The following is a 60948-nucleotide window of genomic DNA, read 5'->3' as shown; positions in this document are numbered from 1 at the left end:
TGAAAATATGTCTCATTTGGAGCAATCTGGTCTATCCCAAAGGGAAAATTATTGCTCTCCAGAAGTAGTGTGATGAGCCCCACAGTTAAGCTCTCTCTGGCAGGGATGGTTTAGCAGCATGCACGGAGGAGCAGGATGAGCAAGCAGAGGCAGGGTGATCAGCCCAAGGCTCCCTGTAGCTGGGTGGCAGCATTTTAACACCTCTCCACTCCAGATCATGAGTGGGTCACAGCCTCCCGCCCTGCGGCACTGACTCCCTGCCTTCCCCTTAGCCCCAGCCCTAGTCACTGTGCCACACACAACATCAGCAGAGTCCCAGCTCCTCTCTGCTGACCTGACTGGGCCCTTTTACACACGGTGCTGGTTTCCGGAGGGGCCTCTTTCCCCGCAGCACGGTGTGCTGCTTGTCCTGGAGCTGGAGCAGCAACTTGCTGCAGGGAGCAGAACCAAGTCAGTGACTCGCTGGGCTGGAGCTAATGCACCCTCTGTTAACCCAGGGGTAAGGAATCTCAGCTCCCCCCCCTCCTGTGGGGTGGCTCCTCTCCTTACTTCCCCCAATCTCTCTCCTCTGCCCCATGATTATTAATTAACCCTGGGATTGTATCAGGGGGTAGCCGGGTTAGTCTGTATCTACAAAAACAACAAGGAGTCTGGTGGCACCTTAAAGACTAACAGATTTATTTGGGCATAAGCTTCGGATGCATCCAAAGAAGTGAGGTTTTTACCCACGAAAGCTTATGCCCAAATAAATCTGTTAGTCTTTAAGGTGCCACCAGACTCCTTGTTGTTTTTTTCCTGGGATTGTAGGTTCTCATCTGTCCCACCCTATCCCTGATATTAACTCCCTCCAGGCTGGCATCTCTTTTCCTCCCCCAGCGTGAACCCTGGGAATTTGGGTTCTCCTCTCTGTCTCGCTCCCCCTTGCTCCAAGGTAAAATTAGTACCTGTTTGGTTCTCATCTCCTCCTCCCCAACCCCCCTCGTATCATATTGTCCCCCCAAATTGTAAGTCCTTGATGTTGCTATTTAACTCCCACCCAGATAATACTGGTCAGTTTGCTTTCTCTTTCCTCTCTTTGGCCATATTCATATATATATTTCCCGGTGGAGTTTTAGAAGGTACTTTAGTTTGTTTTTCCTGCCTTTGATAATTAAAAAGGCAATTGTAAACGGTGATACAAAATGTGGGGGTGGGTTGATTGGTTGGTTTGGTGGTGGGTTTTTGTTTGTTTTGCCAAGCTGTTTGGAAGACTGTTGTAAAAGTGTATAGAAATCTGACACGTGATTTGATAGTGAAATGGGAATGTGCAATATTCACAGAAAATTAGGCACTTACAGGCACCATTTTAAAAAAATCAAACCCATTATTTTGCTTCGAATAAATCTGTGATTATTCTAAGACTTGCCACAAATCTCTTTGTTTGTTTCTCTTCTCCCATCTTTACAAAGTGCAGGTTAAAATGGAGCTAGGGTAGTAAATATCTCTTCATTACTTAAGAGAGAAAAATCCTTAAGAGCAGCTCTAGTTTTCACAGAAAGTGAATATTACCTGAATAAATTCAAAACTAAGGTTCCACTTCTAATCAAACACTAGAAATATATGCAAATGCAGAGTCAGGGTCACCTGGACAATCTTAAACCTTCCTAGTGTTAGGATGGGGTTTTAATCTTAGTTGCTGGAGTGGATCAAATGCTGTGAATTTTGAAATGCTAGTGACCTTTCCTTGGTTCTCCCTGCCCCAGGAGATTCTCTGGTATGAAGCTGTCTATAGCCTCATGAGGCTGCTTGTTTTCTGTCTGCATGTTACTTAATAGTGTTCAGACCCTGTTCCTTTTTAATGCTAAGCTCTGTTGATTATTAACACCATGTTTAGGAGCTCTTGCCGTTGTGGCAAGAGCTGAATTGCTACTTCACATACACATTAAATGCAAAATAGCAATCTTTTGAAGAAGGAGGGTTTGATAAGGATTTTAAGGTGTTTGCAGACTGTAGACATTTCAAATCCACTTAGAAGGTGAGGAGCTCTGGGGTACAATGAAGTGAGTTTTAGCCCATGAAAGCTTATGCTCAAATTTGTCTCTAAGGTGTCACAAGTACTCCTGGTTCTTTTTGCTGATACAGACTAACACGGCTACCACTCTGAAACCTGGTATAATACAAGTGTATCTAGGATACCTAAGTGTAATCTCACCTCACTGTGCATCTGGCATGTGAGCTATTAAATTTTTGTTAGAGACTTGTAGTTCTAGATATAGCAGCTACATGTCTATACTAAGTGTCATAACACTTGAAGAAGAGCTCGGTGTAGCTCAAAAGATTGTCTTTTTCATCAACAGAAGTTGGTCCAATGAAATATATGACCTCACCCACCTTGTCTCTCTAATATTCTGGGAACAACACTGCAAATAACAACGCTTTTACATTTGATACTATGTGGGGGAATTGTCCTGAATTATTGTCTGGAATCCAGTAACTTTCGGTGAAGAGTTGTAAAACCTGTCACTTTTTCAGAAATGTGTGTTGTGTTAACAAAGGCAGGAACAGTTTGGTGTGTCTTAAATAGGCAGGTGCATTTAGGATTAAAGGGACACTGTTGTCTGGAAAATTACACTTCTGTCTGAAAAGCTGTACCTACTATTGTTACAGAACCTCTGAGATTAGTTGGGGATTGGTCCTGCTTTGAGCAGGGGGTTGGACTAGATGACCTCCTGAGGTCCCTTCCAACCCTGATATTCTATGATTCCTAGAACAGAGCATGGAGGAAATACTTATTTTTCTCTGGTTTTTAAATTTGTATACTTTCTGCAATTTGGCAGCGTCATTTTTGCAGATGATCAGTTGCATCACTGTCCTGCACGGCCTGACAGCGGCTCAAGTGTATACTCTGCAGGAGGGTAGCAAAATAGAAATTGAAGAGGCAGTAGACAGGTGTGTGAACAGACAGACATGTGGGAAGGAAGGATGGTCCAGTGGTTAGGGCACTAGCCTAGTACTTGGATTCAGTTCTCTGCTGTGCCACAAACTTCCGGTGTGATCTTGAGAACTGCAGCACAGAGAGACTGTGACTTGCCCATCTGTAAAATAGAGATAATAGTACTTCCTTACCTCACAAGGAAGGATAAATCCCTTGTGAAGATAAAATGTGAGGCACTCAGGTAACTTGGTGATATAAGTATCTAAGATAGAAAGGGAAGGTGGGATACACGTGACTGAATTTGGTGTTACTTTTGAGCCCACCCCAAAGACTCCTGTAAACATGCCTAAAGATTAAACAGAATGCTCTAACTTTTTTTTTTTAATTAAATGGTGTTCTGTCACAAGACTGAATCTTTTAAAAAAAATTAGTCAATTAAAAAAAATCATGTTGACTAAATCCTTTAAATATAAAATAGTACCCAAGCAGTCCGTCAACAAGACATAAGCTCACTTCTTAATTTTCAGAGTCACTGGTGTGGTTCTGAACATTGTGAAAGCAACCCATCAAATTTTTCCCCAAGATCAGCTAATACTATGTGCTGGGATGGTGAAATATTTTGGATTTTAAGCTTTTGATAATATTGTATCTATTTTAAACAGTCAGAAAGAAAGTCTTTCTCTCTTTCTCTGTGTCAATATGCCTTGTTTTAACTGTTTCCTTTAGGCCCTGATCCTATATGCTGGTCTATGCAGATGTACTCCTGCATCCATGAGGGGTCCAGTTTGCAAGATCAGCCTTATCTGCTAAAATCAGGGACTTTCTCTATATTTCACTTTGTATAGCATCTTGCTGGACCTTAAGGAATAATAATAATAAACATATGATTCTCTTGCATTCTGTATTTCCATAGCTTCTACTGTTATATTTTACTCTGAATTTTGAAATACCAGGCTAACATTTGTGGATTTGGTGAAACTACAAGGTTCTCTTGAGATTTTAAGTTTAATATTTATAACTTTAGCTCCATCAATGATGAAGCCTTTTGTCTAGAAAATTCCTTACATTTTTGAATAATGTCTATGACATTTGATATTGATTTTTGGTTTCTAAAAGATATATTTATTGGTCTGGACATCTCGGCATTATTAACATGATGCTCATAGAATAAGTTCGTCAATTATCAGTGAAGAGTCATGGACTAAAATGGAGGTATGTTCTATTGAAGCTTTGTTGTCTATGGGTGCAGACAACCTAAGGTGCAATGTGATGGTAGATCTGACCCAGCTTTACCAGAGTCCATATGAATATTATAATGCCTGCATGGGCTCATGCAAGTATCTTAAGATGTTCCATCTCTTTAGTAAGTAGGGGACTGATCCAGTTCCTATTGAAGTCAATGGGATTTGGATCAGGTCCCAATAACTATTGTCCCTTCCCTCTTCCGCAGCCTCATGCTACTGAAAGAGACTCCTCCTTGATTAAGCTACCTCAGCATAACAAATAGAAACAAAACAAATATTTTTTTACTAAAAATATTAAAAGTGACTAGTGATTTTGGTTGACTTGATACTTGGGTATCTGTCTTTGAGACATCTGAAGAAACCTGGTTTTCAGAAAGTACTCAGTACCCAGCTTCTAAGAATCAGGCCCCTTTAATGTATCTCATACTCAGGCAACCAAAAATTGAGGCATCTTAAATCACAGGTCACTTCTGAAAATCTTGGATCTTGGTACACCTCTACCCCGATATAATGCTGTCCTCGGGAGCCAAAAAATCTTACCGCGTTATAAGTGAACTTGCTTTGATCCATCGGAGTGCGCAGCCCCTCTCCCCCCAACCCCCAGAGCGCTGCTTTACCGCGTTATATCCGAATTCGTGTTATATCGGGTCGCATTATATCGGGGTAGAGGTGTATTTCTAAGATCTAACTGTTTCAGAAGAGGGAATGGGAAGTGAGGACCATTAGGAAATTCTTCTAACTTTTGGCAAAGCTTTTTGGGGAATCCTGCTTTCTTGAGAATGTTTTGCCTGATTTTCTCCAAACTCTTCATTCTCATAAGTAAGCTGGAGAAATGCGGGGTTGGTAGAACTACCACTAAGTGGATACATAATTGATTAAACAACTGCAAACAAAGAGTAACTATTAATGGAGTGGTGTCAAATTGGAGGGAGGTCTCAAGTGGGGTTCCACAGGGATCTGTTCTGGATCTGGTGGATGTGGAAATGGAGAGCATGCTGATCAAATTTGCAGATGAGACAGAGCTGAGGGAGGGGGTTGCAAACACTTTGGAGGATAGAACTAAAATTCAAAGGGATCTTGATAAATTGGAGAACTGGGCTAGAGATGACAAAATGTAATTCAACAAAGAAGAAAAAGCAAATGCACAAATACAGAATGGGGGATAACTGGCTTGGCAGCAACACTGCTGAGAAGGATCTGGGAGTTGTGGTGGATCACAACCTCAACATGAGTCAACAATGTGACGCTGTTGGGGGAAAAAAAGCAAGTGCAATTTTGGGTTGCATTAACAGAGGCATAGCAAGTCACGGGGAGGTGATAGTACCGCTCTACTCGGTGCTGGTTAGGCCTCAGATGGAGTATTATGTCCAGTTTTGTATAGAAAATATGTAGAGAAACTGGAAAGGATCCAGAGGTGAGCGACAAAGATGATCAAAGGGACGGAATGCAAGCCATATGAGCAAAGGCTGAAGGAACTGGCTATTTTTAGTTTGGAAATGAGAAGACTAAGGAGACGACATGATAGCAGTCTTCAAATATTTGAAAGGCTACCATAAAAAATATGGAGAAAAATTGTTCTCTCTTGCTACAGAGACCAGAACAAGAAGCAGTGGGTTCAAACTACAGCATAGCATAGCAGATTTACATTAAATCTCAGGAAAAACTTCCTAACTGTAAGAACAGTAGGACAATCGAACAAACTGCCTCAGGCAGTTGTGGAATTTCCTTCACTGGAGGCTTTCAAAAGGAGATTGGACAGCCATGTCTTGGATGGTTTAGACACAACAAATCCTGAATCTTGGCAGGGGATTAGACTAGATGACCCTTGTGGTCCCTGCAGGTAAGGGACCTTGAACACCTGTCTTCATGAAGGCTGGGTAGATTATTGTGAAGTTGCAAGAGTAGGGAGCAAAATGAGAAGTGCTTTAATGAAAAAAACGCTTACTAGACTGAAAACATATTGAAGACACATCCGCAAAAAATAAGACACCAGTCACTGGTGCAGATAAATTGCGAATCCTCTGCAACTAAACTGATTAGCCTGCTGCTCTTACTAGTATAAGATTTATAGGTTTGAAGGCCAGAAAGGACCATTATGATCATCTAACCTGACCTCCTCTATAACACAGGCCTAGAACTTCCCCAAAATCATTCCTAGAGCAGATCTTTTAGAAAAATATCTAATCTTGATTTTAAAATGGTCAGTGATGGAGAATCCACCACAACCTTTGGTAAATTGTTTCAATGGTTAATTACTGTAACCATTAAAAATGTACAGCTTATTTCCAGTCTGAATTTAAATAGCTTCAACTGCCAGCTGTTGGCTTGTGTTACACCTTTCTCTGCTAGATTGAAGAGCCCCCTATTAAATATTTGTTCCCCATGTGGATACTTACAAACTGTAATCAAGTCATCCCTTAACCTTCTCTTTGTTAAGCTAAATAGATTGAGCTCCTTAAGTCCATCACTATAAGGCATGTTTTCTAATCTTTTAATCAATCTCATGGCTCTTCTCTGAACTCGCCAATTTATCAACATCCTTCTTGAATTGTGGGCACCAGAGCTGGATGCAGTATTTCAGCAGAGGTTGCACCAATGCCAAATACAAAGGTAAAATAACTTCTTTACTACTACCCAAGATTTCGCGTTTATGTATCCCAGGATTGCATTAGCTCTTTTGGCTTCAGCGTCACACTGAGAGCTCATGATTATCCACCACAATCCTCAAATGTTTTTGACTTATTGCTTCCCAGGATAGAGTCCCCCCATCATGTAAGTATGGCCTACTTTGTTCCTAGATGTATACATTTACGTTTACCCATATTAAAACTCACATTATTTGCTTGTGCCCAGTTTACCAAATGATCCAGATAGCTCTGAATCAGTGACTGGTCCTTTTCATTATTTACCACTCCCCCAATTTTATCAGGGATAATTTTATGTTTTCTTCCAGGGCTTTGATAAAAATGTTAAATAGTGTAGAGCTACCCACTGGAAACAAACCCGCTCAATGAATATTCCCCTCTTACAGTTACATTTTGAGACCTACGGTATGATGATAAGAATGTTGCATTTATTCCTCCCTCAGAGCCAGTTTACTTGCAGAGTTGGGGAATTACATTCTCAGATTTGAAAAAGAAACACCTTGGGTGGAGAAAATTACAGGTTCAATTATAGCGGCTACATCTGGCCCATGATATTTATGAATCATACTGTACCAGCTCAGGAACATTAAACCAGGCTTGGGTTGTCTGTCTCTCTCTTCCTGAAGACTGGGAATTACAACCATCTCCATAGATAAGCTATATTTGTGGGTGACATTTTAGAGGAATGCTTTTGAAAACTTGGCTTGCTGACTGTAAAGTTACTAAAACTTTGTGGGGCAAATACATCCTTGATGTAATTCTATTATTTCAATGAATCTAGCTACCTTTAATAATCTAGGATTTTGTAGAAGGTGGGGAGTTGTAATTTCTAGTACTGTATAGCTATAGTTGGATGGAGTTCATCTATCTTTTTTTTTTTTTTTTTTTATATATATTAATGGAGATATCTTATCTCCTAGACCTGAAAGGGACCTTGAGTCCAGCCCCCTGCCTTCACTAGCAGGACCAAGTACTGATTTTTCCTCAGATTCCTAAGTGGCTCCCTCAAGGATTGAACTCTCAACCCTGGGTTTAGTAGGCCAATGCTCAAACCACTGAGCTATCCCTCCCCCCATTATATATAGATGTCTAAAAAGCACCCATCAAACACTACTTGCTGGCCATGTCATTTTTTTTTCACAAGACTTTTCACTTAATAAAGCAAATACATACTTATTACTACCTCCTTAGGCAAATGCTTGAATCTGATGAAGAAATAGCATATCTTCTCCCATCTTGATTTAATGACTTCAGTGTAATGGGCTATCCTGATTATCACTACAAAAGTTTTTTTTTTTCTCCTGCTGATAATAGCCCACCTTAATTGATTACTCTCGTTATAGTTGTTATGGCAACACCCATTTTTTCATGTCCACAGTGTGTATATATATCTTCCTACTGTATTTTCCACTGCATGCATACGATGAACTGGGTTTTAGCTCACGAAAGCTTATGCTCAATAAATTTGTTAGTCTCTAAGGTGCCGCAAGTACTTCTCGTTCTTTTTGCTGATACAGACTAACACGGCTACCACTCTGAAAAGTGTAAAGATAATCCACTAGGTCTCTAGTTAAATTGTTCCAGTGTTTAATTACCTTCATGGTTCTTTTCAGAAATTTGTCCAAGTAAGACATTGTCCCACCAATGACAAAAAAATAGGGGATACAGTTGGAAAGTAGGGACAGATTTTAAAAGCAAGGGTCATGCTCCAGTTTGGCCCTGTCCTGTAACATCTGCTACTTCCTGATGCCTGAACTGGCATTTCTAAAGGCAAAACTTCTGGTCTTGAGTAACAAGGAGCACAGTCTCTGGTCCAGGATACTGCCCCCCCCCCTTTTTTTTCTTTCTTCCCTCCATCTCCTGGTTGCCACTCTCCTTTCCTGCCCCTTACCAATGCTGCTCAAAGCTCTCCCTTCTGAGAGTTCCATGTTACTCTCCTTCCAAGTACCACCAGTGCTGGTAGGTTGAACTTCTAACATTTAAAGCTATTTACTAGCATCAGATATCATAAACATAGGTGCAAGTCCACATAAAAAAGGAGGGGTCTGTAAAGAGCCCCATGCCCAGGCCCACCGATGGGGGGGGGCAAAGGGGACAATTGCCCAGGGGCCCAGGTGATTTTAAAGGGCCCGGTGGCCCGCAGCTGCTGCCGCGGTAGTGACGGCGGGGGCCGGGAGCCCCGTGCTCTTTTAAATCACCCAGGCGGGCCGCCGGGCTCCTAAGCGCACGCCGGATGGTGACCGCTCCAGGCCCCATGCTTTGGGGGGACCTGCGGGCTGGCGTGATTGGCCAGCGCGGTTGGTCCCGGAACTGACGGATTCGTCACTTCCGCCCCAGGTTCTGCACCCCCCTAGGGATGGCCCTGGGGCCCAGAATTGCTGTTGCCAGGCCTGCCCATGCCACTCACAGCTTAGCATTCCCCTCCAACAATAGTGTGGCCCTCCACCCACCCACCTTCACATACCAGCTGAGGGTATTCAGTCATAGGCTCCAGGAGTCAGCAGTTTTTTTTTATCAGTCCTCCTGAGGAACAGGAAAGGCTGAAGGGCATCTGTGTTTTTTTTTTTTTTGTTCCCCCCCCCCGCCCCCCCACCGGTGCCTGTGAAGGTATCAGGAATTATTTTCTCCCTTCCCCACATGCCGGGAACGGAGACCTGAGATGAGGATATGCCCAGGAGGAGGCCAGTGGAGATTTTTCTCCCCTCTCCACATGCAACAAGAGGGAAGCTGGACCAGTGGTCACTGGCAGGCCCATCACCCTTTTGGCAGCATCTAGTAATATTGCTAACAGTTCCCAAATAGTACAGTGTGCCAGGCTGTTTCAGCTGTGAGAAAGGAATTGGAATAACAGAATGGGATTGCATGCCCAGGACAAATATGGCAGTCATGAATCATAGCTCACAGCCTCCCACCTGGTCTTGGAGCATGGAATTGCCTGGTTTAGAGAAGGAATGCACAGCCCTCCTCTGGCATTGAACTTAAGTGTCAATACTGGGTATGAGGTCAGATGAATCCGTGATTTGAAAGTCCAAGGGCAAACAAAACCCTAAATCCCTGACTTCCAGAGACCTCCATGACATTCTCTGCTTCAGCCCAGGGGCTGCAGGACTCTGGAGCTGACAGCCAGTGGGGCCCTGGCAGGGTTCAAGCGACAGGGGGCCCCCTGAAAGGTTTCAGCCACAGATGACAGACTCCTGAGGGGGCCCTCCTCAGGGTTCCAGCGATGGGCGACAGCCTCGCGTGGGGGAGGGGGACGCCTTGAGCGAGCAGCTGGGGTGTCCCATTTTCTCTTTGGGAAATATGGTCACCCTGCAGCTCCCAGCTGCTGTGGGCTGAGTGGGGAACCCCAAGCTTCCAGCCACCACGGTGGTGGGGGAAACCATGGAGTCACAGCAGCAAAAGTCTCAGACAGGTCACGGCTTCAGTGAATTTTTGTTTATTGCCTGTGACCTGTCTGTGACTTTTACTAAAAATAACCATGACAAAATCTTAGCCTTATTTATAACCATCACCAGCCATTGGTGTAGATATATATTAGTGATCACTTGCAATATGCCAGAGCTCTGGCAAGTTTAAAAACATGCTAAAAATACTAACAGGCCACAATGCTAATTACTCCCGTGTTGACCACCTGTGACTTCTACAGGAAAGTTTGTCATTGAAAAAGTTATTTTATAAACTGATTACACTGCTCTACAGCCAAAATGCTTCTGAAATAAATGTAGTCAAACTTTACTAATTCTGGGTCACTGAGAACGAAAATGATGCTTAAAATTGTTGATTGGCTTTAGTTTTCAAGATATGCTATTGGGTCAGTATATACGACCCTTGACGTGGGAATGGCGGAGGATAAGTGAGTTATAAAGGGAAGGGATCTCAATTTAAACCAGAAATGACTAAAATACATCTTTGACTGGATCTATGAATAAATCTATGACTGGGTTTGGACAGTACTTGCTTTTTAGGCAAAACAGTGAATGATGCAATCTGAAGCTGGTATTGCATCATATATGATATGAATTGCATCATGTTATTCCTAGAAGTCATGGATGATGTAATCATAACGAAGCTTACATCACTCTGCTGAACAAATTGCCCTATATCAGCTCTAGAAATCATACAGTGTCGTGCTCTCTTATTTGTCAGTGTTTGATTTTGCAAAGGGACACATTTCTGTTTAGCCAAAGTGAGCAGAGATGCCTCGTACTTGTGTGAACAGTGCAGATAACTTCTGCTATGTTTGTGGTGAAGTGACTTTTGCATCACAAAAGCGCAGTATAACCACTAGGGTTAAGAAAGCCTATCACCTTTCTTTTGGCTGCAAAATTGGAGATCAGGACAAGAGGTGGGCCCCACACATATGCTGCAACACTTGTGCAACAAATCTTCGCCAGTGGTTGAACAGGAAAAGGAAATCTATGCCTTTTGCAGTGCCAATGATTTGGAGAGAGCCAACAGATCATACCAGCAATTGTTACTTCTGCATAGTGCCTCCAGTTGGGAAAGGTGTGTCAAAGAAGAAAAAGCGGACTGTGCATTATCCAAACATTCCATCAGCTATATGGCCCAGTACCCCATGGAGAAGGACTGCCGGTTCCTGATGCACCAGAATCATTCTGACTTGAGTCAGACGAGGAAGAGGATGAAACTTCTGGTCCTGAACCATCAATGTCACAGGACCCACATTTTCTCCCATCCTCCTCCTCTGAACCACACCTCATAACACAAGGTGAACTGAATGACCTTGTCAGGGATTTGGAACTACCCAAGAGTAAGGCAGAGCTGTTGGGCTCCAGACTAAAGCAGTGGAATCTCCTGGCAGGTGATGTTAGGGTTTCCATGTTCTGTGACCGTCAAAAGGATCTTGTCCCATTCTTCTTCATGGAAGGTGATCTTGTAGCCTGCAACAACATCGATGGTGTGATGGCAGCCCTCAACATCGTTCACGATCCAGATGAGTGGAGACTGTTCATTGATTCATCGAAGACGAGTCTTAAAGCTGTTTTACTGCATAATGGCAATGTTTTGCCATCAATTCCAGTTGGTCATGCAGTCCATATGAAGGAAACCTATGACAACATGAAACAACTTTTGAGGTGCATAAACTATGACCAACATCAGTGGCAGCTTTGTGGCGATTTGAAGGTTGTTGCTCTCTTGCTTGGTCTGCAGACTGGATACACAAAGTACTGCTGTTTTCTCTGTGAATGGGATAGTCGTGCAAGAGATTCCCACTACATCAAGAAAGATTGGCCACTCCGACAGTCATTGGAGCCTGGGAGGAAAAGTGTTCAGCATCCACCACTTGTTGAATCAAGGACGATTTTGTTACCACCCTTACACATCAAGCTGGGTCTGATGAAGAACTTTGTCAAGGCCATTGACAAAACACAAGCAGCTTTCAAGTACCTCCATGGAAAATTTCCAAGGTTAAGTGAAGCTAAGATAAAGGAAGGTGTCTTTGTTGGTCCTCAGATTCGTGAACTTCTTCGAGATGATGCATTTGACCATGCACTGCGTGGCAAGGAAAAGACGGCATGGAAAGCCTTCCAGTTAGTGGCAATAAATTTTCTCGGAAACAACAAGGCAGACAACTACAGGTTGTTGGTGGAAAACCTCCTCAAGGCATACAAAAGCCTTGGTTGCAACATGTCACAAAAGATACATTTTTTGCACTCTCATCTAGATTTTTTTCCACCGAACTGCGGAGCAGTGAGCGACGAGCACGGCGAGCAATTTCACCAGGACATTGCAACAATGGAGAAACGCTATCAGGGCAAATGGAGCCCATCAATGCTTGCAGACTATTGCTGGACAGTGACAAGAGATGCTCCATTTAATGAATACAAGAGACAAGCCAAGAAGCGCCGAGTAGACACTGAATAGGACTAAACTATGTACATAATAGTTTTTTGCCTTTTGTTTCATAATAAATTTTATTTATATAACCCTTTTGCTGATTTTTAAAGTGTTACATAAACAGGACAGGTGAAATATTATCATGTAAAGCAACCATAAACACATGAAAAGACCTAGGTTTACAATTTATGATTAAAACTGTATCTACACAATATACATAGACATAAAATGTAAAAACTTAAATATCTTAGAAACAGTAGCCAATCAGTTGTTTTAATTGTCATATTTGAATTCAGCACATCAAAATACATAATAAATAGCACATTTTATCTCTGAAGCAGACGACTTCTCAAAAATTGTAGACCAGTGTTATGGTACAGATAATAGTGGAGTGTAGCATACCCTGTAGCATACCCTATACTTCCACTAACAGTCCTAGTAAATCTCACGTACTTATGTGGCCCCCACCATTCTGAGCACCTCACAATCTTTAATGTAGTTGTCCCCATTTTACATATGGGGCGGCTGAGGCACAGCAAGTCTTTGACTTTGTTTACAGTCAGTGGTGGAGCAGGAATTGAACCTGGGTCTCTCAAGTCCTATTGGGCCATTTTATCTTCTTGACCAGTTTGTTCTGTATAGTCATGTTATAATCCGAGAATTTAGCAATTTTACTTGATTGGTTTAACAGAGAATATTTATAATTAAAGAATCCAAACAGCATTTGTTATATTTACTCCACTCTGTTGTACTCTTACCATAAACAACCTGCAAAAATCAATTCCAGCCATTCCATGGGCTGCAAGTGCTCCACGCTGACTGAAATTTTGCTTTTTGTTTGTTAGAGATCAACAAAAATGCCTTTGGTATGAAAGAACTAAATGCTTAAATTCTGAGCTTGTCCTACGTGGTCTCTCAAGTCCTATTGTCCGAAGTGGTTATCTTTCTCAGATTGAGCTGTTAAAAAATCTTTTTTCATTGAATTAAAATAATGTTGTACAGTGACCAGTATTATGGAGGATGGTGAAAAATAATTCCATGATAATACCTTGTCTTGTATGAGTCATTAATCATGACTCATGATCAGCAAGCAATGATGTCCAATTTGTTTTCTAATCCTTCACTTGCTGATGCTCTTTATTGCCATAGCAATAATAGTAAAAAAGCCTGTTAATGCATACAGCCACACAGAATTTAAATTGTCAGATTTTTTTCTGGAATAAAATTTCCATAGCTTGAGTCTATTTTGCTCTTAACTTATTTTTAACGGGCAAAATTTAAGAAATATCAAACGTGATCATACAGGTATAATTTGGCAGTGAGTTAAACTAATAAAAAGAGGTTTGTGTCTTTTGTGTATGCTTTGGAGGCAGTCACTGACTGCACTGACAGTTAAATGTAGTGTATTGTTTTTTGTGGTGACTGCGGAAATTTTGAGTCTGTGAAAGTGGGGGACTAATAGCACTGCAGTAAGTCAAGCATAATAAAGGAAAGCACAGCGCAAGTTATCCCACACAGCTCTGCTAACACACCTGGATCATCCCTGCTTCTCTAGTCTGTCCTCTCTTGAGCCGAGACTAGTAGCTGTGCAGTAGCTTTTATTATGTGGTAGCATGTCCAGTATAGACTATAAAGGGTCAGAAGATTGAGATTACCAACCTGTTTTCATCTGTGAACTCAGGTTGCCATAATGAAAAACTAGTGAATTAGTCCACTTTGTCATTTGTTATGTATTTTTCTTCTTCTTCTTCTTTGTCTTATGGTAGTCCTGAAAGGCCTATTATGCTAGGTGCTGTGCAAACAGAAAACAGAAGATCTATCAAAAAGACCAGACAGAGAAGCAACTTTAATTAAAAAAGAAAAACAAAACAAAAAACCAGCTTTGGAAATCTGTTAAGTCTATACTTGGAGCAGAAAAACAATTTAAACAATTCTAAAAGGTGATTGTTGAAATGTCATGGGCAGAAGGAGGTGTGTGATTAAATAGAGTTTGGAGTTATAAACAGTATAAAAGATTGATCTCAGAAGAACAAGTACAAATTAATTCATCACCAACTTGGTAGCTTTTTTTAAAAACAGTCTCTCTCTCGTATTCTAATGTAAGATGGAAATAGTCTGTCATGGATGAAGATAACACCTTATACTTAGCAAATAGTTCTGTCTTTGGAGGTATTTTAGGAGAAGCTTTCCATAGCTATCCCTGTAAAAATGAACCCTTTCCCTGCTGCTGTGAGTGTCATTACAGAATATATAGACGTGTGCACATGCACACACACAAACCTTTTTTTATTTATTTGGGGTAGAAGGTGCAAACACAAGGTTTATGGCCTCAATAATGGTTAGTAGTCTTACAGCTATTTACAATCTACCATGAAAAGTCAGAAATCGACCGAGAGCTCACAGGTGAACAGGTGTTGGCCACTCAGTAAAGGGTGACATTGCTGTCTGCAAAACATAAAATCTTCATCGACATAGTTTGCAGATGACAGAAAAATTGGGGAAAAAAAAGTGGTAAATAATGAAGAGGACAGCTCGCTGATACAGGGCAATCTGGATTGCTTAGTAAACTCGTCACAAGCAAACAATATGCATTTTAAAATAGTTAAACGTAAATGTACATATCTAGGAACAAAGAATGCAGGCCATATTTACAGGATTGGGGGGCTCTATCCTGGGAAGCAGTGACTCTGAAAAAGTTTTGGGAGTCATGGTAGATAATCAGCTGAACATAAGATCGCAATATGACCTTGTTGCTAAAAGAGCTAATGCGATCCTGGGATGCATAAACAGGATATTCTCGAGTAGGGGTAGAGAGGTTATTTTACCTATGCATTTGACATTGGTGTGACATCTGTAGGAGCAGGATTTTATATTTGTACTATAAGAATTAATGTATGATTTGATCATCCTCCCATCCACCCTTTTTGAATAACAGAAAGGAATGACCCTCTGGGACATTGGTAGACATGCATCTGACAGACTGCCAGTGTCTATACTGATGTTAAGGCAGGGACAGACCAGAACAATCCTTATGACTGATTATGGTCACTCTTGTTTTATGATAAGTTATAATGTCTACTATGGTTTCCTATATGTATTATAAATTAGGCACTCTAGTTAAATATACATTTCTTTGTTTTAAGGTTTAGTAAGTAAGAGACAGGATCTTGTATTGTGTCTATGTTGAGGAGATTAGAGGAATGTTGAAGGCCTGGGCCACAATGTGAACTGTTTTGATTACAAGATTTAGTAAGGTGTAATTTACAATGCCTTTCTTGCTCAACATAAAAACCGCTGTATACCTTTGAAGGTCTCTGTAAAAGACTGTTTGTGTGAATGAGGAATGCATGCATCAGGAAAAGATAAGGTGTGAAGGCCATTGTTAAAGTCAGATGGTCAAGGAAGGAGGAGTGAAGAAACTTAAGGACACCAGAGAACCATCAACACACATCCATAAGTGAGGAAGGGCAGATTGACGACCCTGAGGTGGAGGCTGGCACCTCTAAAGACAAGACAATTGATTAAATCAAAACCAGGACAGGATAAAAAATTAAAAAAAAAAAAAAAAAAAAAAAAAAGGGATGACCCTCTCAGAGGTGTTTTGGAATGTTAACATCAAAAGATAACACCAATTAAGGAGTAACCGGTCACAAATCCTAGACTTCAACAGAGGAAAAAAGACTACAAGAACAGGGTGCTTGGTCATGTGACTTTGGGTTCATTTTGCCACAACTCCAGGAGCATCGGCTCATGACCGACAGAGCCTGGCTCCCCTCTGCGACCAATCTGGCTGGCCACTAGATTGATCCAGACTCTGGACTGGTAACTATAAACATTAACTGGCAGGACTGTGTGCATGGTGGGTGTGTGTGACTGAAAAGCATATGCTAACTGCTGTATTCTCAATAAATGTGGCATGCTGCCTTCTCCCCTATAAAAAATCCCGTGTGCTTTGTTTAAGCATAACACATCTGCTGGAATATGGTGTTCAGTTCTGGTGCTCACAATTCAAGAAGGATGTTGATATACTGGAGAGGGTTCAGGGAAGAGGCACGAGAATGATTAAAGGATTATAAAACATGCCTTATAGTAATAAACTTAAGAAGATCAATCTATTTAGCTTAAAAAAGAGAAGGTTAAGGGGTGACTTGATTACAGTCTATAAATATCTACATGGGGAACAAATATTTAATAATGAGCTCTTCAGTCTAGCAGAGAAAGGTATAATACAATCCAGTGGCTGGAAGTTGAAGCTAGACAAATTCAGACAGGAAACAAAGTGTAAATTTATAATGGTGATTCCAATTAATCATGGGAACAATTTACCAATGGTGGTGATGGATTCTCCATCAATGGCAATTTTAAAATCAAGATGGGATGTTTTTCTAAAAGATCTGCTCTAGGAATGATTTTGGGGACATTCTATGACCTGTGTTATACAGGAGGTCAGACTAGATCAGGGTTTCTCAACCCATGGGTTAGGACCCAAAATTGGGAGGCCAAAATGTTTCAAAGGGTCACGTGACAGCAGGTCCATAACCAGGGTAGGGCAGTGGGCGCAAAGCTGGTGGGGTGAGAGGGAATGCCAAAAAAATGCAACTGAGGTAGAGCCCTGCAGTGGGTATGGTACTGCCACCCTTACTTCTGTGCTAGTGGTGGCGCAGGACGACTAATTTTTTAATCCCACTCCTGTCCCACCCATGCAATACCCACCCCCACCCGCTCCCGCATTGTGTGTTGAATTTTTATCCCACTGCCATAATAGCGGGAGTGGGATAAAAATTCAACAAACAATGAGGGAGCAGGTGGGAGTGGGTCTTGCGGGGCGGGACTATTGAAACAATAGTCCCTTGCAGGGCTCTAGTAGGGGGGCGCAAATATGCTTGCTCGCCGTGGGAGCTAAAATGCCTAGTTACAGCTCTGCATGGCAGCTCTCGTGGCTCCTGTCCTACAGGGTGGGCTGGGCTCGCCTTCCTACTCCAGGCACTGCAATCTCTGTGGTCCCACTGCTACTCAGGCTTGGCCCAGCCACCATGATGCCGGTAGTCTGGGTAGGCCAAATTTAAGTGTGGGGCAGTGCAACCCCATGAGCCAGGTCGCAATTCCACTCTCACAAATTTGGTCCAGTGAGGGGGAGTGGGGCCAAACCTGAGTGGTGCTGCAACTCTGGAGGTTGCAATGCCTAGAATGGAGAGCCGAGCCCAGCCACACCCACAGCATAGGAGCTGCAGAAACCACCACTGTGGGGTGAGTGCTGGGCAGGACCCCCGCCCCCCAGATGCAGGACCTGACTGAAACTGCCCCAGGGTCTGCACCCCCAGACTATTTACTGGGTCACAACAGGTCATAAACATTTACAAATGAGCCCCAAAAGGTTGAGAACCACTGGACTAGATGATCACAATGGTCCCTTCTGACATTGGAAGCTTTGAATCTATGAAAGACAAACGTGCCAGTAGCAGCATTGTTCACCCTTCACTCTTTTTATTTAGGTTCTAAACAGTGTGTGCATATGCATATATAATTATTAATTTGCTCTATTTTTAACAAACACATGACTTAAAAGTCAACTATCAAAAATTCTCTCTATTATGAATAAATTTTGGTTCGGGTTCAGATCAGAGCTGCTTTCCAGAAAGAACCCTTAGGATTGACAAAAAGTTCCTTTGGCTTTTTGTCCTAGTCTGACAACAGAAACATTGCAGCACGTCTCTCAGTGGTCTTTCTTAGGGTATGTCTTCACTACGGATTAATCCAAATTTATATAATTCGAATTTTGGAAACAGATTGTATAAAGTCGAATGTATGCGGCCACACTAAGCACATTAATTCGGCGGTGTGCGTCCATGTACCGGGGCTAGCGTCGATTTCCGGAGCGTTGCACTGTGGGTAGCTATCCCATAACTATCCCATAGTTCCTGCAGTCTCCTCCGCCCATTGGAATTCTGGGTTGAGATCCCAATGCCTGATGGGGCCAAAAACATTGTCGCGGGTGGTTCTGGGTACATCCTCCCCCCTCTCCAGGGAAGCAACGGCAGACAACCGTTTCGCGCCTTTTTCCTGGGGGAACAGTGCAGACGCCATACCACGGCAAGCATGGAGCCCGCTCAGCTCAAGACAGCAGTCATGAACATTGTAAACACCTCGCGCGTTATCGTGCAGTTTATGCTGAACCAGAACCTGCAAAACCAGGCGGCGAGGAGTAGGCTACGGCAGCGCGGCGGCGAGAATGATGAGGACATGGACATGGAATTCTATCAAACCGCGGGCCCCGGTGCTTTGGAGATCATGCTGTTAATGGGGCAGGTTATAGCCGTGGAACGCCGATTCTGGGCCCGGGAAACAAGCACAGACTGGTGGGACCGCATAGTGTTGCAGGTGTGGGACGATTCCCAGTGGCTGCGAAACTTTCGCATGCGTAAGGGCACTTTCATGGAACTTTGTGACTTGCTTTCCCCTGCCCTGAAGCGCCAGAATACCAATATGAGAGCAGCCCTCACAGTTGAGAAGTGAGTGGCGATAGCCCTGTGGAAGCTTGCAACGCCAGACAGCTACCGGTCAGTCGGGAATCAATTTGGAGTGGGCAAATCTGCTGTGGGGGCTGCTGTGATGCAAGTAGCCAAAGCAATTACTGAGCTGCTGCTACGAAAGGTAGTGACTCTGAGAAATGTGCAGGTCATAGTGGATGGCTTTGCTGCAATGGGATTCCCTAACTCTGGTGGGGCGATAGATGGAACCCATATCCCTATCTTGGCACCAGAGCACCAGGGTACCCAGTACATAAACCGCAAGGGGTACTTTTCAATGGTGCTGCAATTACTTGTGGATCACAAGGGATGTTTCACCAACATCATCGTGGGCTGGCCGGGAAGGGTTCATGACGCTCGCGTCTTCAGGAACACTACTCTGTTTAAACAGCAGCAGCAAGGGACTTACTTCCCAGATCAGAAAATAACCATTGGGGATGTTGAAATGCCAATAGTTATTCTTGGGGACCCAGCCTACCCCTTAATGCCATGGCTCATGAAGCCATACACAGGCAGCCTGGACAGGAGTCAGGACCTGTTCAACTACAGGCTGAGCAAGTGCAGAATGGTGGTAGAATGTGCATTTGGCCGTTTAAAAGGTCGCTGGCGCTCGTTACTGACTCGGTCAGACCTCCGCCAAACCAATATCCCCATTGTTATTGCTGCTTGCTGTGTGCTCCACAATCTCTGTGAGAGTAAGGGGGAGACCTTTATGGCGGGGTGGCAGGCTGACGCAAATTGCCTGGCTGCTGATTATGCGCAGCCAGACACCAGGGCGATTAGAAGATCACACCAGGAAGCGCTGCGCATCAGAGAAGCTTTGAAAACCATTTTCATGACTGGCCAGGCTACGGTGTGAAAGTTCTGTTTGTTGAAAACCCGCCCCCTTGATTGACTCATTCCCTGTAAGCAAACCACCCTCCCCCCTTAAATCACAGCTTGCTTTTAAAGGAAATAAAGTCACTATCGTTTAAAAATCATGTATTCTTTATTAATTGATTATAAACATAGGGAGAGAACCGACAAGGTAACCCGGATGAGGTTTGGGAGGAGGATAGGAGGGAAGTAAAAGGCCACTGAAAAAATTCAATATAATGACAGCCTTTTGGTTGGGCTGTCCACTGGGGTGGAGTGGGAGAGTGCACGGAGCCTCCCCCCCGCATTCTTACACCGTCTGGGTGAGGAGGATATGGAACATGGTGAGGGGGGAGGGAGGTTATACAGCGGCTGCAGCGGCAGTCTGTTATCCTGCTGCCGTTCCTGAAGCTCCACCAGACGCCGGAGCATGTCCGTTTGATCACGCAGCAGCCCCAGCGTTGCAGCCTGCCACCTCTCATCTCGAGCGTCCCTCATGACCTCACGTTCACTGGCATCTTTCCTGTACTTAGATACCGTGTCCTTCCACTCATTCAAATGAGTTCTTTCATTGCGTGTGCATTCCATTATTTCCGAGAACATCTCGTCTCGCATCCTCTTTCTCCGCCGCCTTATCTGAGATAGCCTTCGGGACGGAGGAGGGAGGCTTGAAAAATTTGCAGCTGCTGGAGGGATGAAAAAAGGGAGAGAAGTTTTTAAAATGATACATTTTGCAGAACAATGCTTATACTCTTTCATGGTGAACAACACTATTCACATTACATAACACATGTGATTTCAGTACAAGGTCGCATTTTCCATCTTAATATTGAGTGCCTGTGGCTTTGGTGTTAGATCACAGACGCAGGTCCGGGCAACAGAATTCAGCTTGCATGCGGCCATGGTAAGCCACTGTCTTTCGGCTTCTGCGCCCTCCTTTCCCACATACCAAGCAAAGCCCGTTGACTGCTGCGGTTTTCCTGTTAACCTTCAGCAGCAGAAAACAAACTAAACACCCCCCCCATCCAATTCTCTGGGATGATCGCTTTATCCCTCCCCCCACCGCGTGGCTGGTATCAGGGAAGATCCCTGCAGAAACCAAACTAACCCCCCGCTCCCCCTCCCACCATGAATTATCTGGGATGATTGCTGTACCCCTCCCCCCACCGCGTGGCTGGTATCAGGGAAGATCCCTGCTAGCCAAAGGCGAAAAGCTCAGCGCCAATTCTCCCCCTCCCCCCCGCGCTTGACTAACTGCAGGGAAGGATTTCTTTTCAGCCACAGGCAAACAGCCCAGTAGGAATGGCCACCTCTGTCCCCTTAATTAAATTCCCGTATTTCAACCAGGTTACCATGAGCGATATCACTCTCCTGAGGATTACACAGCGAGATAAAGAACGGATGTTGCTTGAATGCCAGCAAACACCGGGACCATACGCTGCCAGGCTTTGTCATGCAATGATACCAGATTACTTGCTGCAAGCATGGTGCGGTCAAGTGTCCTACCATGGAGGACGGAATAAGGCTGCACTGCCCAGAAACCTTCTGCAAAGGCTTTTGGAGTACCTCCAGGAGAGCTTCATGGAGATGTCCCTGGAGGATTTCCGCTCCATCCCCAGACACGTTAACAGACTTTTCCATTAGCTGTTCTGGCCGCGAATGCATCCCAAGTCCTCAGGGCAAATTAATCATTAAAAAACGCTTGCTTTTAAACCATGTTTTATATTTTAAAAGGTAAACTCACCTGAGGTCCCTTCCATGGGGTCATGGTCTTGGGTACTGGCTTGGGAGGCTTGGGAGGGTACTTCAGTCAGGCTGAGAAAAAGATCCTGGCTGTTGGGGAGAACGGAGTGGTGTTTGCTCTCCGCAAGCTCGTCCTCCTTCTCCTCCTCGTCTTCCCCATCCGCAGAATCCTCAGGTGTAGCTGATGAGATTACCCCCGCCTCGGAATCCATGGTCAGAGGTGGGGTAGTGGTGGCGGCACCCCCTAGAACTGCATGCAGCTCGGCGTAGAAGCGGCATGTCTGCGGCTCTGACCCGGAGCGACCGTTTGCCTCCTTTGTTTTCTGATAGGCTTGTCTGAGCTCCTTGACTTTCACGCGGCACTGCTCTGAGTCCCTATTATGGCCTCTCTCCATCATGCCCTTGGAGATTTTTTCAAAAGTTTTGGCATTTCGTCTTTTCGAACGAAGTTCTGCTAGCACTGAATCCTCTCCCCATATAGCGATCAGACCCAGTACCTCCCATACGGTCCATGCTGGTGCTCTTTTTCGATTATTGGCCTGCATGGTTATCTGTGCTGATGAGCTCTCTGTGGTCACCTGTGCTCTCCTGTGCTGGGCAAACAGGAAATGAAATTCAGATGTTCGCGGGGCTTTTCCTGTCTACCTGGCCAGTGCATCCGAGTTCAGATTGCTGTCCAGAGCGGTCACAATGGTGCACTGTGGGATAGCTCCCGGAGTCCAATACCATCGAATTGCGGCTACACTAACCCTAATTCGAAATGACAATATCTATTTTGGCGCTACTCCACTCGTCGGGGAGGAGTACAGAAATCGATTTTAAGAGCCCCTTATTTCGAAATAAATGGCTTCGTTGTGTGGACGGGTGCAGAGTTAATTCGATGTAATGCTGCTAAATTCGAATTAAGCTCATAGTGTAGACCAGGCCTAAGACTATGTCTATACTAGCACTTATGTCGCTCAGGGGTGTGGACAGCGCTATGTCGGCTGGAGAGCTTCTCCCGCCGACATAGCTACTGGTGTTGGGGGTGGATTAATTAAGTCAACAGGAGAGCTCTCTCCTGTCCCCTTAGAGCGGCTACATGAGAGATTACAGCAGCGCAGCTGCATGGGTGCACCTGCTCTGCTGTAAGCTCTCTAGTGTCACCATAGCCGTAGTCTCTTATGGTCCTCTCCTTGTTCCCTTTATACTGGTTCTTGCCTAACAGTCATCTGTGGGTTTTAAAGGCACTGGCAGGAAAATGGTATAAACATGTATTATGTCTTCTGTGTGGCAACGGGACATTCCAGAGTTTTCTTGGGCAAAGGCAGGACTGGGCTAGCAAATTATAAAGCAATAATCATACTCAAACCCTTTCCTTAGATCTCCTGGGAACAGTTTTCTTGACCTCATACGATAGCATCCAACAGACTTTTTCCTCAGGTTAGCTGCCTCGAGCTAACACAGATCTTTCCCCCCCAAATCCTTGTGAAATCATTTGTGGACAATTATGCCCTGTTAGAACCTTCTCTCCATGGGGAGGAACTTTCTGTAATTTTTAGATTTCAATCTCGGTCAGTTAAAATACAGGGTTGCTGTAAAGTTACAGTTGTAACTATCTGGTTATTTTTCACATACACGAACACAACAAAGTATAGCTCTCAGGAAGAGACACTCTGTTTACCAAGATTAACTGGAGAAAACTCTTGCAACCAATAGGAAATTTGTAAAACTAAGGGTTCATCATAGAAAGAGCTGATATATCCATAACAATACTGATGCTTTTGTATGCCACTGTAATTATATCGGCCACTATAATTACGTATATATGGTTATTAGTTGTTCTGGAAGAGAAGTCCTTTTCCTCAGACTGGTGCAGAGGAAGCAGCTAGAAAACATCAGTAATTAATTGTTTCTTGATCAGGTCATTCCGGCCTCATCCTCAAACCCTCTTGGGTCTCATCTAAGGGTTCTTTAATTACTTTAAGGGTGGAATTTCCAAACGTGCTCAGCATAGGCCTAACCGTTCTCCCATTGAAATCAGTGGTAAAACCCATTGAGTCAGTGGGAGCTGAATTAGACCAAACCTGAGTGCTTTTGCAAATCTCATCCTAAGTATCCATCTTCAGGTCTGTGGCTTTTCTGTGACTGTTACACTTGAAAGGTTACTCTTACAAGATCCCATTTCTCTATTGAAGGTCTGGATTGGGTCTGAAAGGGAGAAAATACCTGAGGTGTGATCATTTTCTGTTGTGTGTTTCCTTCCAGAAATGGCAGTCTCTCTTTGGAAAAGTTTACTCCAAACCACAAAGAGTAGACTATTCCTGCAAAGATGTGTGTCACTTTATAACCGTGCCCATGGCTTTGAGGAAGAAGAGATAAAGAAAAAACTTCAGCAGTTTGGTGGTGGATCCATCAACCTTTCTAAGGAAGACAATGGCATTGGAGTCCTGACCTTGAACAACCCAAAGCTAATGAATGCATTCACAGGTACTGACAATGTGTAAGGATTATATATAGATATATAGAGAGAGATATTGATATATATAGAGAGAGAGTGAGAGAGAGAGAGAGAGAGAGAGCAGTTGCCCTAGAGTTTTGCGTGTCTAATTTACTGTGATCTCGTTTCTGTTGTGTTGGATTTAGTGTGCGGGTGCTGGGGGGACTTGGTGGCCTGTGATATACAGTAGGTCAGACTAAATGGTCTAGTGGTCCCTATATGACGCTGAAAAATTATGCCCATAACTATGTCACTGTTAGAAATAAGAGGTCATGACTTTTGATTAGAGATGCATTAAGTGATTACTGTTCTGCCCAATAACGCCATAATAATATGTTGTTATAAACGTATAAATAAAAATAAAAACACAAGAAACTTTAGACATCGGACAAAGCTATCTGTCAGAACATGCTTGCCCTTTTTTCAGTCAGCTCAATCCTTCCTCCCTGCTCTTTCTCTTTATACTTTGTTCCTTTCGTCCATCCCAGCTATTCTAGAAGCAAATAAAAATAATCGTGTCTTTCAACTCAAAACACTTTACAAATGTTGGCAGATATCATGATGCCCATTTTGTAGACTGGGAAATTGAGGTGCAAGGAGGGCTTGAACGTAGTTCCTCCAACTTGCTTTCTACTCTCCATCACCCCGCACTTTATAGTTTGGCCTTTTCCAACCACATATACCAACCTGTCCACCCTTTCTTCTTCCATCAGTTTGACACCTTACATATCAACTTATTTACTAAAGGATGAACATTCTCAGCCCAGTTAGAAACATCCTAAGAGTTATTTTCATATATCCTTATAGTCTGTCTGCCCCTACTCTATTGTAGAACTCTGGATTCTCCCATGAGGAACTTTCCAGTTGGGCAAATTAATTGTAGATTATACTCTTTATTCTTAGATTAGTTAATAAAGGGAGTTTTCAAGACTAAAGTTTACGGTTCTCAATATCTCCAGCCTACATCAGTCAGTACCTACAACATATACGGTATTATACCCATAGTATGTCTGACATCATATGAACAGGTCTGTATGTCTATTTACTTGATCAATTTAGGGGTCTGGAGCGCATGACTTATGAGGAGAGGCTGAGGGAACTGGGATTGTTTAGTCTCCAGAAGAGAAGAATGAGTGGGGATTTGATAGCAGCCTTCAACTACCTGAAGGGGGGTTCCAAAGAGGATGGAACTCGGCTGTTCTCAATGGTGGCAGATGACAGAACAAGGAGCAATGGTCTCAAGTTGCAGTGGGGGAGGTCTGGGTTGGATATTAGGAAACACTATTTCACTAGGAGGGTGGTGAAGCACTGGAATGCGTTACCTAGGGAGGTGGTGGAGTCTCCTTCCTTGGAGGTTTTTAAGGCCCGGCTTGACAAAGCCCTGGCTGGGATGATTTAGTTGGGAATTGGTCCTGCTTTGAGCAGGGGGTTGGACTAGATGACCTCCTGGGTCCCTTCCAACCCTGATATTCTATGATTCTATGATTCTATGATTCTATGAATTTAAGCATATTTAAAAACAGGACATTCTAGTGATGTTGCTCTAGTGGATAATACAGGGAACTGGGTTAAAGATCGTGGACTTTATTGTAATCCCTGTCATTGACTTGCTGTGTGGCCAATGGGCAAGTCATTAACCCTCTGTGTCTGAATTCCCCATTTTTAAAATGGGGATATAAATCCTTACAGACTTACCATATCTCTTCTCTCACTTGTATTCCCCGGGAAAAATTTGGGTACATGCCAAAAAATTAATAATCACATTAACATTCTAAAGGCGGCCCACATCACTGCAGAAGCAGTAGCAAGAGCCATAATCCTGGGAATGCCTGAGAGCTGCTGAAGGATCTCTAGTAGCAGGAATAGGTGATAGAGCAAGAAAATTAGGAGAAGTTAGGAAATGCCAGTTTTAAGGTTGTCTGTGCAACCTTAATTCATGTCAGGATCCTGACAAGGGCATTCAGGGCTAATGGTCAGAGCAGTGTCAAACCCGAGCCTGAGAGTGATGAAGGAGTTAGTAGTCAAGTGCCAGGCTGAGGTTGATATCAAGGGTCAGAGTCCAAGTCAGGGTCAGGAAGTGAGGTCCAAATTAAGCCAAGGTCAAAACCAAGAGTTAAGAGCAGAAAGCAGGAATGGTCATCGCAGCTACAGAAGATCCGCCCTGTTGCCTGGACACTTCCTGGAACACCATTTGGGTTTATGTACGGCAGGGAATCAGTCAGGAGACATGAAGCTACTGCCTGTCGAATCCCTTGAGGCAGGACTTCCTGTGGTTTGTGTATATAGATAGTCATGGATAGTGGAGCGAGCAGTGACTGCTGTTGCTGGGTGGCAGTGTGGAGGTGTTTGCTGCCTGACAGCTCTGTAGCTTTAGCTTTGAGACCTGCTGAGCCTTACAGTTCAGCCCCCTTATGTGTATACATCACGGTACAGACTTTAATTACACAATCATGTGCTGTGTTTTCCCCAGGATCCCTGCCTCATTCAGTACATCCAGGATATACAAGGTGGTTGTATGGGTACCCGTAAATCTGGCATTTCCTAATATTTGGTTCTCTTAATTTTTGTATGTAATATATCATGTAGGCACATTATGTTTATTTTTAGCCAATTTAATACGCATGAAAGGTTCTAGACTGACAGCCTTGGAAATTTGTATTCATCCATGAAACACGCGTAGCTAGAAAGCTTCCCCACCAGTGTGCCTCAAAATCCTCACCTCAAGGAAGACCCTCTAGGAGATGAGATGACAGTTAATTCATTCTCTGTGTTATTTCAGTCCTTCGCCTTCAGCTGAGTGGAATATGTTATTGCCGCACTTTAATTCACTAGCTATTTGCTGATCACTACAATGTATTATTATAATAGGCGGGGCTGGTTGTTCTACCTATTATTAAGTTTGCCAAACATTCCCCATTATAAGACTGTTTTTGGTTGCTTGTAATTTTCCTTGTCAGCATCAGGCTGAATTATTATTATTATTTATTTTATTTTTGAAAATTTCAGTCAAAGCAATTAATCCATTTCCGAGAATGAGGCTAGGGAAAAATGTTGTTTTGTCCACATTAAAGTTTTTTTACTTTTTATTTGAAAAGTTCTCATGCCCGCATGCTTTTGAGTAGGGACTTGAAATATAGAAGAGGACAGCTTTTGTGTCAGGATACACCTTTTGGTGTCCCCGTTAAAATCCACCCAAATTTGGCTAAGTTATAAGCCTTAAAAAAAAAAAAAAAAATGCAGTTTGCACATGCTCAGTAGGGATTTCTTAGATTTTAGTATCTTAAATTCCCCAAGGATTCTGTCCACCCTGGGCATGCTCCAGCCTTGAGATGAACAGAACTTTCCATGCAATTTCAGCTCTGGGTAGCAGGCCATGCCGGGTCTGGGCATCTGAACTGAAGGCAACGGAGCCTTTCTCTCAGGTGCTCTCGATGAGACCCTGCTCTGCCTAGGCAACCTGGAGGAGCTGCATGATTTGGAATCAGGGGACAAAGAGCAGGAGCTATGGAGGGAAACTGGAACTGGAGGCTGGGGGTGAGAAAGGGTGTGGGAAACTAGGACTTGGAATTGAGTTGGGGGAGGCTGGGACTGGCTGGGCTAGGAGACTGGGACTTGGGAGCCAGGGAGGGAAATAGGGTTTGGAAGCTGATAGGTAGGTGGGGAGACTGAAATCAGATGAGGAACTGGGGGGAGACTGGGATGGGCTGAGCAAGGAGACTAGGACTGAGAACCAATGGGGAAGGAGTAAAGAGTGGGGAGTGGAGACATATCTGATGAGGAGCTGGGATACATAGGTAGAACTGAGACTGCCTGGGCAGAGACTGGGTCAAGGAGCCATGGAGGGAGTGGGGGACACTGAGGTTGGACAAGGAGCCTGGGGGAAGAGAGTGAGTCTAGGAGCCAGTGGACATGGAGAGTGTGTGTGTGCAGGAGTGTAGGATGTATAATTAGAGGTCAGGGTGGGCAGGAGAGATCGATCAAATGAGGATCCGAGAGGGAGAAACTGGGACTGGCTGGGAAAGGAAACTGGGGACAAAGATCTAGGAGATGGTGGAGGGAATTGGGAATGGCTGGACAAATGGACTGGGATGAGAAGCCTGACAAATAGAAACTGGGCCTACCTAGGTGAGGAGAATGGGACTGGAGTGAGGAGTCAGAGATGAGGAAGAGAGAAGGCTGGAACAGGAGCTGCTTAGAGAGGACAGAGAAGAAGGGGTGGGGGGAAAATGGGCAGAAGAATCAATAGTCACTAGAGAACACTCCCCTTCAGAGACTAGAATAAAACCCAAGATTCCAGTGTCGCCATTCCTCTTGTATCAGCAAATACCTGTGAAAGCCACTCCCCCTCTAGTGCCAGTCCACGTAGAGCAGTGATTCTCAAACTTTTGTACTGGTGACCCCTTTCACCACGTTGTTTGTCTAACCTGCTCTGAGTGTGACCCCTCTTATAAATTAAAACACTTTTGAATATATTTAACACCATTATAAATGTGGGAGGCAAAGCGGGTTTTGGGGTGGAGGCTGACAGCTCGCGACCCCCCACATAATAACCTCACGACCCCCTGTGGGGTCCCGACCCCCAGTTTGAGAACCCTGGACGTAGAGGAGGACAACCTATTACTACTGCTATCAGTTGCTCTGTTAGTGCAAGTGGCTGAAGTTTGTGTCATGGATCTAAAGTTTCCAACCCCACTGATGACTGACATCAGTGGTAATATGATGCCAGCATGATACAATTTCTGGGTTGTTGTTTTTTTTCAGTTTGCCTTTTTAAAACCTTAGGAAATTACACACACAAATCTACATTGTTAAGGTTGCAAAATCAAGCCCTGAAAAGTTAGAAAATGCCAGAATTATGCTTGCCTATGCAACTTTAATTTGGCCCCCTTCTGCATATGGATTATGATCCAGTCTTTGATTACATGCTCACATATTTTTTCCAAATTTCATTCCATTTTTGTGTGTGTCTGTAATTATTTATATTATGGTAGAGAGTCGTCAAGAAACCAGTGCCCATTGTGTTAAGCAATGTACAAACATAGTAAATTATAGTCCCTGCCCCAAAAAGGTCTTGACAAAAAGAGCCTATTCTTGGATACCTGGCTTCTCTGAATAGTCATACATGTGTGTGTAATATATATAAAATGCACACTTTTGTTAGTTAAAAAATATCACTAACAAACTGTAGCATAAAAACTATTTGCCAAACATTCACTTTATACAGCAAGTTTTGTCTCTTAGGAACAATGTTTATTCTATGCTTGAACAACTCATGGAACAGAAAGCTGAGCAAGAATATGTTGGCAAATAGCTGATGGACAATAGTCTTGCTATTTTTTTTTTCTAGTTAGAATCTGATAGCCTCCTGTTTGAAATGGTCTTTGGAAACAAATGCTCATAACATCAGCTTAAGCCTAGTGAAACCAATTTCAGCAGCCCATACATCTTGTTGAATTCTAGTTTGACCAAATTTGAAAGGGAAAGGAGCCAAGCTGTAAGGACTGAGATAGTTTTTAACTGCCTAGACTCCAAAAATGGTATCCTATTTGAATTTTTTTTTTGAAAGTTAGCACTTTGATCTACTCTGCTGCAAAATAAGAGTAGGCCAGTGTTCACCAGGTGACTTTTAGTGCACAGTAGCAGGGACCACATGCACAGTTGGTGTGCAACACGCTAGTGGTCTGTAGATTTACACCTCAACTTACTGCACACTAACTATTCACCTAGGCAAGACCTGAGTTATTAACAATGAATTCTGCTTATAACCTGGCCTCTGGATGTTCATTTACCAGTTAACACATATTTGCTGTGTATATGTGCTAATCTTTTTGTACTCCCATTCTAATTTCCTTAGGGAGGAAGAGAGGGTCCACGTTCACCATCACTAGCTTCCTTCCTGATGATCTCCTTGACTTTGTCTGTGTGTTTCTTCTTTCATCTGTTGACTATGGCCCAGGTCCATGAAAGCACTTAAAAGCTTAACTTTAAGCATGAGTAGTTCCACTGAAGTCAAGTTATTCTTTCTGTAAATGCAGCCATGAGCATTGTGCAATGTCCTTCCTTCTCTAAAAATTCCTCAGGATGTCAGAAACTGAATCTTCCACCAAAAATGCTATGCATGTCATTACTTCTCTGGGGAAGTGAGTATTGCTTTGATGTCATTTATAACATATGCTTAATATTAATCTCATAAGAAGTGCCTGACAAGTCACCACTCAAAGTTAAGGATGTGCTTAAGTTCTCTGACGGATGGGACCATTATGCCAGACATTGACCCAATATCTCAAGGTGTTGTTTTACTTTAAATGTTTCCAACAATCATTTACTAGTTCCCTGTTGGTATAAGGTATTCTTGGTGATGCACAATTTAAATATCAAGCAGTGCAGTAAGATTACACTCTGATTGTGTCCCCATTGACACAGTTGTGCTTTTCTCCCCTAATGACAGGCACTATGATGCTAGAACTCCAGGAGAGGGTAACTGAACTGGAAAATTGGAAGGATGGGAAAGGTCTTATCATCCATGGTGCAGAAAATACTTTTTGCTCAGGATCTAATTTGAATGCCGTCAGAGCAATGTCCAGCCCACAGGTAAGTTTATTATTATATTATTTATTATTATTATTTCTTTGTGTTACCATAGCATGTGGGAGCCTCTTTCATAGAAGAGCACCTCATTGTTCTAGGCACAGTACAAACACATAACAACAAAATGATCCCTGGCACAAAGATCTGATAATCTTAAGTATATGATGAGACAACAGATGAATACAGACAAATGGGTGAGCAAAGAAACAATGATAAAATATTAGCATGATCAGCAGTAGTATCAGCACATTAGTGGCCAAGTGATTAATATACATTTCATTTTTGCTAGAAGACGCAATCTTTGATGTTTTGAAGAACTCTTTTTTTTTTTTTTCCCCCCCAAGCAAGGATGTTCCACGGTGCTTGTGCTACGATTATACATAGAAATCTCCATTTATGTCACACAAGTGTTGTTATAGTAAGTAAAAAGTAGCTGAGTCTTTGCAAACCAAATGTATGCCAACTTGTTCTTGTAATTTGCAGATTAAGCTTTCCCTTTGAATTCCATGTTTAATCATTCTCGATGAAGTGTCTATTTCCATATAAAGTCTCTTTGACATTCAGAATTCTGTTTATACAAACTGGATCCACTGCAACAGGAGGGAAGGCTAATGTAAAATGGTCCTCAGTAGACTTACTGAGAGGAATGGAATGGATAGGTATTGATACGACCTTGTTCCAAGAAAGTACTTTCTCTCCAAGAAGCCAAATCACATACAAGAACTAAAATAAAGCCATGAAAGCCACAAGAACTGGCCAGAGAATACTTCAAATACACTTTTGACTTAATGGCCTTGGCTGTATTCAAACCAATTATTCAGATATGAGAGATTCTTTAAAATTGCCGATCCCTGAAACATCCATCCACTGGGATTTCATATCTCTGACAACACTAAAGCTGTATAGCTTGAGAAATAACATTTGCTTTTAATCCAACCTTGCAGAACTCTACACTCTCACTCGTTGATGGAGGGTGGAACATTTAGGTTTTTGATCATCCTCATGGTGAAGGTGGGGGAATAGCTTTTGTGTCTGGGCTGGTACCTTTTCATTGCATTTTTGCACAGCGGTTTTTCTCCATGGCATTGCTTGTCTTCATGCAATTACTGAAAAATAAATTTTTATTTGACTAATTTGCTGATTTGTTTTCTGTGATTTTTGTAAATCCAGCACAAAATCTTGCATTTTTCCTCTGGTACAGAGAGGCAGAAAGATGACCCAGAAAACTGAAGGATTTTCATGCCCTCTAGTGGCTCCTCCTCCCCGCCTATTTAATCTCTTCTAATCTGAAAATAAAAAATGATAGCACAGAGGTAACGCTGGCTAGGAGACAGCCCCTGTTCTTTCCTGGGACAAAGTGCTTTCTGCATGGGTGTCATTGGCTTGTTGACCAAATCATAGAAAACAAATGAGCAGGAATGGTATGTTTAAAAAAAACTTGTTTTTCTGTGACTTTGCCTGCAGGAGCAGCCCCTAGTTTATGAATAGCAATACTCTTACTCTGCAGTAAACCACAGAGATACAGCTAACTGAAACAGAGGGGAAGCTCTAGAGGGGACAGGTGAGAAGAATGGAGGAGACTCACACCTCTTCTTGATCCCTCTCTAGAAGCTGTAAGGCAGTGGTTCCTCAGCTGCGATTTGTAGACTACCAGAGAGGTCTGCTGAGCACTTGCCAGTGGTCTGTGGAGAGCTTGCTATAGCTGAGAGTATAACCTAGGCTATTGGACTCTTAGAGGAGCAGTGATGTTCTAAGACCATCAATATGGTTTCATATTCTACTTTCTCTGTGAATGGGGTTTTCTTCCCCCAACAAACAAACTTGTCTTTGTACCAACAGATGGTTCATTCCTATTTTTTTTTACTTTGTGCACTTCGATTAGTTTTCTTCTTACTCTGAGGATACTATTATAGCTGAAAGTGTGATTGTTCCTGAGTCTCCAAAGAACATGTTTCTTATTCTGATAAAGTACTGTGTCCGCTAACCTACTTTTTCTTTTCTTTCTGTCTTATCAGAAAAGCTTGTAAATATAATTGGTCAGAGCTGAGATAAGGTTTTTGAGAGTTCTTCTCATAGTCTTTCCATGTGAAATAGACAAATCTTTCTACTTCCTGATAGTTATTCTGAAAAGCACCAGTAGGAAGAGATTTGTTTTTGTCTACTGAATCACAGAAGTGTTTATCAAAATGTTCCACCCGATTAATCTTTAGTTTCCATTTTGACTTTCAGCATGAAATTAAAAGTGTACAAAAATGCCAATTTGAATACAAGGACTCCACTGTGGTATGATAAAGTATAAACAAATTCCTCCGGGACAATTTGTTTGGCTGCATCCTGATGATTATAGCATATAAAATGCAGCACTCTGGTCTGAGCCTGAACATTGGCATAACATAAATATCTGCAATCATTTTGAATTTTTTATTCTTGCACAGTAATACTAGACATGATCAAATAGGGGCTTACTCCTGCACCAGCTGGGAATGGGAGAGCTGCCATTGACTTCAATAGGTGTCAAATCAGACTTATAGTAATAGATAAAAATCTAATATTTTTAAACATTGTCATAAATACTGTGAAATGTCATTTCCAAGCAACCTTTGAGTTATTTGAGTTATTATGGGACAGAGCCACATAAATGGACTTAAATGAAGCCATGACAGTTTACACTAGCTAAAGATCTGTCCTCAAATATTAAACTGCCAGTTGGCTTCATAGCAGTGGTGTCGTGTTCTGCTCTCAGAAGCCCAAAAATAAATGGCAGAGAAGCTGAAATGTTCTTCCACCTAGCAGGTGGATTCATTCTAGTTACTAGTTAAGACATGTTGGCAGGGCAGTATGAAATAAGCTTCATCTGCGTGCACTATACTTGCTGTGAGTAGAAAACTTCAGTCAACACAGCACCTTTAACTAGCACTAAAACTGAGTTTGCAAAAAATACATATGTAAGCAAAATGGAGCTGTTTGTTCATCACATTCAAATTTGTTTTACTTGAAAGACTGAAGCAAAAATCTGTTTCCTTATCCACAGGTTTGTTCCGTCTCATCCACACAGCTACAGGACTAAGTAGCGTGCTCACTCTCTCTCTCTTAAGCAGAATTGAAACATTTGTTCTAGAAATACATATGTGCAATTCAATGAATAGACTTTGCAAGCTGATATAAAAGGGGAGACTAGTAGATGTTGTCAGAATTTTTTAGTTGAAACATTTTTAGACAAAAATAAAATTTTCAATGGAAAATTTTCATCTCAATCTAAATTTTCTGGTTTTTTGAAAAGCAAAAATTTATACTGAGAACTGAAAATTTACACTCAACATTGAATTGAAAATTGAAATTTGTTGGGGTTTTGGTTTGTTTTTTTCATAAAATAAATAAAATCAAAAATGTCCTGTGAAAGATAATTTGGCATTGTTTGACTAACTATAAATATTTTGAGTCTACTAACTTTGACAGTCTCTTATCAACACTGTTCTTAATTCTAATCTCACATCAATATAAATCCATAGCAACTCCATTGATATCAGTGGAGTTACACAAGAATAAACTAGTTTGAGATCAGAATCAGGGCCTTAAGAGAGCAAAAAAATTTTCTATACCTTTGCTGTGTCTTAGGGTGAATCTGTTTTTTGTTTTTGTTTTTATTCTTTATAGGATGGAATGAACATCTGCATGTTTATGCAAAACACCTTAACCAGACTCAAGAGGTAATATTTTCTCTTTCTTCTTCTCCATGAAGAAATCATGCAAGGACTGCAATGCATTTCTGGCTACATTTTCAGAAGTGGCCTCTAAATTTACATACACAGTTTATAATTGTGCAAGCTTTTGGAACCCAAAATCTCATATTTATGTGTGCAAGTTGGGTAGCAACGTGTGTGTCTCTAAATCTGATTTGCACGTACAACTCTAAGTTTTAGGTTAAAATTGCAGACCTAGATTTGGAGGGCAGGCTGAAGTCACTTTGAAAATCTGGGCCTTCACATTTTCTATAGTTAACTCAGTGGAGGCTAGTGAGCTTTCAAAAGTGGGAAGGCAAAACTTACACAGCCTACACAAGTGCGTTATTTTATTTTTTTAGGTCAGCCACTTCATGGAAGGAACATGCAGATGAGGGGTATTAGTTCACTTTTATCATTGATAGGTTTTCATACTTGGTTTTTGTTCTCTATTATTTGTAGCATCCCTTTAGAAATCAAGAAATAGCATTTCTAATGAGTCTGTGCTCTGGATTGTTTCTGTCCTTTATTTGTCATTATCATTTTTCAAGATGTCTGTTGGGGGCACTTGGAAGATAAAAAGGTTCTATATTTCCAAACGATATATGAGAGAGCATTGATATGGGTTAACTGCCAAGCTCCACGTCTTTCGGTAATCTTCCCCAGGAGATCATAGACCTGTTGTTTGTATCACAGTAGTGCCTAGAGGTCTCAGTCAGAACTGGGACTCCATTTGCGTGGATGCTATCTAATACAATCAGAATAGACAGGACAGACAAACGGTGGCATAAAGATATTATTTAACTGAAGCACAGAGAGATTAAGTGATTTACCTAAAATCTCACAGGAAGTTTGTGGTAGACCTAGGAATTGACCCCATATTTTCTGATTCCCATCTGAGTGCATTAACTACAAGACCATCCTTCTTCTCCAATAAGCTCCTTGTGCCTTGTCTCTGTGAATGCGAGACATGCAGGCATTAATGCTTCTCTAAGGGATCGCTCTTAGACATTGTTGGGGGCTGAAAATTGTTCCTACTACGGTGGTTTTATTCCCTGTCTACCCACGATGGAGAATTCTGCAGTTTATTTTTGAATCTAGGTTTCTTCTTTAACCTCACAATAAACTGCCCATCAACTCACTGAATTACGTTTAGTCTGGCAATTAGAGATAACCTATTGTGTAGAAATGTAAACTGGTATTGACCAATTGCTTCAATTTCCTGGTAGACCTCAAGTTAGTGTGATTAATGAAAGTATTACTCACCTTGAAGTAACAGTGGGACGAGACTCCCCCCAGCGGATACAGGCAGATACAGCAATCGCAAAGGCTACAAACTGCTTCTGCCCTTCAGGAGTTCTGTCAGTGAAGGGCAGTTTCATTTATGAATGAGACTCTATAGGAGACGTGCAGGCAGAGGCTGCCTAGAAACCATTCCGAATCACAGAATTATTTTGGTGTCCTAGCCACACTCCACCTCATCCAGCCCTGCCCACTTTCTGTACTCTGATGGATGACTTCAGATCAATCTAGTGTTGCTGATCCCACCACTACTTCCTAAAGGCAGAGTTTTTGCCACAGAGGCCCCATAGTACAGGCTTCTGCTGGTGGAAAAGGGAAGTGGATCAAATTCAGTATTTTTAAAAATCATCCCAGCCTTCATGTAAAGCACCCTCAACCAAAATCCTCAGGATGTTGTGATAAATGAAAGGGGGAGGTGGGGGAGAGCTCCCTTTTATGGACACCCAGCCAGCTAGTAGCTATAAAATCCCTCTTAGTAGCTGTTCTCTAATTGCTCTACCTGTAAAGGGTTAAAAAGTCTCAGTGCAATGCATAGGTAAAAGGAAGTGAGTGGGCACCTGGCCAAAAGAGCCAGTGGGAAGGCTAGAACTTTTTAAAATTGAAACAAGACTTTCCTTTTGTCTCTCTGTCTGTTCTCTCAGCGAGAGGCAGACAGGGAGCAGTTATGCTGTGAGAAGCTTGGGCCAGGTATGAAAAATTATCAGTATCATACCTAGAAATTACTCACCTAAAACTCCAGATATGTAAGTAGATCAGGAAATGTCTAGGAAGACGCGATTAGGTTTATCCCTTTTATTTCTTTATGGATTGTGGATTCCTCTGTGCTAACCCCAGGTGCTTTTGTTTTGCTTGTAACCTTTAAGCTGGACCTCAAGAGAGCTATTCTTGATGCTTAATTCTTGTAGGGTTTTTTGTTTGTTTGTTTGTTTGTTTTAAATCTAGCAAAAGCCTAAATGTATTTTCTTCTTTTTTTTATTAATAAAGTTTACCTTTTTTAAGAACAGAATTGGATTATTGTGTCCTAAGAGGTTTGGGCACATGTTGTTTAATTAGCTGGTGGCAACCGCTGATTTCCTTTGTTTTTCTTCTCAGCTGTTCCCCGGAGGGGGGCTGAAAGGACTTGAGGGTACCCCAGAGGAAGGAATTCCCAAGTGCACCTTCCTGGGTTCTCAAAGGGGTTTTGCACTTGGGTGGTGGCAGCATCTACCAATCCAAGGTCAGAGAAAAGCTGTAACCTTGGAAGTTTAATACGAGTCTGGAGCGGCAAGTATTAATTTTTAGAGTCCTTGCAGGCCCCCACCTTCTGCACTCAAAGTGCCAGAGTGGGGAATCAGCCTTGACAGATGTGCATGTTATTTTCCAAAAAAAACCCAAATGACCTTTCTGTTGTAACCGTTTCTCTTACCACCACTCCCAATGCTTGTAACCATCTGTGAGCACATTAGGTCTCCACATAACCTCATTGAGGTACTGGAGTGGACTTTTACTTGTCTCTAGGGCACTATGTGCACTTACGTGGCTAGATAAATAATTAACAATATTTTGTATAATTCGTTAGTAGATACGTTTCACGGTAGAATAGTGGGTTGTTTCACTAATGAAGGTGACTCTTCTATACTTTAAAGCCAGAAGGGACCATCGTGAACATCTAGTTTGACCTCCTGCACGTTGTAAGTCACAGAACCTCACCCACCCACTCCTGTAATAGATCCACAACTTATGGCTGAGTTATTGAAGTCCTCAAATCATGATTTAAAGACTTTAGATTACAGAGTATTTAGTTTAAACCAGGATATGACCCATTCCCCAGGCTGCAGAGGAAGGCGAAATCCCCCCAAGTTCTCTGCCAATCTGACCTGAGGGAAAATTCCTTCCCAACCCCCAAATATGGTGATCAGTTGGACCCTGAGCATGTCAGCAAGACCCACCAACCAGACACCTGGGAAAGTATTTTTTGTAGTAACTCAGAGCCCTCCCTATCTAGTGTCCTATCAGCAGCCACTGGGGATATTTGCTACTAGCAGTTGTTGATTGCCTGCAGTGACATGTGGCCTATCTCATCATACCATCCCCTCCATAAACTTATCAAGCTCAGTCTTAAAACAAGTTGGGTTTTTTGTCCCCACTGCTCCCCTTGGAAGGCTGTTGCAGAACTTCACTCCTCTGATGGTTGGAAACCTTCATCTAATTTCAAGCCTAAACTTGTTGATGGCCAATGTATATCCATTTGTTTTTGTTTCAACACTGGTGCTTAACTTAAATAACTTCTCTCCCTCCCTGGTATTTATCCCTCTGATATATTTATAGTTCAATCATATGTTCCCTAAGCCTTCTTTTGGTTATGGTAAACAAGCCAAGCTCCTTGAGTCTCCTCTTGTAAGATGGGTTTTTCATTGTTCTGATCACTCTCGTAGCCCTTCTCTGCAGATGTTCCAGTTTGAATTCAACTTTCTTAAACACAGGAGACCAGAATTGCACACTGTATTCCAGGTCTTTGAGGTCTTACTAGTGCCTTGTATAATGCTACTAACACTTCCCTGTCTCTACTGGAAATACCTCACCTGATGCATCCTAGGATTGCTTTAGCCTTTTTCATGTCCACCTTGCATTGCAAGCTCATAGTCATCCTGTGATCAACCAATACATGCAGGTCGTCTTCCTCCTCTATCACTTCCAACTGATACATCCCCAGGTTATAGTAAAAATTCTAGTTGTTAGTTCCTAAATGCATGAAATATTAAATATCATCCCATTTCTATTACTCCAGTTTACAAGGTCATCCAGATCTTCTTGTATGATATTCCGGTCCTCCTCAGTATTGGCAATACCTCCCAACTTTGTGTCATCCGCAGATTTTATCAGCACACTCCTACTTTTTGCACCAAGATGATGAATGAAAATGTTAAATAAGATTGGTCCAAAGACCAATCCTGGAGGAACTCCACTAGTAAACTCCCTCCAGCTTGACAGTTCACCTTTCAGTATGACCCGTTGTTGTCTCCCCTTTAACTAGTTCCTTATCCACCTTTCAATTCTCATATTAATCACCATCTTCTCCAATTTAACTAATAATTTCCCACGTGGAACTATATCAAATGCCTTACTGAAATCAAGGTAGATTAGATCTACTGCATTTCCTTTGTCTAAAAAATCAGTTATTCCATTAGATGCTTTGTTCTCTTGGTGTTCCAGCATGGTATAAATATTGCAGCATAAATGCAGTGATCAGTTTTGTTCTGTATACATGCACAGATTAAGAGATTGAAGGCATTTGAATGATATGACTTCTGTTTACTGAGCGCTTACTGCAGAAATATAATGCCTGAGTCCTTTCATTATTTGTACATTGGTATTAAAAATATACACTCTGGGTATAAAAATCCTTTCTGTCTTTCTCTCTTGTGTAGGCTGCCTCTGATTAGTGTTGCATTAGTTCAAGGAAAAGCTCTGGGAGGTGGAGCAGAATTTACCACCGCATGTGATTTCAGGTAGGATTAAAATCTTGTTGAATAGACTCCAGACAAGTGACAATGACTGAATGGTTGTCTCTGTGGGACATGTCATGTTTAAGGTATTATATTCCACTGCTGATCACTGCCTTACAACCCATAGGGAAATGGCTTTCTACTAATTCGCTAAAACCACCAGTTATTATAGAAATCTGAGGAATTAATAAATCCATGACATCTGCATATGGATTCCTAGACTGCACCAGGACTCATATCCGTGAACCCCAGGGCATTTGTAATTTTGCCCACTTGCTGTGTAAGTATACTAGGGTTACCATATTTGAACATTCAAAAAAGAGGAAACTCCATCGGGGGGTGTCGGCCCCGCCCACAGTCTCCCACGCTCTGCCCCTACTCTGCCCCAGGTCCCGCCCCCTCCCTGCTCGGCCCTGCCACCGCACCCCTCCTCACCCCCTGGCCCGCTGCTGGCTTGCTGTGTCCCTCCTCAGTCCCCCACCCACCGCTCGCCTCCCCCCATCTGCCACTCACCTCCTCACTCCCCTGCCAGAAACCCCCATGCCCGCCCCGAGAACCCCCGCCTGCCGCTGGCTCGCCACTTCTTGCCTCCTCACCCCCGCCCACCCACCGCTGGCTCGCTTGCCTCTTCAACCCCCACTGCCCGCCGCTGGCCTTTTCACCCCCACCCCAGGCCTGCCGCTGGATCGCCGTTCGCCTCTTCATCCTCCCTGCCCGCCACTTGCCTCCTCACCCACCCGCCAGCCACTGGCTTGCTCGCCTCTTCAACCCCCACTGCCCACCGCTGGCCTTTTCACTCTCCCCCCCTCTCCCCCCGCTCACCTACTCAACCCCCCGCTGCTCACCGCTTGCCTGTTCACCCCGTTCCACTCGCCTACTCACCCCTCCTGCCGCAGGTCCCTCTGGCTCCTAGGGTCAGGGGCAGCCGAGGGGTCTCCATGTGCTGCGCCTGCCACAAGCGTGAGCTCCGTGGCTCCCATTGGCTGGGAAAAGCGCCAATGGGAGCTGCTGGAGCTGCAGAGCGCAGCTTGCAGGCGCCGGCAGCGCGCAGAGAGCCCTCCGCCCCCCCCAACCCGACCCGACCCTAAGAGCCAGAGGGACCTGCCGGGGGGCGAGGTGGGGAGTCCCGGTGGTGCTTACCTGGGGCAGCTCCTGGGAAGCATCCAGCAGGTCCCTCTGGCTCCTAGGGTTGGGTTGGGGCGGCGGGGGGGCGGAGGGCTCTCTGCCCGTTGCTGGCGCCTGCAAGCCCCGCCCCCGCAGCTCTGCTTGGGCAGGAGGGAGCTGGTGTAGCACACAGAGACCCCCTCCGCCTCTGTGCCTAGGCGCCGCCCACACTGCAGGCTCCTGCCGGCCGGCGGGCGCCGGGAGCTGCCCAGGAAGTGCCGCCAGCCCCGGGACTTTGTTAGGGTTACCATATGTCTGTATTTTCCCGGACGTTTTTAGATATTTAAAAATTCCTCCCGGATGGTGATTAAAGAACTAAAAAGCCGGACGTGTTCGGGAAAATACGGATGTATGGTAACCCTAAAGTATATCATGTGTGGAAGAGAGGTTTGGGTTTCCCGACATTAGAAAGAGGAGAGATGCTTTACATAGTAGTTCCAGACTGCAGATCCTGATGGGGTGGGGGGAAAACATAACCACCAGTGAAGCCAAGCCAAGCATCCCACACTGGGCAAACAAGGGAGCACCTTTTTATTCACTTGATGGGAACAGATATTTGTGAACAGGATGCTACCTCAGTATTATGCAGACTACAACACATTTTGGGGTAAAAAAAGCTCAGCCTTTAGTGCTTCTTCTGCCACATGATCTCTCTCATCTGCACTCTGTCTGTTACTCAGTGAATACCCTCAGATACGCCGCTGCAGTGACTTTAACCATTAATCCTCTACATTACAGAAGGGTTAGCTCTAACTTCCTGTTCAGGGCTTATTCTTTCACCCGCTCACTTCCCTGGTCCTTCTCACATGAACAGAGAGCAAGAATACCCGAAGTCCGAAGGTGCAAACAATTGAATGTTTATTGGGGTGAACTTCCAGCAAGCATGATTCCAGTTTCCTTCTTTAGTGTCCCCCTTCCCAGCTCTGACACCACAGAGCCTTGCCTGTGTCCCTGTTCCCATTCCCCGCCCTTAGCAAAACATGATTCCAATTCCCCCACCCTCATTCCCTGTTCCCATTTCCCCCCTTTACTTCCTGATTGACTGCAGACTATATAGTAAAACTTGAGTTCTGCTTAGCTATACCTTTACCAATCATTTTACTGAAATTTAACTAACCAATCCTAACATACAGCAACATGATCATTTAACCAATTAACACTTCCCTTCCCTGATTTGTAAGTGTGATGAGTGCCACATTGCGTATCACCTTACGTCCCTACCTAGCAGCTGAATTTTTGTACCCTAAAAATGAACCCAAGCTGAGGAATCCAGTTGCCATAAGTAAAAGGAATTTGCTAAGTCCCCATTTCTTTTTAATGTTATATGAAAGGTTACATCCAGGGTTGTTTTTTAAGCACTTGTTTCCTGGACTGTACCACTGGGGAGCTGCATACAGTTTTTGGTGCATCAGTATTGGAAAGATGCCAGTAGCTGGAATTCAGGGGATAGCAAATGAGGCTCCAGTCCTGCAAGCTGTGCAGGGGTCTGTCAGCATGGAGCAGTCTGCAGGAGCAGGGCTTTAATTATTAAGAGGCTGAAGGCAGAGTGGGGACTGAGAGACTAAAATAACTGTATATTTGTCATTAAGTTAAATGATGTTTAACAGGGATGTGAAAACAGTTTGCTGGCATTAGGAGTCAAGAGATAACACAGGTGGCTCCCTCTGAAATCAGTGGGAATTATCCATGTGCAGCTAAAGGAAGAAAGACATAAATGCCTAAATGGAGGGGCTTAGGACAGTCCAGAGAGGCACTTATAAGCAAAGGTAATGGTATAAAAATGAGCAAAGGAAAATATATGCTGGATATTAGAAAGCACCTCCTGGCAATCAGTTCTATGAGAATTTAGAATAGCCTCCCAGAGGAAAAGGTGGAAGCCATTTCAGTTAAGCCACTTGAAATTAGAATAAACCATGTCTTTATAAGTATCTATACAGCTCTTAAAAAAATGAGACCCCAGTTCTGAATATTTGACATATAAAACATTAACAGGAGCATACACTTAAGAGGACCTAAGATAAGGTTTTTTTTTTTCCTTATATCAATGGATCTATAAATGTACCTGCTTTAAATATCCTTAACCTTAATTTGGTACTCTGAACAATATGTAATATAAGTAAGTCCCATCTGGTAGTACAGAATGCATCTTTTGGCTTTCTAAAAACAATTTAATATTCTCTAGTCTTACTGCAGCGATGCAGTTTTGACACACTGTACAATTATAATCACCGTCAAGTAGTTTCTGTTTATATGAAGTGGGCAGCTGGAATTCCTTTCATATTCTGCCATAATTCTCCTGATAGCTGTAACTGTGGATCCATCTTCCATCACTTTCCAACACCCCAATCCAGTACCAATGCAGGAGCACCAGTTGGGATTTTAATTAATAACAAAGGCAAGATCTTGATTGGGGTAGGAGGAGAGAGAGAAACAGAATCTACTGCAGATACTCCTCTGGAGTTCTCTCATGGGAAGAAAATCTAAGGGAAAAAGTGGTTCAGTAGAGTTGGCAGCTTCTCTAAGAGACAATATTAAAGGCACAACTGCAAACTAGCTCGATGTAAAGGAAAGCTGGGAAGAACAATAAGAGGCCAATATGGCTCCATCAAGAGCTCTTTAATTACCTGAAAATCAGAAAGGAATCCTACAGAAAGTGGAACCATGGACAAATTGCTGAGGAGGAGTAAAAGAATAGTATAAACATGTAGGGACAAAATCAGAAAGGCTATGGTACAAAATGAGTTACACCTAGCAATGAACATAAAAGGCAAAAATAATTTTTAAAAAAATACGTTAGGAGCAAAAGAAAGATGAAGGAAAGTGTGTGCCCTCTACTTAGCGGGGAATGAGAGTTAATAACTGATAACATCAAGAAAGCTGAAGATTTTAATGCCTGTTTTGCATCAGTCTTCACTAAAAAGGTTAATACTGATCAGATACTCAACAATTAATATTAACAACAAGGGGAAAGAACGCAAGCCAAAATAGGGAAAGAACAGGTTAAAGAATATTTATATAAGTTAGCTGTATTCAAATTGGTAAGACCTGATGAAATTCATCCTGGGGTACTTAGGAAACTTGTTGAAACAATCTCGGAACCGTTAGCAATTATGTTTGAAAACTCATGGAGGACTGGTAAGATCCTAGAGGACTGGACAAGGGCAAACATAGTACCTATCTTTAAAAGGGGAAAGATTCGAGGAATTATAGACCAGTCAGCCTAACTTTAATACCTGGAAAGATACTGTAACAAATTATTAAATAATCAATTTGTAAGTGCCTACAGAAAAATAGGGTTATAAGGAATAGCCAGCATGGATTTGTCAGGAACAAATCATGCCAAACCAACCTAATTTCCTTCTTTGACAAGGATACTGGCCTAATGGATGGGGGGGGGGGGGGAGGCAGTAGATATGATATATCTTGTTTATTAGTAAGGTTTTTGAGACAGTCCCACGTGACGTTCTCCTAAGCAAACAAGGGAAAAGCTGTCTAGATGAAATTGCTATAAGGTGGTTGTACAACTGGTTGAAAGATCATACTCAAAGAGTTGTTATCAATGGTTCACTATCAAACAGGGAGGCCATATCTAGAGGGGTCCTGCAGGGATCAGTCCTGGGATGATTTGGATGATGGAATAGAAAGTATGCTTATAAAATTTGCAATTGATACCAAGCTGGGAGGGGTTGCAAGCACTTTGGGGGACAGGATTAGAATTCAAAATAACCTTGACAAATTTGCAGAATTTGTCTGCAATCAACAAGAAGAAATTCAATAAAGATGAGTGCAAAGTACTTCAGCTAGGAAGGAAATATCAAATGCAAAACTACAAAATGGGGAATAATTAGCTCAATGGTAATAATGAAAAGGGTCGGGGGTTTAGAGTAAATCACAAATTGAATATGAGTCAACAGTGTGGTGCATTTGTGAAAAAGGCTAATATAATTCTGGCAGGTATTAACGGTTGTGTTGTATGTAAGACAAAGGAGGTAATTGTCCCACTCTAGTTGGCACTGGTGAGGCCTCCTGGAGTTTTGTGTCTAATTTTGGGCGACATGCTTTAGGAAAGAGGTGGACAAATTGGAGAGAGGCCAGAGGAGAGGAACAGAAACGATAAAAGGTTTAGAAAACCTGACCTATGAGGAAAGGTTTTTAAAAAAACGGCATGTTTAGTGTTGAGAAAAGAAGATTGAGGTGAGACCTGATAAGTCTTCAAATGTATTAAGGGCTGTTATAAAGGGGGTGGAGATCAATTGTTCTCCATGTCCACTGAAGGTGGGACAAGAAGTAATGGGCTTAATCTGCAGCAAGAGAAATGTAGGTTATATATTAGGAAAAACTTTTTAGTATAAGGGTAGTTAAGCTCTGGAATAGGCTTTCAAGGGAGGTTGTGGAATCCCCGTCCATACAGGTTTTTAAGAACAGGTTGGCCAGATACCTTTCGGGGATGATCTGGGTTTATGTGGTCCAAGAGGGCTGGAGTTGATGACTTCTCAAGGTCCCTTCCAGCCCTACATTTCTATGATTTCATGATTCTGTGATATTGGGGGTGAAATACTGGCTTCACTGAAGTCAGTGGCAAAACCTGGGTCAAAGAGTCACTTAAGGACATTGAAAACTAAGAGCTTTATTCATTTTCTCAAGTAAACTACCTGTTCCTCCTCCCCCTTTTTTTTTTTAAGTTATAGCACTTGGCATTTGTACAAGCTAAAACTGAAAGTTGCAAAGCTGTTTCCATTTTCAAAGTTACTGAAACATTCACTACTCAACTAAATTTTTCTCTGTATGTTGTCTATCCAAAGGCCTTGTGTACACATACAAGTTGTACCACTTAAAGTATACCAGTATAGTTAACGTGGAACAACCCCCTAGCGTGGATGCAGTTATAGCAGTATAAAGGTGCTTATGCTGGTATAGCTTTTTCCAGTAGGGAAGGGGAAAAAGCTATGCCAGTATAAGGCACCATTATACTGGTATAACAATGTCCACACTACGGCTGGTACGGGTTAACTATTTCAGTTAAAAAAAAAAAAAAAATCACACCCCTAACCAACGTAGTTATATTGAAACAAAAATAGTTTTTAGACCAGGCCTGATGTTGGTTTCTGAAGATTGAACAAAATCCCTTCATCTTTTTTATGTGGTGGAAACTCAGGAAAATAAATAATTTTATCACTATAATATGAAACAAAATTCTAGTGTCCCCTCACTATTGTTTTAAACTGAATTACCTCAAATATATATGTGTATGTGTGTGTGCACATGCATGTGCTCATTGGGCATCAAAGATTTTTAGTTTAGTCTAATGAAGCTGGACTTTTTGTGACATTATTGCACATTTTCTCTAGCCAATTTGACAGGCCTGGAGGTTGCTGTTCCCAAACCCTAGCTGAGTCAATGTGCATTTGCAATTTTACATAAGATTGTAGCACTCATTGAAAAATACGAATGATTATCTATTGTCGAATCACCTAAAAGCCCTGATCAATGCATTTTACAAAAAACATGCAAAATGAAGACAAGTCGCTGTCCCAGTACTGCAGAGACTTAAGCGCATGCTTATTTTAAGCGCTATTCATAAAGTAAAGCACAAATTTTACAGGATTGGGGCCCTTGAAAGCGAATGATCTATGATTATGACACGATGCATCAGGTGGATAAACAGACAAAATGGAGGTAGGGTGAGAGACAAGCTAATAGTAAAGACATGACAGTTTGCACAAATTAGTAGTCCCTAGAAACATAATCGCTGCCTTAAGCAGCAACAGCGAGTAGCAATTTGTAAGCACCATAGTTCCTGTCTTTCATTGACTTTAATGGGAGTTAGGAGTTTAATCTGCTGAAGAACTTTTGGAAATCCCAGTAGCCACCTACCTGCATCCTTAGGCACCCAGACACCTTTGGAAATCTAGCCCTAAATCGCTTTTGAAAATGGGTTCCTATGTCACTAGGCATTTTTGAAAATTTTGCCCCATCTTATTTCCTTCCCTAACACACACACACCGCCCCCCAAAGATACTGCAGTCATAATGTAGATAGATGTGCCAGTGCCCTGTTAATCCAACCTCAGAGAAACTGTCTTCAGACAGATGTCAGCAACAGCAAAGGTCGGAAATCTCCCATCCTCATAACATTGACCTGAATTTGGTGAAAAAGTCTAATTGTGATCATTTAAATGCAAACATTACTAGGCACCACCCAATTCTTTTCATTTTGTAAAAGAAATAAAGGAAATTAAACAATTAAAACAATTGTTTAATATAACATTCATATTGCACAATTAAAATTACAAGGAGCCCAGTTGTAATGCCATTACTTTGGGTGAGCAGTATCTTACCTCATAAATGATACCGTTGATTTAAAGAGAGACTTACTTGCCGAGTGATCCGTCTCTTCTGTGTGAGTGATAGTGACAGAATCTGGCCCATAGCAGGAAAAAAATAATGCTAATATCTTATTAACAATGTTAAATCAGCCAAGTTCCATGTATACGGTGTTTTTTATTCCTGTATTTCTTGTGAAATATGTAGCTTAATGTATTATTGTTTATGGTATAAAATGTGCACCATAAAACATAATTCTTTGCTCCTAAGAAAGCTATAAAGACATTAGTATTCTGAAGCAAGCTCTTCCAAGAGTAGGTTTCATAATGTTAGAACACACTAAATTAGCTTCTTTGGAAACTTTTTGCCTTGTGTAAGGATTTCAGCTTGTATTTCTATCAGAATCAGCGTTTAGGTAAACAAGATGCTTTTTATTTGAAATAGTAGCTCTTTTCACAAGGCAGAACATGACATGAATTTAACAAAGAGCATTCACATATTCATGAGCTCTTCTTGGGAAGTCCAGGCTGACAAAGTATTTTTAACCAGATGCAGTACATTTCCTAGGGGAGGGTTGGGGGCCAAAAATATCCAAAAAATCAGTGGACATTTTCAGGAAAAGGAAAGTTGGTTAAATCTAGGCATGGGTTCTGGTAACTTTAGCTGTTTGTTTAATATTCCATAGGTCAGGTGATTTATTTTAACCATGTACATATTCTTAAAAAGTCAGTGCACAATTTTAAAATTTCACTGAACATCAATGCATCACAGCACATTTTTAAAAAACCCTAAGAGCTTTGTTAGTACAATTTTCTGACAGATTTTCAAAGAGCCAGTTTATAGCGTTAGAAGTTTGATTCTTCAGAGTTTCAGGAAGCATTTTCCTCAAAATGTTGTTATTTTCCTTGGTCTAGTGCATTTGACTGCTACTTAAATAATCACAGCAGTATTAAGGATGGGATTTTTTCCCCCTGAACTACCAGTATTCATTTAATTTTGTTGTAAGCAGGTTAAATGCCCATTTTGCTTGGAACAGTTTATACACACATTGTCTAGAGTTCCAATATATTCCATTCTCAGAGTTTGGTTTTAATAACAGCAAAACATAAACTTCATTCTACATTTTCTTTCCAAGCTTGGTTGTTCCTAGGGCTTTACCTTAGTACTAGTTCCTTTTGCCTCAGAAAGAGAGTCATGGTTGGAGCTAATGAGATCCACTTGGCAGCATGAATCAGCTGTAATTACTACGAATTCATAACTCCGACTCCTCCTATAATCATCTTTGTCTGAAAATCTGCCTATGAGTGCCTTTGCCATGTTGGTTATATACACCATTGCCTCAGGTTTCAGAGTGGTAGCCGTGTTAGTCTGTATCAGCAAAAACAACAAGGAGTCCTTGTGGCACCTTAGAGACTAACACATTTATTTAAGCATAAGCTTTCGTGGGCTAAAACCCAGTTCATCGGATCCATGCAGTGGAAAATACAGGAGCAGGTATAAATACATGAAAGGATGGGGGTTGTTTTACCAAGTGTTAGGTCAGTCTAACGAGATAAATCAATTAACAGCAGGATACCAAGGGAGGAAAAATAACTTTTGAAGTGGCAAGAGAGTGGTCCACTACAGACGTTGACAAGAAGGTGTGAGTAACAGTAGGGAGAAATTAGTATTGGGGAAATTAAGTTTAGGTTTAGGTCATTACATAGGGGTTGTAAGAACAGTTAACTTAAACTGTAACATGAATGACAGGTTTCAGAGTAGCAGCCGTGTTAGTCTGTATCCGCAAAAAGAACAGGAGTACTTGTGGCACCTTAGAGACTAACGAATTTATTTGAGCATACGCTTTCGTGGGCTACAGCCTACTTCATCAGATGCATAGAATGGAACACATAGAAAGAAGATATTTATACATACATACATACATAAATATCTTCTTTCTGTGTGTTCCATTCTATGCATCCGATGAAGTAGGCTGTAGCCCACGAAAGCGTATGCTCAAATAAATTCGTTAGTCTCTAAGGTGCCACAAGTACTCCTGTTCTTCTTGTAACATGAATGTGATTTCTCATGTTGGCAGTAAGCCTAGCACTTTGACCTGGATGTTTAGAAGAAGTGCCCAAAACATTCTGTACTTGGGACTGTCAGGTAGAACTTTTTTTTTTTCTTTTTTTCTTTTTTTTGGGGTGGCGGGGGAGGTTCTTGAATATCATTTTAACTTATTTAACTTTTGATAATGAGGCTATTACTTTAATCACTGATAGAATTTATGAGGACTATACTGTCCTGTTGGTTTATTAAAATAGTAGCTGAGACCTATCCCTTTTTTTCAAGACTCTAGATTTCAGTTGCTCACCTTTGTGAGTTGTATATTGCAAGCAGGAGAGAACCTGAGTTTGCAGAACCTTCTGTTCATTGACCTAAAATTTGGGATTGTAGAACTACTTGTAGAGCTTGCAGTTAAAAATATCCATGGGTGTGAGGTAGGTTTGCTGAAGGCTTTTAAAAATATATATCTTTGTAAATTAAACTTTTGGCATAGTTTGATTTTGAGTGGTTACCATTATCATTTTCTGCCAAATGAATATTTGTGACCAGAAGATTTTCAAGAAGAGCAAAGTTGGTTTTGCCTTTTTTTTTTCTCAATAATACCAGCATTCTCCTTAGATAATCAGCAAAACTCTGTAGCAGAAACCTTTTGTATATCAACATTACAATATTTTCACAGTAGAATTCTCACTTGGTGTTGCAAGTAAAATGGACCTGCTTTGCTTCCTGTCATCCCCAATGGTGAAGCAGCAATTGTTGTAATGCATAATTTCCTTATTCCTTCTCCACACTGAGCAGAAACACAAAGGACTCTCCATTTGTGTTCTCCAGACAGAAGAGGTAGGAGGTTTATTCATATAGTTGAGCATTTGTGGGAAAGAGCAGGGAAGTCAGAGCTGTCAGACATCCGTAGTATTGCTGCAGTTTGAAAACCTGCTAAATGTTAATACCTGGGAGCTGTTAATTGGCCCATAATTTGAATGTATAATCAAGGGTTTTGTATCCCTTTAGAAACCTATCTAATTATTCAATTAAAACTGAAAAGAAGGTGAAATTGTGACTCACTTTCTTTAGGATGAATCTCATGCAGTTATCTGTTGTGAGAAGAAGGGTCAATCTTGATAGATTGAGTGTAGGGTTATATGGTCAAACTTCAGCAAAATCTGTGGGTGGTTAGATAATCTCTCTACAGAATACCAGGATAATGAATTGAAAGTGCAGGTAGGACAAAGAGACTGAAGGAACACAGCAACATGCAGGTGTAGAAGGAATAATTTGTCCCAATTTGCTTTTTAAAGGAGACTCTTACCCTGGAGGGTTGAATTCTGACAGCATCTCGACCTCTGTCATTAAAATCAGAGTGAAGGTTGCAAGCTGCTGATCAAATGCTTTGCTGACTAGATGAATTATTTTAGTGTAGTACTGCATATTTGTATAACATGTTTCCTGGTGCACACTGCTACTTCAAAATTGATCAAAGACTCCAAAAATCACTGGATTATAAATTTCTTGTCCTGAGGTAAAATTTCATATAAAACATTCTAGGTAATGTAACCACAGAGGGCTTTTTAATTGTTTTTGTAAGTAAACGGCCCCAGTAATCTGAGTATAGCATTCCCTGGGCCAGCTATATGACAAGGGAAGCGTTACCAGCCAGACCAGCATTCTAATGGCAGAATATCTTGCTGTGATGCAGGGGAGTCAGATTTAGTCCTTAGCTGGACTACTCCCATTTTGGACGGGCAGGGGCTGGGGATACTCCAGAAAAAATACTCCACCTATGGCAAAAGAAACACCTCACACAGCTCTTGAATAATCCCAACCCACTTGGCCGATGCTCAGAGCAGCAAGAGGAATGCCATTGCTTTAGAGGCAAGGGCTGACTTTGTATGAAAGTTTTCAACTCCAGCCCTCTTCCCTTCTGTACGTGTGACATGCGCCCCTGCAGCAAGGAAGATATGTTGACTCCAACAAGAGCATGACCTCACAGGGAAGCTGTAGTGAAATAGCTATTCCACACTAGCTTTCCATGTGGCCACTCTTATTCCTCATCATTAAACACCTTTTTGCTTTAGCTTAATCCACTTCCAAATTGGATTAACCTTTGTGCTTATGACCTGCTGTCAGGGTTGTCTCAGGTATCTCCCAGACCAGGAACAATGGCTCCAATTCAAGTGAAAGCATCTTGGAACAATGGAATGACTGAAGCATAGGGAAATCAGACCAACCAAGTTTATTCGCAGAATGAAAGAACAAAGAATTCAGGTGGTAACACTGGTTCTTAAAAGCCACAGAACCTGAGGCTTGGTCTACCCCACATAGGGCAAATCTATGCATTACATCAGTGCAGCTGCGCCTCTGGTGAAGACACACTATGCCGATGGGAGAGCACTCTCCCCTCAGCATAATTACTTCACCTCGGCGAGAAACACAAGCTATGTTGGCGGGGGAGTGGCACTGGTGTGGATAGCACAAAACTTGCATCACTTGAGGACGGGGGGGGGGGGGGCGGCTTTTTCACACCCCTGAGCAACGTAAGTTAGATCAACTTAAGCAGTAGTGTAGACCTCCCGTACTTACTTTGGTATACTATGTCATTCGGGGGTGTGAAAAATCAACCTTAACCCCCTGGCTTCTCCTGCCAACATAGCTACCACCTCTCATGCTCCAGCCCTGGAGCACCCACGGGAAAAAAATGGTGGGTGCTCAGCACCAACCAACAGCCCCCTGATCAGCTCCTCCCCCGCCCCCCAGCACCTCTTGTCCACCGGCAGCCCCACTGATCAGCGCCTGCCCCTCTCCCCAGCACCTCCCGCAAGCCGGTGATCAGCTGTTCAGCGGCGTTCAGGAGGAGCTGGGGGGGGGGAGGAGTGAGAGTGGGGTGCGCTTGGGGAAGGGGGTGGAATGGGGCAGGAAGAGGCAGAGCGGGGGTGGGAAGGGGTGGAGTGGGGGCGGGGCCTGGTACGGAGCAAGGGGAGCACCCCCCAGCACATTAGAAAGTTGGTGCCTTGGCGGGAGAGCTGTCTCCACTCTGCTTAGAGTGGCTTCACCAGTGCATCTGCGCTGATGCAAATTTGCAGTATAGACCTGCCCTGAGATACTCAGAGGGGCTCACAGATGCACGGGCAGCTTGGGCAGGACAGAGGAATTGAGTGGCATGCTTTTGTAGTAGAGGGGTCTTTTTATCTCTGGGGCCAGCGAAGGAGGAAGGAAACAGGTTGCAGAGCGGGGGGGGGGGGGGGGGGAAGAGAGACTCCATGATTCAGAGGAGAAACTTTGAGCAGGAGTGGGGATCCTGCTCCTTAGAGGACCCTGAACTAAGCCTGAAGAATGTAGGGTTACCATACATCCATATTTTCCCAGACATGTCCCGCTTTTTGGTTCTTAAATCACCGTCCAGGAGGAATTTTTAAATATCTATAAATGTCCAGGATTTTGCCACATCGGTCGGGACGCCCTTTGTCCCGATATCGGGGACCGCTCACCTCACCGCGTGCACCAAAGTCCCAGGGCTGGTGGCGCTTCCTGGGGCAGTTCCCGGCGCCCGCCCGCCTGCAGTGTGGCCCTTAGGCACAGAGGCGGAGAGGTTCTCCGCGTGCTCCACTGGCTCCTCCTGCCCAATCAGAGCTGTGGGGGCAGGGCTTGCAGGCGCCGGCAGCAGGCAGAAAGCCACCCGCACACCCCACCCCACCCCGACCCAACCCAACCCAACCCAACCCTAGGAGCCAGAGGGACCTGCTGGATGCTTCCCGGGAGCTGCCCCAGGTAAGCACCGCCGGGACTCCCCATCTCACCCCCCCAGCAGGTCCCTCTGGGTCTTAGGGGGGAGGAGTAGGGCAGGGCAGAGGGCTCTCTGCGCGCTGCCGGCGCCTGCAAGCCGCGCTCCGCGGCTCCAGCAGCTCCCATTGGCGCTTTCCCCATCCAATGGGAGCCACGGAGCTCGCGCTTGTGGCGGGCGTAGCAAGTGGAGACCCCTCGGCTGCCCCTGATCCTAGGAGCCAGAGGGACCTGCAGCAGGAGGGGTGAGTAGGCGTGCGGGGCGGGGTGAAGAGACGAGCAGTGAGCCAGCAGCGGGTGGGGGGGTGAGTAGGTGAGCCGTGGTGGTGGTGAAGAAGCGAGTGGTGAGGGAGCCAGTGGCTGGCGGGTGGGCGGGGAGGGTGAGGAGGCCATATCACTTTTTCTTATATATTCTCAATATAGACATGTAGCGCACAGCATATATAACAGGATAATAACACATTAATACAACGCAAGTTGGTAGATACTGGTGCAAATACCCCACCCGTGGAATGTCCTCTTTTTTGAATGTTCAAATATGGTAACCCTAGAAGAATGCTGAAGAGTGGTGAGGAAACTGAGGCAGGGAAATGCGTCCAGAAGTTTCATTGTTTTGTCTAGATCAGAATATTCCTTGTGCTAGCTATAGTAAAGATTGATTGTTTTTAATTCTTACAGAGCCTGTCTGTTTGCTTCAACTATCATGTGTCCCTGAAAAGGTGACCTATAAACCCAGAGTGCCCTTGAGGTTGGAGCTCTGGGAAAGGGTGAACTCAAGCTACTGGGGAGTCTGGGGGGTCAGCACTGGCCTTGGGCAATTGGGCCATGTCGTCCCATTTGCACAAAAGGGTAACAGTGAGCATGTAACCAGGAAGTGTGCCATAGAGGCCAAGAAAAGACAGTGCTGCAGCCTAGTTAGATCGTGGGAAGCATAAGATCAAACAGGCCGAGTATGGTTGGACCCAAACACAGTAGTCTGGTGAGTATCCAGCAAAGGGAATTTTACCAGGGCTCTGTGACAGCAGCCAAAGGATATAGGGTCTGATTTCCAACTTATAGAGGTGCTGAGCGCTCACAACTCCAGCTGAAGTCAGTGGGAGCTCAAGCCCATGGTGCTTAGATAGGAGATTCCAGGTACAAGATGCTTAAGCGGATAGACAATATATGTAATTAGCACGCTATCCAGTTATACTTTACTGTTGGGATAAAAAACAGTAAACATTGCTCAACTCTAATGTTGTTTATATAAATCACATGTAGAGATTAACACTGAATATTTTTTTCTCACTGATAGGTTAATGACTCCAGGAAGCGAGATTAGATTTGTCCACAAGCAAATGGGTTTAGTACCAGGCTGGGGTGGAGCTGCCAGGCTAGTACAAATCGTTGGCAGTGGCGCTGCCCTGAAGCTGCTAAGTGGTGCTTTCAAAGTGGATCCTCAGAGCGCAGTACATCTCGGGCTGGCTGAGGAAACTTTGCCGTCTTCAGATGAAACCAGATCTTTAGAAGAAGCCCAAGCATGGCTAAATCAATATACAAAGGGTCCGGCCGAAGTGATTCAGGCTGTGAAAAAGGTGGTCACAGCAGGAAGAGAGCGACAGTTCGAAGCTGCTTTACGGGCAGAGAAGGACATTTTTGGAACCGTTTGGGGTGGGCCTGCCAATTTGCAGGCCTTCGCTCAAAGCACAAAACACAAATGATTAACTGTCAATGCATAAGAAAAATGTTTTTGATCTTTTGCAAACAAAGCCTCCACTAAAGCAGGCGTTTATTTGATCCATTTAAGAATTTGTTCATTTAAACTGGCACTAACATTCCTAGCTTGCATATCATGGAACCATATTTGGTGTGCTACCACAGAGAGAAATCCCCAGTGGATCCTTTGCTGTTCTAATCACAGGTAGAATGGAAATCAGTGAAATTAAAGGTAAATTCTGTTTTGGGAATTGAACTGTTACCCTCTCAGAATGGGGTTGAAGACTATATTCTTGTTTTGTTTTGAATTATTCGCTTGTGAAGGTGCTAGGTTGACTGCACTAGAAATAAAGCCTATTCATCAACCGAACAAGTGCATCCCAAGCAGGAAAGTACACTTCCCCCCAACTTGCTGTCAATGTGCCTCAAGGCAGTTTTGGTGGGACCACCACTAAGGTGACAGGGACGTTTATTTTCCGTCTTCAATCAATTCTTGGCCTCTCTGCTGAGAATGCAAACCAGGACGCTAATTGGTAGTGATGGTTTTTAGAGGTGAAGGACTCCACTAGCACAAATAACTTCAAATAAGACAGCAATTTTTGCTTTCTGTTGGCATTCTTTGGAATTCCAGCGTTTGCTTTTGGGAATTGTTGTTTAACTTGCCCCTGTTCATAACTTTCTTGTGATTAATTTTTCATTACTTTTCATAAAGAAAAAAATAATAAAAAATACATAATTGTAAATGACTTACAGCTTATATACATCACCCAATACTGCACATTTCACGGGATTGCCAATAGAATTATGCGGTTACACAACTTTACAACTTGTCAAAGCTGCAATACAAAATCAGACAATGTTACACAGACATAAGCTGTTAGAGTGGAGGTAATAATAATAATTAATAATAAAAGATGTACACAAATAGGGGAGAAAGGGAGGGAGGAATGGGGAGGTGGGAAATGGGAGGGGAACAGTGGAGACGTCAGGTGGAAAGGAAGTCTGATATTATTTGAGCTATCTCAGTATTCTGTATCCAAATGTATCTAGAAATGGGGGACGAATTTCAAATTCATATCATTGCTCTCTACATCTATAAGCTTTCTTATTCTTATACATATATATTCTTTCTTTCACTACTCAGCCAGGTCAAAATATCACTGCTCTAATCTGGGTATAAGCCTATTCCATTCTTATAAAACCATCTGCTTCGTAATCATTGCAGTCCTCAAGAACCAAAGTGTTTGTGGTGGAGTTCAACCCAGCATAGCAGGTACATAACCTAGGATATAACTTTCAGCTGAGGTTTGGTTGCTGAAGCCAAGCACTGTTTTCACTCTTCTGTCCACCTCTTTTCCACAGCTGCCTGACTATTGGACAGTCCCATAGCATGTGCACTAGGGTTCCTTTCTCCTTATTTACAGCACCAACAACATCAGAGGACAAGGCCTGCATCTTACACAACTTTTGTGGCATCCAGTACATGTTGAATAGAATCTTTTGCTGTAACAGATGTAACCTGAGTTCCACAGAAACATTTTTAACATTCTGTAATATGCTTTGCCACTAGGATCATTTTAAGGGCTGTGATAACCCCTTTCTCATTCTTTCACAAACAACCCCAGACCAGTCAAGTTCCTCTTCATTAGTAAAGCAGACCTAGTGGACAAGGGCGTGGGGAGTTTATGAAGCATTTCCAAGATTTCCAATAGCTCTAGAGCCTCTGACAGTCCTAGGGCATCTGGACCAATTTGATAGTTAGCAAGTGTTTTTGTTGTAAACACTGCCACTCTGCTGAGGGTGTCAGGTTATAGTTTTGCTTTAGTGTTAGAAAAGAGGCAAAGCCCTCATCCTTGACAAAATGGGAAATGATGCCCTTGCTCAGACAGTTCTTCCACATTATATCTTTTCCCCCAAGTTGCTAGACTGGGTTACCCCAAATTGGTGCTTTTGCATGATGGTGAGGATGAAAGACCTGAAGACCCAAAGAGCTAGATCCTCAAAGGAATTTAGGCACCACAGTGCTGAGTATTGTAGCATGTAACCTTAGGTGGCCTGCTACCCAGTAGAACTCCCAGCCCCAAGTTAGGAACCCAGGCTCCTCATGCATTGTACTCAGTACCAGATTTACCATGGTGCCAGTGGCACCATGGCGCCGGGTCCACAGTCCAAAGGGGCCCCAGCCCGCTCTTCTCCTCCACCACCACCACCACCACCCTGCTCTCTCCTGTGGGGGCAGAAGCTTGATGCTACCAGCTCCTGCTGCAGCAGGGCAGGCTCTGCCAGCAGCCAAGCTCCTCCCCCGCCTCTTCCCTCAGTGTGCTACATTCCCTCCCCTCCCCCTCTCCCTGCCGCCGATCAGCTGTTTGCCTGCAGGAGGGAGGGGGAAGAGCGGAGCCTCAGCATGCTCGCCGCTCGGGAGGGGAGGAGGAGAAGAGGCGGGGCCTTGGGGAAGGGGCTGGAATCGGGGCATACCCCCACGACCCCAGCCCACACCACCAGCCCTCTGCCCACCCTGACCCCTGCACCCCCTCAAACCCCCAGCCCCCTGCACCCCATCACACACACCCAGCCCCCTGCCCTGACCCCTGCACCCCATCACACACACCCAGCCCCCTGCCCTGACCTCTGCACCCCCCCACACACCCAGCCCCCTGCACACCATCACACACACCCAGCCCCCTGCACCTCCCACACCTCCCCAGCCCCCTGCACCTCCCACACCTCCCCAGCCTCCTGCCCTGACCCCTGCACCCCCTCACACACACAGCCCTCAGCCCTGACCCCTGCACCCCCTCACACCTCCAGCTCCCTGCCCTGACCCCTGCACCCCGTCACACCCCCAGCCCCCTGCACCCCATCACACACACCCAGCTCCCTGCCCTGACCCCTGCACCTCCCCAGCCCCCTGCCCCGACCCCTGCACCTCCCACACCTCCCCAGCCCCCTGCCCTGACTTCTGCACCACCACCCCCACACACACCCCAGCCCCCTGTATTCAGTTTGATTAGACATAGATTTGCGCATTTTATTTTATTTTGCTTGGTGACTTACTTTGTTCTGTCTGTTACTACTTGGAACCACTTAAATCCTACTTTCTGTATTTAATAAAATCACCTTTTACTTAGTAATTAACTCAGAGTATGTATTAATACCTGGGGGAGCAAACAACTGTGCATATCTCTCAGTTTTATAGAGGGCGAACAATTTATGAGTTTACCCTCTATAAGCTTTATACAGGGTAAAACGGATTTATTTGGGTTTAGACCCCATTGGGAGTTGGGCATCTGAGTGTTAAAGACAGGAACACTTCTGTTAGCTGCTTTCAGGTAAACCTGCAGTTTTGGGGCAAGTAATTCAGACCCTGGGTCTTTGTTGGAGCAGAAGGGTGTGTCTGGTTCAGCAGGACAGGGTGCTGGAGTCCTGAGCTGGCAGAAAAGGCAGGGGTAGAAGTAGTCTTGGCATATCGGGTGGCAGCTTCCGGGGGCTTTCTGTGATCCAACCCGTCACAGGGATGTCAGATGGTTGGGGTATTTTCAATCTTTTCTGTTTATAGTTGGATGGTTAATTTATTCTTGTTATTGGTGAAGACTGACAACTGGATTTATTTTTGATGTATGGTTTGCATTAGTAAATAAGTGTGAAACTGCCTAGACCTTCAGACAGGCATTCTTTGATTTAGGTTTACAAAAAGGAAAAGAATTATTTTGACTTTCAGATGTCAGGTGGTTGTTGCAGGACCATCAGATACAGTTCATGTGGAAGTGATGCAAATAAGATATAGATGCAATTGAAAAACAAACATGAAATCCCAGGATCCCATATTTTATTAGCTTCAACAATGGATCCCTGCAGAAAACTATATACAAGAAACTCAGAGATCACCACAGAGCTCGTAACCACCCCCAAACAAACCAAGAAATTTGTGGTCTACAGCCAGATACTCAGGTACTACAGAAAATGCTCCAAGGAGAAAGTCCGGAACACACACACTTAAAAACCACCTTCACCAAACAAGGACACTTCATCAGAGAAGTAGAACTTGTCATGGAATGAGCCACCCAAATATTGTAAAAGAACCTGCTTCAATATGAGGAGAAGGAAACCTCTGACCAACACCCCAAATTGTCATCTGCCACCTCATGCTGGAACCTGCACAGCATATTATTAAAGAACTATGATCCATATGCAATGGGGACCACATCCTGAAAGAAATCTTTCCCAACCTCTTTCTTCTGGCCTTCAAAAAAACCCCAACCTCATCAAGCTCATCAGCTGCAGCAAACTCCCCAGAGACCAGGACACACCAACTCAAAGTGGCACCAGACCCTGCCATAACAGCAGATGCAAAATCTGTAGGCATATCGCCATTGCTATTACAATCAATACCTCTCAACAAGATCCATGGATCCTAGATACGCTTATTACAACATGTGGTGCACCACACCCACTGCATTGAATGCCCCAATAACTATGTGGGTGAAACGAGACAATCACTACACTCTCAAATGAACTCACGCAGAAAAATGACAACAGACAAAAACACTCATGGGTGAAAACTTCACAGAACGATCACTCCATATCTGACCTCTCAGTCCTTGCCCGCGAAGGAAACCTGCACACCTTCAAAAGATGATCCCAGGAACTTAAATTTATAAGTTTGTTAGACACTAAAAATCATGGACTCAGTGAAGACACCGGATTTATGGCTCATTACCACAATCTATAACCCACTAACTCTCCTTTGGCCTATGACTGCAGAGACGTTTGCCCAGTTCACCTTGAGTTGTCTCTTACAACAAGTTAATTCCTTATGCTAAACAATCTTTCACCTTGTACTTAGCCTAAGATTGAGTGTGAGCCTTCAGTGAGCATTAGGATGCAAAACAGCCTACCATAGTAAATTGCCATAGATATTCATAGATTCCAAGGCCTGAAGGGACCATTGTGATCATCTAGCCTGACCTCCTGTATAACACAGGTCATGGAACATCCCCAAATCATTCCTAGAGCAGATCTTTTAGAAAAACATCCGGTCTTGATTTTCAAATTGTCAGTGATGGAGAATGTCACAGTTAAGGGAAACTGCAGGGCTCAATCCAGCATGCATGTGCAGAGGCTGCCTACTCGATCAGGCACATTACCATATAATTTTTAGTTCAGTGGTTAGAGCCCAGGTTGTGAGAGCCCCACGTTCACTACCCCCTCTTCCCCACCCCCCGCCACCTGACATGAAGAAGGGTGACCTTTGGGTGACACTAAGAACCCCCTCAGTGCCAACTGGTGAAATATTCACTGTTCTGTAACAGCAACCCTTATCTGGCCTGCCAAACTCATTACACCTAACATACTGCTTTCATAGTATTTATCCCTAAAGAATCTTATAAAAGCTTATGTCATACTCATCTTCCTAATCGTTGCTAGATGTAAGTATGGATGATATTTAAAGAATTGTGTATATATACTGAAATCTGTGTGCAAGCTAGAGCTGACAAACAAGATTTGGGTCAGACAAAGGACATTGATTCACCTGTCTGTCTGTTGGCTATAAGCATTGTAAGCCCACACACTGGAAGCCAAATCTGCATACGGAGTAAACAGGAATGGGAATACACCAGAGACTAAACCACAGGGGATTGTTCTGTCTTTAGGGTGCAAAGACAATGAACTTTGGGTATATAACTAGAAGGCAAAAAGGACACCATGTTATCCTTCACTGAGGAAGCAAAAAGGACAATGTTTTTTTGCATCCATGAAAGTAGGATCCTAGCCACATTGGTTAGCAACATGGTGAGAAACTGCTTTAGACAAGCATTTTGGCCTGTTAAAATTAAGTTAAAATGTGTAACACGCTTCTTCACATATAATTTTATATGTAATCATTTCTTTCCCCAACTGCTATCCTTGTATACTATCGCTTACATCAGGGGTGGCCAACCTGAGCCTGAGTAGGAGCCAGAATTTACCAATGTACATTGCCAAAGAGCCACAGTAATATGTCAGCAGCCCCCCATCTGCTCCCCAGCGCCTCCTGGCAGCCCCGCTGATCAGCGCCTACTCCCCCCCTCCCCCTGCCCACTGCAATCAGCTGTTTCACGTGCACAGGAGGCTATGGGGGGGAGGGGGGAGGAGTGAGGGCATGCAAGGGGAAGGGGCAGGGGCCTTGGGGGAAGGGGTGGAGTGGGGGCAGAGCAGGGGATTGAGCAGTGAGCACCCCCCAGCAAATTGGAAAGTTAGCATCTATAGCTCCAGCCCCAGAATCAGTGCCTAGGTAAGGAGCCGCATATTAACCTCTGAAGAGCTGCCTGTGGCTCCGGAGCCACAGGTTGGCCACCCCTGGCTTAGATCTTAGTCTTCAATCGTAAACTTAAGATTGTTGTCACTATAAATATAGCTGAGTGTTGTGTGTTATAGAGGACCTGTTCCTGAGTTATACACACAAACCCAAACACCTTTGCCCCACCCCCTGCTCTGAGGCCCTGCCCCTTCTCTCAGGCCCCCTTCCCCACTCACTCCATCCCCTCTCCCTCCGTTGCTTGCTCTCCCCCACCCTCCCTCACTTTCACTGGGCTGCGGCAGTGGG

General features: G+C 43.4%; 1 protein-coding gene across 1 annotated transcript; it reads left to right on the top strand.

The window, feature by feature from the left end:
* Positions 1–379: 379 nt before the first annotated feature.
* ECHDC1 (ethylmalonyl-CoA decarboxylase 1) lies at positions 380–54439 on the top strand. The gene is made up of 6 exons (XM_065401895.1): positions 380–450; positions 24035–24256; positions 30715–30857; positions 34509–34561; positions 39283–39363; positions 53965–54439. The coding sequence occupies exons 2-6, from the start codon at positions 24037–24039 to the stop codon at positions 54368–54370; spliced, it is 903 nt and encodes a 300-aa protein (XP_065257967.1). The 5' UTR covers positions 380–450; positions 24035–24036; the 3' UTR covers positions 54371–54439.
* Positions 54440–60948: the final 6509 nt, after the last annotated feature.

Source organism: Emys orbicularis, chromosome 3 (assembly GCF_028017835.1).
Source record: "Emys orbicularis isolate rEmyOrb1 chromosome 3, rEmyOrb1.hap1, whole genome shotgun sequence".
Taxonomy (NCBI): Eukaryota; Metazoa; Chordata; order Testudines; family Emydidae; genus Emys; species Emys orbicularis.
Note: the sequence above shows the minus strand (reverse complement) of the source record. Positions and strands in the feature narration are given on the sequence as shown.

Bases quoted from the DNA above. Each gene is read 5' to 3' on its own strand.
- ECHDC1 (XM_065401895.1), top strand. From the start codon at position 24,037: ATGGCAGTCTCTCTTTGGAAAAGTTTACTCCAAACCACAAAGAGTAGA. The intron at 30,858-34,508 runs GTAAGTTTATTA...TATTCTTTATAG, and splicing joins GAGCAATGTCCAGCCCACAG to GATGGAATGAACATCTGCAT. The intron at 39,364-53,964 runs GTAGGATTAAAA...TCTCACTGATAG, and splicing joins ACCACCGCATGTGATTTCAG to GTTAATGACTCCAGGAAGCG.